General features: G+C 38.8%; 1 protein-coding gene across 2 annotated transcripts; it reads right to left on the bottom strand.

The window, feature by feature from the left end:
• Nucleotides 1–19,196: 19,196 nt before the first annotated feature.
• Nucleotides 19,197–47,314, bottom strand: LOC129095565 (protein jagged-1a-like). 2 transcript variants are annotated; one of them, XM_054604062.1, is made up of 26 exons: nucleotides 46,972–47,314; nucleotides 44,321–44,623; nucleotides 36,747–36,804; nucleotides 33,055–33,312; nucleotides 32,273–32,333; nucleotides 31,396–31,526; nucleotides 31,146–31,265; nucleotides 30,433–30,546; nucleotides 30,220–30,333; nucleotides 29,432–29,545; nucleotides 28,845–28,891; nucleotides 27,696–27,869; nucleotides 26,346–26,496; nucleotides 25,615–25,779; nucleotides 25,329–25,442; nucleotides 25,099–25,212; nucleotides 24,870–24,983; nucleotides 24,664–24,780; nucleotides 23,792–23,819; nucleotides 23,113–23,198; nucleotides 22,858–22,971; nucleotides 22,638–22,747; nucleotides 21,725–21,817; nucleotides 21,452–21,583; nucleotides 20,875–21,025; nucleotides 19,197–20,260 (listed from the first exon to the last, which is right to left on the bottom strand). In XM_054604062.1, the coding sequence occupies exons 1-26, from the start codon at nucleotides 47,047–47,049 to the stop codon at nucleotides 19,698–19,700; spliced, it is 3,624 nt and encodes a 1,207-aa protein (XP_054460037.1). In that variant the 5' UTR covers nucleotides 47,050–47,314; the 3' UTR covers nucleotides 19,197–19,697. The 2 variants fall into 2 exon arrangements, with proteins under 2 accessions (XP_054460037.1, XP_054460038.1); XM_054604063.1 differs by having other exon boundaries at nucleotides 19,197–20,257.
• Nucleotides 47,315–64,323: the final 17,009 nt, after the last annotated feature.

The raw sequence follows: 64,323 nt of genomic DNA, 5'->3' as shown, positions 1-64,323 counted from the left end.
GCTGTGCTCAGTTGATGAACAACTACCACCACAGCTGAGGTGTGTTCAGCTGCAGTTCCTCTTCAGTCCACTAGATGCTGCTCCAAGAAAACTCTCTTTAAAGTGAAGCAAATGGGAAAACCCCCTAAATTCTCTCCATTAATACAAAATGAATGCAGGTTTTACTCAACAAGTTTAATAAATGTGTTAAAACAGTGTTCACTTTGAATGTGTCTGCTGGTGATGATTGACGTTGGTGGATTAATTTAAATTACAAACAGGCATATTTTCTAACTTAAAGGCGGAATGAGCAGGATTTACGCATAGACTTGTACAAAAATGCATCTCCGATTACAAATTTGTTTACGAGTTAGTTTCACTGTGACTGTGGAGGTCAGACAAAAAGTTTGTATCATAAACAATTTCAGAAAAGTGTTTTGTAACTAAATAACTTCCACATCCACACACACTATGTCAATACTGCATTTCAGTGGGAACAGCTCGGTTATAGATGAACTTGTTTCCCATTAATGACCGCAACCCATGAAACAACCATTTGTTTGAAGGGACAAATGTCATTTAAATCAAAGTATAAAAATACCACAGAGCAAAACACACTGGAAATGTTCTAATAAACTTAAATAAAATAAAATAAAAATAGAGAAAAGGAAAATAAATGAGAGAGAGAACGAATGAATAAAAAAAGAATCAAATAAAATTAAAAGTACAACTATTGAAAAATAAAATGAAAAAATTGATGGTATAATCTCTAATAACAATTACAGGAAAGAAAAGGGAATTAATAATAATAAAAAAATTGTCCTCATAGTTCTGTCTTCTGTAAAACTTGCTCTGGTGCAAAACAAAAATAACTAAGCTGCAGGACACAAAGGTCTGCACACTGTTACGCTCAAAATAAAGAGTTTATTCCTCTTTCTAAGGCAACATTTCAATCTGTAAGATCTCCCTCATGCAAGTGTGAAAGAGAGAAGCAGGCTTTTCTTGTAAGTGCAGTAATTAACTGAAATCATTTTCACCTGCTGGTCAGCAAACAGCAGGAAATCATTGATCACAGTAAAAATATTTAGAATACACAGTTAAATATGATCCAACCTCAAAACACGTGTTGGTCAATTGATAAGAAGAAAGTAAAAAATGACAAGTGTGTTTGAAGAGACCTGATTAAGATGAGAGTTTTGTGATTAGCAGGTAGGATTTTGACCAGCAGGTGATAAGGATTTGTGTTGATTACTGCCTCGACAAGAAATGCAGCTTTTCCCATTCTGTATAACTTCTCTAATAAGTTTTAGATCACCATGTTGTAGTTACACTATATCTTATTTTCTCATATATTAGATGCTCTATTGTAGTGTCTCTCCATGCAGATAGTTTTTTGTTTGAGAATTTCAGGGTTCGTACGTTCATAAAAAAAACCTGGAAAAGTTATTGATTTTGAAAATACCCTGGAGAAGTTTTTGAAAAAGACATAAGCCCAGAAAGTTTTGGAAAATTAATGGAAATTGGCATCACAAATACCTGCATAATCGTGTATAAGTGGTTCAGTTAAGATTATGATGATTATTGAGAAAATTCTTAATTGATCAAACAGTACTTCACTCTTTGGGCAGATCTTTCATGTTGTTCTCTGCGTGGTGTAACGTCAGAATCCTTTTATTCTTATTTTTCATGCATAAACAGACGTTTCAGAGAATGTATGGTCATGAAAATTTGCCTCAAAATGCATGAAAAATTGGAATTGTATTAGTAAAAACGTGTATGAACCCTGGTACTTTAACCTGCATATAAATACAGTTGTTTTGTCTCCCCCCATACAGAGGCGTCGGTATGAAGCCTCAGAGCTGGATCAGGAGGAACTGGCTGTGGGCGGCCGGCGGTGCGTTCGTCACCATCCACCTGGCCACCTGGCTGATGCAGAGAGCCATGAAGAGCTCCGTGCGCTCTGAGGCTGCACTCAAACAGAAAGCTGTTGAGGAAAGACTGGACTGACGCTTAGTCAATTTTTTTCATACAATTTAATGAAGGACAGAAAACCAGCTTGTGTTCAACACAGCGGAGGACAACCATTGATTAACTCTCACGGACGAACGATCCACTGTTTCACCTTGAGTCCGACTTAGAATATTAAATTGTGAATGATAATGCTGCTTTGTTTTTTTTGTTTTCTGTTTAATTTAATGGTTGGTTGATGAGTGAGTTGTGATTTAATGTAAATCAATCAATAAACCAGTAAAATGATCAGAAGTATCAATCAAATACAGAAACCAGTAGTCATGAAATTATCATTTTACTCTTGTGTTCGCCAGCTGACAGGAAATAAAGTTTTCCATTACAATAAATTATGTACATTTAAATATTTCATTAACGCAAACAAATCTTGATAAAGCTGTTAAATGTATTGCCAAAACATTCACATGCTTGTGTTTCTAAATTTCACAATATTAAAGAAAAAGCCTGGTCAATTCTATGTTCTTTTTCTTCATGTTAAAACTCAAACCCCCTCAAATCTTCTTCTAAACTACATGAAGGTGAAAACGCTGTTTTAAAACCATCACACTGATCAAGTAAAATTAATTTCCACAAATCTTCTGTTCATAAACATGTTGGTCCGTCTCTCAATTCTGTCGGACTTCCTGTCTGTGGCTCTCAGCTCTGAGGCCTACTGAAGACGGCAATCTTTAAAAATACAAATATATAGTTTAAAAAAATAAAAAAAAAGGTTCAGTAATTTCCCTTATCAGCTTGACACTCTAGTTTTTAATCAATCTACCTGTTAGGGACTATTTTAAGCGGCGAATTAATCCACATTTGGTGCTCTAGTTGTTCATGTTGATAATGGTCATGTTTTTTGGAGCGATGGAGCTCTATGGCTCAGAGGAAGACTTTCATAAACATAATATTTGCAAGAAGAAATTTAAAATATAACCAGACTTGTACTTTGAATACAGTGGGTACGGAAAGTATTCAGACCCCTTTAAATTTTTCACTCTTTGTTTCATTGCAGCCATTTGCTAAAATCGAAAAGTTCATTTTTTTTTTTCGCATTAATGTACACTCAGCAACCCATCTTGACAGAAAAAAAACCAGAAATGTAGAAATTTTTGCAAATTTATTAAAAAAGAAAAACTGAAATATCACATGGTCATAAGTATTCAGACCCTTTGCTCAGTATTGAGTAAAAGCACCCTTTTGAGCTAGTACAGCCATGAGTCTTCTTGGGAATGATGCAACAAGTTTCTCACACCTGGATTTTGGGGATCCTCTGCCATTCTTCCTTGCAGATCCTCTCCAGTTCTGTCAGGTTGGATGGTGAACGTTGGTGGACAGCCATTTTCAGGTCTCTCCAGAGATGCTCAATTGGGTTTAGGTCAGGGCTCTGGCTGGGCCAGTCAAGAATGGTCACAGACTTGTTCCGAAGCCACTCCTTTGTTATTTTAGCTGTGTGCTTCGGGTCATTGTCTTGTTGGAAGGTGAACCTTCGGCCCAGTCTGAGGTCCTGAGCACTCTGGAGGAGGTTTTCTTCCAGGATATCTCTGTACTTGGCCGCATTCATCTTTCCTTCAATTGCATTGTCGTCCTGTCCCTGCAGCTGAAAAACACCCCCATAGCATGATGCTGCCACCACCATGTTTCACTGTTGGGATTGTATTGGGCAGGTGATGAGCAGTGCCTGGTTTTCTCCACACATACCGCTTAGAATTAACGCCAAAAAGTTCAATCTTGGTCTCATCAGACCAGAGAATCTTATTTCTCATAGTTTGGGAGTCCTCCATGTGTTTTTTGGCAAACTCTATGCGGGCTTTCATATGTCTTGCACTGAGGAGAGGCTTCCGTCGGGCCACTCTGCCATAAAGCCCCGACTGGTGGAGGGCTGCAGTGATAGTTGACTTTGTGGAACTTTCTCCCATCTCCCTACTGCATCTCTGGAGCTCAGCCACAGTGATCTTTGGGTTCTTCTTTACCTCTCTCACCAAGGCTCTTCTCCCACGATTGCTCAGTTTGGCTGGACGGCCAGGTCTAGGAAGAGTTCTGGTCATCCCATACTTCTTCCATTTAAGGATTATGGAGGCCACTGTGCTCTTAGGAACCTTGAGTGCTGCAGAAATTCTTTTGTAACCTTGGCCAGATCTGTGCCTTGCCACAATTCTGTCTCTGAGCTCCTTGGGCAGTTCCTTCGACCTCATGATTCTCATTTGTTCTGACATGCACTGTGAGCTGTAAGGTCTTATATAGACAGGTGTGTGCCTTTCCTAATCAAGTCCAATCAGTTTAATTAAACACAGCTGGACTCCAATGAAGGAGTAGAACCATCTCAAGGAGGATCAGAAGAAATGGACAGCATGTGAGTTAAATATGAGTGTCACAGCAAAGGGTCTGAATACTTATGACCATGTGATATTTCAGTTTTTCTTTTTTAATAAATTTGCAAAAATTTCTACATTTCTGTTTTTTTCTGTCAAGATGGGTTGCTGAGTGTACATTAATGCGGAAAAAAAATGAACTTTTTCGATTTTAGCAAATGGCTGCAAAAAAAAAAAAAAAAAAGGGGTCTGAATACTTTCCGTACCCACTGTATGTTAAGTCTAACAATACTGAAGTCAGCTTACATAATGAACACTGTGTGCTTTCTAAAGGTGCTTTAGTAATATGTATTTTCTGAAAGGTATTCTCGGAAATAGTAAGTGAATTTGATCAAATGACAGATTGATTACAGATTTATTGAAACTCTAAAGCTCTTCTGTTTGTTCTTTCAACTTTTAACAGCAGTGAAGATGTGAAGGAGAAAAAAAAATGTCCTGAGAGATCAAAGTGTGGAAAAAAACCAACCTTTTGTCACCTTTTAAACTTTTGTCTCTCCTGTTTTAAAATAGGTCTTATGTAAGCGAGAGCCACTTAATATAGTGTTTCTCTCCCTTCACTGTGAGTTAAGAGAGTGAGTAAATAAAGCCATTCAGGTTTGTTTTAAGAAGTCATCAAATCGTTGTGGTCTCGGCTGAGACGAATGGCTGAAACAACTGGGCTGTAACTCATGTGGAGGGGGAAGAGAGAGGAATGAAAAACATGTTTCCATTGCTAAATACTCAGAAATCCACACGTGAAATTCAGCGTGAAACTTTGTTTTCTACGGATCAGTTTACAGGGAGGGAGGCTGGTTCTCTGTTGAAGATCCAAGACCGGTCTGTGGACAAATTCTAAATCTGAAATCTGATGAACAAGAATATCCCAGTTCAGGATCTGGATCCTCTGAAGACACACAAACTTTATTTTTAGCAAAGGCTTGATAAATAGATCAACCATCATGTCGTGTTCTTTAAAGAACTTTCTTTTAGAGTTTTTATCTTGTTTGCACTGACACAGTTTCAATAGGAGTCAAACTGGTGGCTCTATGAGACTGTCATGGTCATGATAAAAACAAAGAAAGACACTTTTGACCTGATGATGGCGCTAGAGGGAAGTTATCTGGATTCATCAATGAACATCTGACCTCAAATTGGACAAATCCATTGAGTAGATATTTGAAAACTTTTACCGGGGCGCAAGATAGAAAATCATCCTCTGGAGACCATGAATGTCTGCACCATATTTCCATGACAATCCATCCAATAGTTGTTGAGATATTTCGGTCTGGATCAAAGTGGAGAACGGACCAACACCACCCATGGAGCCATGGAGCTAGCAATGCTAAACAAGAAAAGTAGTTTGTTGCTGATAAAACTTTCCTGCATTTGCTTTATTTTTCCAAATCAATACCTTAACAAGGTTCTGTAATTACACTGCATGTTGTGTTTTGCTGAATCAGAATTCAATTACTCGTTATCGTTTGCCGGCGTCCAGAGAGACAATTACAGTCATTGATCATCCTCCACACCTGCAGACGTTCGCTAACCAACAGCATGTGTGAGTGTTTGCCACACATGTGACAAGTTTTCCTACTTTCTTCATGTTATTGTGGGTCAATGTATGATTGTTGATCTGCATAATGTTCAGATACTATGTGAAAGCAGCGGATTCGGATCCAACGACCATGTTTAATTATGAATTTTGTGAGTTTTTTATTGGATTTCTTAAAACTGGAAGTAGGTTTTCCTCCATCTACCAGCAGATTGTAGTATAGTTCAGGTTGCTGTTTGATCCTCAATTCATTTTCTTACTCGACTTCTTTCCTGCCTTAAAATCAAACTTTTTATTCCTCTCATCAGTGTGACAAAAAAGCATAGTTCCCTCTTCTTTCCTTCTTTCACCACCACACATTATGATGCTCCTTTAAAGCACAGATTCAATGAAAAACATTTTAGTTTAATTCTGGATTTTAGGGTTACTGTATATATATATATATATATATATATATATATATATATATATATATATATATATATACAGTACCAGTCAAAAGTTTGGACACACCTTCTCATTCAATGGTTTTTCTTTATTTTTATTCATTTTTTCTACATTGTAGATTAATATTGAAGACATCCAAACTATGAAGGAACACATATGGAATTATGTGGTAAACAAACAAATGCTCAACAAACCAGAATATGTTTTATATTTTAGATTCTTCAAAGTAGTTGAATGAGAAGGTGTGTCCAAACTTTTCACTGGTACTGTATATATTTATATATATAAGATAATTAAAGATACATTTTGGGCTCTGAGATGCATTTTTCATTCTATAGACCAAATTAATAATTAATTGAGATAATATGAAAAAAAAAAGTTTCTGAGAATTCATGCAGAGCTTTTAAAAAACTGTATTGTCAACGAAGCAGTTTAGAATTGAATAGAGAGGGAGTCATTTTTATGTTGCCCAAATCCATTTTCAGTTATCATCTCACTGTTCAAATATTAATTGAAAAGACTTGATGAAGTTGTCATTTTCTGTTTCTCTTTGAATGTATGAACCAAATATTCCTCATGGACCAAACTCCTGATTCACAACGGGAGCAGTAATTCGTCTCACATCTCTGAGAGAGTAAACACAACGTAAAGATCGCAGCATGTTTGCCTTTTTAATTTGATATTGATCGGTTGGTTTGGTCTCTCACAGCGAGGAGGAACGGTGCGTTTGTTTTCGTCAGGAGGACACACACAGCTGAATAATGGGCAGTTATTATGGTGCCATTTAAAGGCAGCTTTAAATCATTTTAGATCCATGGTTCTTCTTTCCTCTACACATTCCTGCAGCGTTTCCCTTCCCTGTGGTTACACGAGTCAGTCTTTAATCTGTGTTTTTTATTATTTGGTTTTCTGATGGAGGTTCTTTTCTGATTATTAGCTGAATAAAAAGCTCCGCGTAAATGCTATAATTTACTGTCTTGCTGTATCAGTTCTTTAGCAGTTCAACTGTCCTTTTAAAATAAACTTTTATTTAAATCAGATTTATCTCTGTGTGTCCAGAACAGATGGTCAAGACTGTGTTTAGCCTAGCTTAGCACAAAGACTGGAAGCAGTGGGAAACTGTTAGCCTAGCACTCTAAAAAAGTATGTAGGAGTGGGCGATTTGGTCAAAATGTCATACCTCAATAACAATAAATATCAATAACAAAATAGTCTATATGAAACAAGTTGTTAAAGCCTTTGTTTGTATACTCCTGTGTGAATCAAATAATTTACAAATAAAAAGTATTTTCTCATTTAATTAAGAATGCAATTGCAAATTGAACATAACAATTTTAAGTGAAATTATAGTGAAAAAATGAATATATTCAAGTCAAACACTGACTGTATTTACATGCATGGACTTACTGGACTTGTCAACTTACTTTTTGGTAATAATGCGTTCCTCAAACCACCAGACCACCCTGTTTACTGCTGGACCTTGTGTCTAGCTTGTAATGCTAATTTTAATTTTCCAACTTTGATCCTGAATTTGCCGTTACTATTCAACTTCCTTTTTTTTTTTTAAACCACAACTCATTCTTAAAACCCATTTTGTTCTGCCAAGACGATGCAGTTGGTGTCAAACTCATTTACATTTCTGCTGAGAGGATCTTGGTGTGTTGTGCATATCGTGGCTTTGGCGGCTCGCAGTCCGCTCTCCCACGTGGCTTTCCTCCAGGTTTCAGGATCCTTGCGGCTGATGAGCAACACCGCAGATGTTCGACCCAAAACCAAAGCATAGAAACAGCATCCTAAGCAGTAGTTTTCCTGTCAACACGACCTACTGGTCCGTTTCGGGAACAGTGAACCAGGCTGAACTCGGAACGGTGCATTTTGCATCTTTGTTTCCAAACAACGGACCACCCAAACCGGACTGACTCACATCATAAGAGCAAAAGCTATTCAGTTTATAAATGCCACCAAATCCTCTGACAGCAGACTGTTTAACAATGTTGTCAGCTGCTGATGTTTCAAATTGTGTTGTTCTTCATTCATGTGGTTTTGGAGATGCACATATTTAAAAGATTCAGCCATTATCTCATGATTCAGACTGGAAACAAACACACAGGTCGACACACAGCAGCATGTGGTAGTCATTACAATCCCCAAACCTATCACTACACACACACACACACACACACACACACACACACACACACACACACACACACACACACACACACACACACACACACACACTCTGGGACCAGAATTCATGGTATGTACGACGGTCTCTGCTGTGGGTTTAGATTTAGGGATTAATGATCTGGCTTCAGGTCAGCTGGAGCAGAACTGTTGGCCTCAAACACTCAAGTTTAGTTTATTAGGAATTTTAATGAATCTCAATGGAGAAACACTGTAGCTATCATTAGCAAAAGTAGAAACAGTGCTTAGAATAACAGGAAAGATAAAACTGCAAATAATTATAGTAAGACTAAAAGTCTAAAGCACAATAGCGCCCCCCATAGGCTGCAGTGTTCATTACAGCTGTAATATCAAAGTTGTGGATTGTTCTCGGATCCATATCAGTCAAGGAGCCAGAAATGTCAAAAGTTTTGGACCCTGCAGCTGATGAACTTGAACATGCAATGCATGAAATGATTTTCAAAAGAAACCCAATCTGAAAGGTTCGGTCAGACCTCCGCTTCTGAAAAGTGAAGCCAATGCAGAAGTGCCTTAAACTTGCATTCTCTCTACTGTCCATCAGGGGGCGACTCCTCTGGTTGTATAGAAGTCTATGAGAAAATGACTCTACTTCTCTCTTGATTTATTCCCTCAGTAAACATTGTAAACATGAATTTATGGTCTCAATCTCTAGTTTAAAGTCTTCTTCAATACAGCATGATGTTCATTTAGGAAATTATGGTCCATTTAGAGTCAAACAGACCATAAAGCAGCGTGGGCTTTATTGACAGGTATCTACCACGGCGTTGTCCGGTCTGGTAGTTTTAAGTGTTTTTGTCTTACGACTTAATCCCTTTCATAGTGTGTTTTCAGTTCAGGAAATTTATGGTAATGTTTTGATCACCTACAAATGCCTTATACACTAATCGATCATATTAAGCTCCACCCTCTTGTGTCACTCCCGGTTGCAAAAAAACCAAGATGGCTGAAGCCGAAATGCCTAACTTGAGGCTTCAGAACGGCAGTACACAAACCAATGGGTGACATCATGGTGACTACGTCCACTTCTTATGTAGAGTCTATGGTCAGTCTCTGGTCAACACTGGCTCTACCTTGATGCTCCAACAGTTAATCATTAATCTGTTTTTCTCATGTTTTTTCTTTTTTTTTTGCTCTGCTGTGTCTGCTGCCCACCTGAGAACTGCTGCAGCTCCACCTCAACCCCATCATCCACCTGCATTAAACCTAAAGCCACTCTGAGCATCACTGCAGGAAAAAAATTGCTTTCCCGTTGACTTCATGAGAAGGATACAAGAAGATTTAAATTGATTAAGTGCGGTAAAAAAAAAAAAACAGTTGTTACAAGTCTTCTCAGGTGAATTTATTATCTTCGCCCCTCCAATCTCTTTTGTGCTGACTCTGGCGTATCCTCTCTGGGTGTGTTGAGGTAAAGCCAAGGGGCCAAACATTTTCACTTTTTTCATTATTTCCGTAATAATCTGCTCCACATGAGTTAGCCAATACATTTCCTCTTACTTCCAATGTATTGGATGATTCAGCAGAAATCTTTGCAGAACGAAACGTTTTTTTTTTTGTGATTTTAGTGAACTTTCCCTCTTTGAAGCTTGTGTTTGTGTGTTATGTAATGATGCAGACTGCATGCAGATATGGGCGTCTGCTGCAAGGAGGGAAATTATATACTCAGCATTTCCCCAGAAACTGTGTGTGTGTCAGTGTGTGTGTGTGTGTGTGTGTGTGTGTGTGTGTGCGCCTCGAGGACGTTTGAATAGGATAGGAAAAAGGTGCACATGAAGGGTGACTTCAAACGATATCCCAGCATCCTTCTGTCTCTGCCAACAGGAGGAGTTCCTGGGAAACACTGAATCACATTTTATAAAGCCAGATGGTTGGTGTGTGTGTGTGTGTGTGTGTGTGTGTGTGTGTGTGTGTGTGTGTGTGTGTGTGTGTGTGTGTGTGTGTGTGTGTGTGTGTGTGTGTGTGTGTGTGTTTGTTTATGTGCTTCCTTGCAAACTAACTTCACACCCTGGGAGAATCTTAAGCAGAGCACAACAAAGTAAAAAAACTTAAAACCACGATGTGTAGAATTGAATCAGAGGCAAAACTTTGGTTCGAAACCAACCTTTTGAGGAGTAGTCCAGACATTTTTGAAACTTTATACAAGTGTTTACAAGCCAACACAAGTCAAACTAAACGATTTTAAATGTCCAGGATAGTTATAATCAACACATGTATCTTGGGTTGAAGACGCAGCTAGCAGCTCTACTGAAGCACAGTTTCTGTTAGAGTTTTTGCACAATTTTGTCCAATCCACTGATTATTTGAATTTAATTGGTACTTAATAATGCAACTATATTTGTGCACGTTTCTTTTTGTAAGTTGCTGACTTTAGGAGCTGCAATTTCTTTTTGAGGAATGGAAGCTTTATATGACATTTGTGTGGTGTTGCGTAAGTTTATTCTTTTAAATTCAAACTCTAAACACAGGAATGTAAGAAAGTCTGTTATGTGAGTCATTCAAATAGAAATGAGTATTGGAGACAGAAATGGTGAAATGATGCTATTCCGACGTGTAGGTGCACATCCTTCATGCCACACCTGCCAGTTCCCAGGAATTCAGTGTGGTTTAACTTTCTCGATAATATGACGATATCTTACTCGAAGACAATTTAAACTCCTTACTCTTTTTTTATTGAAATGAAGAAGTCAGAGTTCTCAAATGTTGAATGTCGTCTTAACTTTGTCTCAATAGATCATTAAGTCTTAAACTGGCAAATTCTAAGAAAACAAGATTCTGAATCTGTCCAGATATTTGATGGACAGATTTTTTTAAAACCTGTTTGATATTCGCTGCTGAGGACACATTTCAGTTGGTACCAAAAAGTATTGAGATTCAGATCCCAGTTTGAGGCGTAACATGATGTGACGTCTCAGTTTGACCAGTTCTCTAAAAGAAAAAGTAAGCAGCTGCATGTAGAAGAAATAAGTGTTCAGGAGGAGTTTTCCCTGAAACACGTGGAAATTCACCGTGGGAGGTTTTTCTTAGAGAACGAGTGTCTTTGTGTAAACTTTTTTTTCGTCTCTGTTTGCAGATTTGATTGTGAGAAATTGAGTCAAGATGTTGGCCCATTTTATTTAATTTTTTTTTTTAGAAAACACAGTGGATAGAAAGAGCGAAGAGAAGAGAGAGAGGGACAATAACACATGTCAGGAGTCATGATGGGATCCTGAATCACTATTGTTTCATTTACTCCTCTGTGTTCAGCCTGAGGGAGTTGACGTCAGTCCCTTTCTCCTAGCTGTCTCCAAACTCCTGCAGTTCCCACAACTGTTTCTGCACAGCTGAGTCATACTGCCACACACACACACACACACACACACACACACACACACACACACACACACACACACACACACACACACACACACACACACACACACACACACACTTCAACCACACCCCTTTTCAGGGCAATTTGTGAAAACACTGAGTTCTTAAATTACGACATCCATAACAACCAGACTGGAGTTGAACTTTGAATCGATTCCTCTCGGGAGTTGAAACCTTACAGCTCCACATCTGTTCACGTTATTAGTGCAGTTGGTCACAGCGGGCATTGAACCCCCAACCCCTTGGCAGTGTAAGTGCCTTGCTACACAGAGACTTGCAGCATCAATTCTGCTCTCTGTTGCAGGGTAAAGTCTCCATTGAAATAAAGCGTCTGGCAGCTCCTTTCCTTTCTGTGTCATGTCCGACATAAAGGCCGACTCGGGTTTCTCCGATGGATTAGTTGAACGATGCGGAGGCGGGCAGGCGTTGGTGATCCTAACGATCACGTTAGCTCTGCTCTGCCAGCAGCTTTGAAGCCGAGGTTCAGATTTCATGACTCGGACCATTAAAAACACCCCCCAAAAAAATGAAGGGACACTGGGCTGAGTTTGGTGGCTGTGGAGCTGGCCTGAACAAAAGCAAACACACGAGTAGGAGCTCTGTGTGTTTTTATGATTGTGTGTGTTTGTTTGTTTGGTAAAGACAGTAGGGTCCAACCATGATGGATCTTGAGTGCCAAGAGATACTGATAACTGGTGTTTTATGCAAGATTCTGTATGTTCATTACAAATACCATGTGTTTTATATTATTGATGACTCCACATGTGTTTTCTAGGAAGCCACTGATTTGCATTGAACTTGGAGCAGAAAACAATTTTGTTTATGTTTCACTCTGCTGGTGGCGAGGCCCAAGGACAGGATGTCGGTCTGTTTCAGAGCAAAATGTTTTGACTGTCCTGGTTTCTATGAAATCTGCTGTAGATGTTTGCTGATTATGGCTGATGCTGATTTTGTTGACCTGTTCTCTACTACTGCCAATCCTCTGAGGTCAGCTAAACTCTCTTTATGTTGTTTATCTGTCAAACAAGTTCATAATTTGTGGGTTTAATGAACTGTTCAGGATCTATTTCAAGGTTTTAACGCCAACTCTAGTAATTCACACTGCAGCCTCTAAGAAACATTAGCAGGGGATTTGTTTTTTTAAAAGGACATTATCAGGGTGTTGTGATTCAAGGCACACTTCAGTTTAACCCTTATTCTCTGCTGTATTTTAATTTAACTAATTAAATGCTTACTGTGATGGATTATCTTGAACATGTTTCGAATTTGCCAGTTAAGTGACGTGAAACCAGCAGCTGCTTTGACTATACTTAATTGGCTACAGCCTGCAAAAATGGTATAAATTTGTACATTATATGTCAACAGAGTAAAAACCATAACATTTTTCCCTCTGAATTAGATTGTTTTTGTCAAAGAAATGTAGAAAGAAAGAGACAGTCGGGAGTCTGAGAGTGGAAGTTGTGGTCTGGACCATAATGGCAGAGCGAGAGGGGTGGGAGGAAAGGACTTTTACAAACAGGGAGGAGGGAAGATTGGCATCATGTAGTAACTCAGAGTATGAAAACACACACTGGCCACAAAGTGATCAAAATGATCGGCCGCATAAACTCCTACTCTTTTTTTCCCCACTGATGGTGACATTCTTTGCTTATCAGCCTCTGATTTGGATTCCCATCAGCCTCTGTTTGAAAATCTCAAAGTTTGCAGAACTTCAGAAGAATGCACATAAACACAGACTTGCCCTATGAATCGAACCACACTGGAAACAGTTTGGAGGAGCGGGGTTGTGGTTCCCACTCGCTCTGTTTGTTATGATGAAAGTTTGGGTATCAGGGGCATAAATTCCTACAGGAAAAGCAATTATTCAAAATGTCCCATGTTGTTTGTGCTGCGTACTGATCTTTTATAAACGCTGTCACATGTCTGCAGAGGACAGTGCGTGATGGACATGAAGACCAGAGGATGGCTGGATAAATGAAGACAAAGTGACTTCTGTTTCTATGCCACCGATAAATGCCCCCATGAGGCGAGATGTCTGTCTGGGTTGAAAGAGCAACAAACCGAAGCCTTTTTTCCCACATCAACCAAACACATGCATGACATTATAGATGAGACACTTCTCTTTTCAACAGGGGATTCCAAATGTCTGGAAGAACATCAGTGAATCCCTCAAAGAATGAGTTCAGTACTGTCACTTCTGACGGTGTCCAGACATGAACATGTATTGTTACAGTACTACAGTGAAATACTGTGCGTTTGTGTGTTAGAGCAGACAGATTTCAGTAAGATAAGTATCAAGTTTGGGTAGATAGCATTTTATCAAATCTTAATCCAGTTGAGAAAAAGTTGTGAAATCATGAAAAATAACTTCAGTAAAAAATGTAGATTGAGTTTAAACAACATTAAGATGACAGCTCTACTGACAACCTGAAATATAAATCTGGAATGAGCTTTAGTTGTTGTTTTAAGTGAATTACCACAGCTTGATCTAAATACTTGAGAGATAACTATAAAGTTAATCATCTTAAAACATTGATATGAATAAAAGTTTGGCAACGGCAAAACTGAAGCTCAAGTGAGGCACTCAGCTGATCGTTTCAATGCAGACGACTCATTATAGTATGTCCCAAATATGTCATCAAAATGTCATAGTACAGTATATCTTGAAATGTAATAATAAGTTGAGGTCTAGTATGTCACAAAATGTAGTATTGTATGTCATTAAAAAGTAAAAGTACAGTATGTCTTAAAAAATATTGTTAAAAAGACATAGTATTCTATATCATTAAAAAGACATACAAAAAGTTGTAGTATAGTATGACAGAAAATGTCATAAATAAAGGTCATAGTGTAGTCTGTCATTCAAACTTGTATCTTTAAATGTCATTAGATAGTCATAGTATAGGTAGTCAAAAAAAGTAATTGCATAATTTTTCCTAAAATGTCATAAAAATCATAGTTTAGTATGTCATAAAATGTCAAAATAGCCAGCGTATGGTATGTCGTTAAAAATTATTTTAAAAGTCGTGGTATAGTATGTCCGAAAATTGTTCTAAAAGTCCTAGTATAGTAAGTCCTACAAATATCGGAAATGATCATAGTATAGTATTTCATTAAAAAGTCGTATTAAACTCATAATATAGTATGTCCTAAAATGTAATAAAAAAAGTGATAGTATTGTTTGTCATAAAATTTCATAAAAAAAGTGATAGTATGTCATGAATGAATGAATGTCATTAGTTAAAATAAAATAATTACATAGTATGTCATTTCGTAAGAAAGTCAAAAAATAGTATTATCTAAAAATAAAAATAAAACAAAAAGTCGTGGTATGGTCAGTATTGAAGTGTCACAAAAAAGTCATAGTATAGTATATAATTAAAAAGTCGTAAAAAAATAGTCATAGTATAGTATGTCACAAAAAAGTCATAAAAATATAATTAAAGTATGACACATGCCAAAATGCCTGATAGTTGTTGTGCAATCACATGCAAAACCGATGAGGAGACAAGCCTGGGCCGTGTTTCTTCAGAATCCCGTCAGAGAAAGAACATCTTGAAAGGAGGAATTAGTGGATTTGTGCCATTAAACGTTCCTCTGTCCCGGGGGAGGACAAACGATGGCAGCCGTTTCACAACAGGAGCTCAACCACTTCAAGTAAATTCTGAGTATATTAAGTGTTGTATTTTTTTTAGCAATAAGTCATGTCTTTACGTAATTATTCTGACATGGTTTGCTGTCGTTGACCGAGGCAATTAAATCCAGGTGCCTGAATGAGCTACACTAACCGTTAGTTAACGTTAGCTAGAGAGTTGGGATGCTCTGTTAGTGGGAAATAAACTCACAACGCAAAGATTTGAAAACCTATTTTCAAATGAATACTGGAATAGAGTACAGAGACAATGTTGGTAATAGTAACTTTACAAGATTTGAGAAATGATATGACACATTTAATTAACTTTTCTTTTTTTTTACTAACTTATTTCTATCATTGTAGGTGCCAAATCTGATGACCTGTTCTATCCGTCTTCTCAAACACACCAGCCACCAAGAAGAGGAAAACAAAGAAAGATATCTGTATTTTTCACCATTTTCTGACATTTTATAGAACAAATAATTGATTATTCGAGAAAAATAATAAAACAATCATTAGCTACAGCCCTATTGTAAAGTTTTTGATCAACTTTACCAGAAAAAAAATAAACAAGAAAATTCAAATCGTGCACCCCTAAATAATATCAATCGGCAGGTTTAATACAAAATAATCTGTCAGACTTCTATCTGAAAACAACACTGTGTCTAAGGCACTGCAAAAACATTGGATTTGTAAATAGTTTGTAAAGCAGGAGATAACTATATTACATATATATATTGTAGCATTTTTTACAATATGGTTTTATTACCCAAGCATGTAATTACATGCATCTACATACAAAAACTTGCATGTTTGCATGTCAGAAAATATGTGACCTGTGTTAAATAAACCTCTTCACACATAAACATTTAAAAAGTCACAACCCCGCTCATAGGCTGAAACATAAATGGAAGACAAGAGGAGTGTAAATGTACTAAATAAGCACATTTATTTAACAGATAATATTAAAGAATAACATTAACTAAACCAAGCGAACAAAACAAACAGCAGCTGTGTCAGTCAAGGAAGAGCATACAAGAAAGAGCGGGGATCACTGTTCAGGTGCTGGGTCTTTATGACTGGAACTCTAATTAGGCTCAGGTGTGGCACATCAGCTAACGAGCAACAACCTGAAACACTGATTAGAGCCAGCAAACAGCACACAGACATCTAGTGGAAGAAGGGGTCCTCACAGTATTAAAACGTTTTTTTACATAGTATAGAATTGCCAAAAATGGTGTAAAAAAACACATAGTATACTATATCGTAAAAAAAAAAAAAGTCATGGTATAGTATGTCATAAAAACATGGTAAAAGAACGAATATAGTATGTCCTGAAATGTAAAAGAAATGTCATAGTATTGTATATCATAAAATGTCATTAAAATGTCAAAGTATAGTATTTCAGATAAAATGTAATTAAATATATCACAGTATTGTATATGTAAAATGTCATAAAAAATGTCATAGTATAGTATGTCACAAAAAAAGTCATAAAAATGTCCGAGGCAACCAAATCTTGTAGCCTTGATGAGCTACAAGATTCGTTATAATCGTTAGCTAACGTTAGCTAAAGAGTTGGGATGCAGTGTTGGACGTAAATAAACACACAACGCAATGATTTGAAAACCTATTTTCAACTAAATAGAGTACAGAGATGATGTTGAGCTAATGCACGGATAAATGTATGTATTTTTTCGTAAAAATAGACAAAACGTCATTATAAAGAATGTCATAGTATAGTATATCATTAAAAATGTCATAGTATAGTATATAATTAAAAAATTCTTTAAAAGTAGTCGTCATAAAAAATGTCAAAAATATCATCACAAAATATATAGTATATATATATATATATATATATATATATATTCACAAAAAATGTCACAGTGCAGTATGTCACAAAAATTTCACAAAGCATTCATAGTTTAGTATGTCATAAAATTGTCATAGTTTAGTTTGTCATTAAAGTCATAATGACATAAAATGTCATTAAAAAAGTCAGGGTATAGTATGTCCTAAAAATGGAATTAAAAAGTAAGGGAATATGTGTCATAAAAGTCATAAAAACTCATTGTATAGCACGTCATAAAATGTTTTTAAAAAGTCACATTAGAGAATATTATTAAAATGTCACAGTATAGTTTCATAAAAAAGTCCTAGTATAGTATGTCTGAAAATATTATTAAATAGTCATAGTATAGTATGTCCTAAAAAAATATTTAAAGAGTCAGTCATTTTTGTCTTTAATTGTAACAAAACATTTATAGTATAGTATCTCCTAAAATGTCACAAAATAGTCAATGTATTGTATGTCATTAAAAAATCATATTATAGTCTGTCCTATGATTGTTGTTAAAAAGCATAGTATGTCATAAAAATATTGTAGTTTAGTATGTCATAAAATGCCATAAAATAATCAGAGCATTAAAGTAAAAAAAACATATGTAGGAAATATAAAAAATAATGGTATAGTATGCCATAAAACCATCGTATAAAGTGTCATAGTATAATAGGTCATAAAAACGTTAAAAAGTCAAAGTTTGTCATTGAATTTAATAAGCGAATAGTACAGTTTGTCCTAAAATTGTCCTAAAAACGTCAACGTATAGAATGTCACGAAAAAGTGACAAAATAGTCACAGTATTGGATGATGTTAAAAAGTTGTCAAAAAAATCATGGTATAATTAGTCCCACAGATGTCGTCAAAAAGTTATAACATAGTATGTAATGAAATGTTGTAAAAAAAGTAATTGTATAGTACGACATAAAATGTCATGAAATGTAACAAAATTGTTTTAGTTTAGTATGTCATTAAATGCATTAAATTGCGTGAGCATGGTTTCTATCAAACTGGCAGGATACATTTGAGATATCAAATTTGAGTAAATACCGCATACTCAGCCGCATACTTTACCCACCAAACAAACAATTGATTGTTGCCAGCAACAAACTCAAGGTCTTTCTCAAGGTCCAAAAAAACACTTTAGTGAAATGTACGAGAAAAACACGTTTTTATTTATTCTTCCATCATAAACTAAAGAGGCTGACAACTGAAATTAAAACATGGTTTCACAGCCTTACTTTATCTTCCAATCAACAACTTGTCACATGTCACAATGTTCTTGTTGAACTCTCTTAAAGTACTTCCTTAAAAAGGTTCACTGTGGAGTAGACCTTTTCACACAATGATTACCACTGAAAGTACACTTTACAAGAGAACTCCACGGGGCTCCTTTAATTACGCAGGTTTGATCTTTCAGATTGTTGCAAACACGAAAACAAGATCCAAAGTCTGTTCCTAATTCTTTTTTTTTGACACTGTACAAAATGTACAAATAACTACAAAAAAAGCTGCATCCCTTGAAGAATTTATTTTCAGTAGCAAAAGCAAAATGTATGCCACCATGTTGGTTTGTACAACATCATAAGAACATTATGGCAAACATACCAACAAAATGACATCAAACAAGACAATGTACAAAACATTTAGTTGAGGCACAAAAATGCCCAAATCCAAAAGGCAAAAAAATAAACTATTCTTCAAGAGCACTTTTGGCGTTAAAAATATATCAAAAGAAAAAAAAAAAGAATCCATCAAGAAGTTGTGAGGTTACAAACTTTTGACTTGGAACAATACTCATAAATTAAACAAAAGTAATATCTTAAAGGCTCTTGACGATTAAGTTAATAAATCAAATATACACAATGATTAATTAAAAAATATTTACACATCTATACAGAAACATTCTACGTGGACAATTCTTCATATTGACTCAACCCCCCCCAAAAGAAAACAAAATAAATATATTTTTCTCCCAAATTGGTCCGGTGCCGTGGTTGCAACAAGGCAACAGCACATTCAAATACAAAACTCATTATTGAATCAAAAGATGCTTTTTTCGTTCACGTCAGTCTTTTAGAAACGCTCTAAATTCTGTCCTTAACGAAGATGTCCACAAAATCGGAGATCCAGCCAACCGCAGTGGACCGTTCAGGACAGCGTCATAAATTAAACGGGAAAAAAATCCATCTTGAAACAAAAGAACAAAAGAAGAAGAAGAACCAAAAAAAGGACAATTAACCAAAAGTCTTCCACCACCGTGGTGGGTCTGATCTCTGTGGACCGTCCAGTCACTCTGAGCCCCGTCGGTTATACAATATACTCCATCCTGTTCACACTCTGTGACTGCGGTTGCCTGTTGTCCTGTTTGCTAGTCCAGTGTTGGGGTTTGCCCGTCGTATGCTGGGGTGGTCGGTCCTCCCAGTCCACCAGCGAGTACGCTGGCGTTGCCCGGGGGAACCTCGCCTTCTGCAGCCTCTTGTCCATCTCGTCCTCCTCCGACTGGCTTCCAGTGTCCGACCTCCTGATCTTGGCGTTGACGGCGTTCTTGTCGTCGCAGAGGTGGTGATGGAGTAGCGACTGGTGGTGTTGATGTTGATGGTTTGGTGTGTTTTTCACGATGGGGTTCTTGATGTGGTTGAGCTGCTCGCGGGCGTAACTGACGCTGTTGTGGAGGGCGTTGTTGTCCTCGGCTACCGGTGCCAAAGACACCGTAGCAGCAGCAGCAGCCGCCGTCGTCGCCGCCTGGGTGCTGACCCCCGCGTGGGCGCTCTGCTTCCTCCGCCTCCTCACGAACCACAGCAACATGAAGGCGATCGCCAACGCCCAGATGACAATCACCGCGGAAACCAGGATGGGCACGAGGTGGTCTGCTGGAGGAAAAACAGAAGAACGGATGTCAGTGAACGACTCAAGCAATTGACTAAAAACTCAACAAATAAAAATAACCTTTAAGTCACTTTGAGTGTAAATGTAAAGTAACGTACTGACTTTTGGGGAATTTGTTTGCTGCTTTAACCAACGTCAGATAATAAGGATATCAGTTTCATCACTGTGCGTCTTGTACAGAAATATGTCTAGCTTAGCACAAAGACTGGAACCAGGAGGAAACTGCTAGCCTAGCATTAACCCCTTTTATTAAAAATAAACTGGACTCAAAATCATCCATTCAGACCAAAAACAAGCCAATGCCAATGCAGTTTGACCAACTAAATAGAGGTTGAATTCTTGGATTTTTCCAGGGCTATCAACCTCATCACATGGGCTTAGGGGATCACATTTGCCCAGTAGATAGGTATCACATGGCCTAAGTGTGGAGCTTTGGTAGATAGGGCGATATTCAAACCGTCCAAGAATCATATTTGGCGTCAAAAAAGCCAGTGAGTGCTCCTTATTTTGATTATTTCCTCAAACTACAATTCCCAAAGTCAAGAATGAAGTTTCACGCTCAAATGCATACGAGAGTTCTCTCCATTTAGTGGCTCACCGTTGGGGTCGTGGCTCTGTCTCCTCTGGATCCGAACCTCCGCAATGGCGCTGATGATGGTGCTGTTGGCGCTCCGCTTGCTCACCAGATCCATGATCCTGTCTGTGATTTCCTTGGCAAAGGTCAGACCTCTCCTCTTGTCCTCTGTCGACTGAAATAATCAACATGGGAAAAAGAAAAGAAAAAAAAACTCCCATTATGGTTTATCTGTGACATTTCAGTCAAAAATAAATGCTTGTGTTGGTTCCCTCTAATCACCGATTCATGCAGCAAAATAAGTCATGAAAGCTTTTCCATTCCCAAGAAAATAAAATATGATCTGGCGCACTGGATGCATTTTATTTTTCTGGCTGCAGCGACGACGGTTTGAAACAGCGTAACAGTGCTGATGCTTTTATCTCTACATTTCGAGCTCCCTTTCCATTTTATAATCGCAAACTTTTGGTAAATGTCAATGTGATCTACTGAAAATGGGAGAAAATCATAACTAGATCATATCAGATGATGATTGCTTTATAATCTTTACACTAAACAAAGTTTTGTTCTACGTTTCCAACAACTTTCAGGTCAGACTTACGATGGCTACGTGGATCTCCTTGTTGGTGCTGAGCGACAGCTCGCAGCTCATGGAGACGGAGGAGTCGGAGGACAGATTCTTGACGACGTAGAGGCTCCTGAGCTCACGACAAACCTGCTCCACCGTCACACCCTGTAACACCACACCAGAGCAAAATCCATCAGCATCGAGCATGAAGGTATGGCGCAATTGTACCTAACATGTAAACACCCTAAGGAGACCATTTGGACGGAGAGGATGTGAAGAAGGTGGAGGGAGGAAAACCAAACTGACCATTGCCATGATGTCCTTGTTGAAGGTGATGGTGACGTTGGCGCAGTCGCTCTCTGACGGACACCTGGCTGGGGGCGGGGCCATGCACTCCACCTAAAATACAATACATTGTCTGGTTAAAAATAAATAAGAAAAACTACGGAACAGTGTTTTAAATAGATACGCCTCTACCAATCCTGCATAATTAGGACTTTTGATACTTTAAATCTATTTGACTACTGCTGTACTTTCACTTTTAGAGTATTTTTAAAGCCAGTTTGATATAGGAAAAAGGTGTCTCTTTGCCTCCAGACATTAAAAGATTAACATCACTACTATCTTCAGATACATCCTGTTGTTGTTTAAATTTTATAATTGTGTTGATGTAATAAATACTTCACAAAAAAAAAATGTGTTGTTGTCTACATTTAGCTTGCTTTTGCTAAATAAAAATAAAACTGGGTACAGCTAGGACAGCAATTTTGTAATTTTAATCTTATATTCTTTTATTTAGGAGGATTTTGTAACATCTTTCTAGGGACTACAGATGAAACATAACCTCTTGACTAACTCTGGCACATTTACAGAAATGTTTTATTAATGTGCACTGTCCCTTCCAAATAAACCAATAAAAAAAAAAAAAAATATATATATATATAATATATCAAGAATCAAACTGGGTATTGCTGCATTGCAAAATAATATTTCAACCCTAGATTTAGTGTACTATTCAGTACTAAAATCTTAATTTCTATAATACATTTTGCTGAGAATTTCAATAAAAATCTAAACTATACTTTTAATTCTTATGCAGATTTTCTTGAAATTGAATGAGGAACAAGTGGAGCTTGTGGTGGGAAGAAGATCCTTGTAAACAGTAATTTCATAACCATGGACACATGTTTTCCGTAACACAGTCAAGTCCCAGTTTTACCTCCGTGCAGGCGACCCTCCCGTTGTGACAGTGGCACTTGTTGCAGTCTTCGTCCCATCTGCTTCCATCCAGAGCCACCACCCCTCCGACCACACAGGGCCTCCCCGACACTGCAGCACAAAGACACCCGTCAGCACTCAACTCTGATCGATCGACAACTGTTGTTAGAGTACTAGGTATACAAACTGTATAAAGTACATAAACTGGCTGCAGGTTTTACCTTCTTGGCAGCGGGGGCCGGTTCTTCCTGGTGGACAGATGCAACGGAAAGCGTTGATTTCATCCACACAGGTGGAGCCGAAGGAGCAGGGCGACGACTGGCACTCATTGATATCTAAAGGAGATGAGTGAAGGTTATTATCATCGTCCACTGTAATATTAATAACATTTCTTTGTCTTCAGTAACACTCAATGCAGATGGACAGAAGTTAAATGGAGGGATAGACACAGAGAAGGTTAAAAGGTCAACACTCACTGATTCTGCAGTCTGGGCCGGCGAACCCCGGAGCACATTCACATCGATACCAGTTGTCTCCATCGACACAGGTACCGCTGTTGTAACTGCAGGACAGAAATTATATATATTTTTTAGGGGAAATTACAATAATTTTAAATTTAAAAAAAATGTCATAAAAACCTTATGGTATTGTTTGCAATAAAAACATATTTATAAAAGCCATAGTACATAAAAAGTAATAGTATAGTATGTCCAAAAATGTCATGATAAGGAAAAAGTCAGTGTAGGAATAGAAATGCACTTTAGTAAGTAGAATAAAAAGTAATAGTATAGTATATCAGAAAAGTCAGAATATAGTGTGTCGAAAAAGTGTCATAATATGGCATACAAAAATCATTACACAGTATGCCATATGAAATCATTTAAATGACATAATATAGTTTATCATAACAAGTAATTGTAAAAAAGGTTGTAAAAAATTCACAGTATAGCATCTCATAAAAATGTCATGAGGAGTAAAGAAAGTATTCCATGTTGTACAAAATGACACAGCAAAGTATGCCATAAAAAAACCACCGATAAAATGTTATAGTACAGTATATCCTAAAGAATGTCATAAAAGAAGTCAAAGGATTACAAAATGCTATAAAGGTTATTTTGAAATTGATATATGTACATCAGTGTGTGTTGAACTCACCAGGGATGAGGACTGCAGTCGTTGGCATCTGGAAAATAAAGACAGAAAATCTTAGACTTCGATCATCGTGTGCGTCACATCACACAGGTTTGAATCTCTATGATACTATGATATGAAAATCTTAAGTCACATTAGCAGTGTCGCTCTGATAGGGCAACACTTTTTCTCAAAAACTTTTTTAACGCATTGCAGTTAAACTTTAGAAACAGATTCATCGTCACCAGAAGATGGATCCTTTTCTTAAAGCTACACATTTAGTTTTCTCGACAACAAAAATAAACTAATGTCCCATCAGCCTTGGAGCTATTTAAAGACTTAAAATAATATATTTTTTCACTCATATGTTTCACTCCCATGTACATCTATTATTTTGATCTATATGTCTTTAAAGTACATTTATACAATGTCTATATATTTCAGAATGTATATCGGGCATCTAGGGTAGAATAATTATTTTTCTTTGAGTGAATAAAGTTCAGTCTTATCTTTTAACATGCTAAATGTTAGCGCACATTAACATGAATACAATTAGCACGTTAACATACTTAATTAAAGCATATTACCAAATATTTAGATAACATGCTAAGCATTGTCCCCGTCCATTAACTTCAGTTCTGTCGTTTTTCCATGTGGGTCTTTTTCCACATACTGCATTTATTGCATTCGGCTAACATTTTAACATGCTAAATGTTAGCTGTTCTCCTAAAACAAAACGTCTACGATTTCAATATGAAATGCATCACATTTAGCGTATCTTGTCACAATCACAAATCATGTCTTTACACATAATATAAACCTTCAAAATCATGCAGACTGGATTCTAGTTGAGACGTAATGTCTCAGGTGGAGGTGAGTGAAGTGCAGTGACTCACTGTGGCTGCAGGTGGCGCCCTCCCAGCCCTCCTTACAGACGCAGCTGAAGGAGTCTCCGTCCACCACACAGGTTCCTCCGTTCTCACACGGACTCGGCAGACAGCTGCTGTTCTCCGCTGTAGACACAAAGACGACTGTTAGACATTTTTCATTTAAACATGAAGATAATTAAAAATAAATAAAAACTTCGTCATGTCATACTGACCGATGTTACAGGTGGCGCCCTCCCAGCCGGCCGCACACAGACACTTGAAGGCGTCTCCTTCGTCGTAGCAGGTTCCTCCGTTGTTACAGGTCGCCTCGTCGCACTGACTCTCTCCTGGAAATAAAAAAAAAAAAACGACGAGTCAGAAAATGTAGCCAACATCTGGAACAACTGGAGGCCCCAGCAGGGTTTTTCCCCATTCACACAGCAGTTTGATGTTTTTTCTCACTTGAGTGGCAGGTCTTCCCCTTCCAGCCGTTGTTACACTCGCAGTAGAAATCGTTGACCAGATCTCGACAGACGCCGCGGTTCCGACAGGGAGCAGAGCTGCAGTCGTCGATGTCTGCACGACAAATAACAAAAACATCGGAACACATTCAAAATGTCCGCTGAGGATGATGCTGAGGATGATGCTGAGGATGATGCTGAGGATGGAGAGGGAGGAAGAGGAGGACTCACTGTTCTGGCAGGAAGGTCCGTCCCAGCCGTCGGCACAGATGCACTGAAACTGACTGACTTTATCGATACAAGTTCCTCCGTTCAGACAGGGGGTGCTCTCACAGTCGTTTATGTCTGACAAAAAGAAGGAAGAGAAATAAAAATGTATCATATTTAAAAAAAAAAAATGTAATAGTTTTTATAGAACCCTGAAACGTCTTCATGGAAACTAGATAAATTATTATTGGGAAACGCATTCAAGAAACAGAAATATAAAACAATTCATAATATTTATTTATGTACTCACTCTCGTGGCAGTAAGTCCCGGTGAATCCTTCTTCACACTCGCAGCTGAACTGTCCGCCTGCATGACTCCGACACCGGCCGTGGGGGCCGCACACGTTGGACGAAATCAAACGCACCCCGCCCGGCGTGCTATTGGACGCCACCGCCACTGTGCAGCTATCAATCACTGGGGGGAGAGAAGGACATATGTTACTTTACTTTCTCACCAGATTTGGATGTTCAGAATAATTCTACATGTTTGTTCAGTAAAATGTTAGGCTAAGACCAGGAGCCAATTAGCTTAGCATAGCTTAGCTCAGTAAAAACACTCAAAACATTGGGAAGCAGCAAACTAACAGTAACAAAATCCACTAACCCTTAACACGTTACATCCTATTTGTTTAAAAACTAAAACTTTTCAAAACTTTTCTCTGTATTTTATGTTTGCCTTCATGCTCTAGTGCAACTACAAACATTTGTTTTTCTTTAAGAACTTATTTTACTTTAATAAAGATTTAACTTAATCTATAATAATATGTCATAATTAGTTTGTGAATTATATTTTGTGTTAATAATCTGAATCTGAAAAGTCCCTTAAATTACCAAATAAATGTAGTGGAATAGAAGTAGAAAATAGCAGATTATGCTGATAATAATGAAAGTACAAGTAACTGAGAATTGTACTCAAGAGTGTACTTAGTTGCTATCCACCACAGGTCATGAATAAATAGTGAACATGGGTTGAGCGTGAACCTTTGCAGGGCGTCGTGCGGCAGTGGTCCTTCAGGTGCGAGCAGTTCTTGCCCTCAAAGTCTTCGGGACATTTACAGACGTATTCTGACCCGAGGTTGAAACACTGGCCGCCGTTCTGACACGGACCGTGGAGGCAGTAATCGATATCCAACTGAGGACAGAGAGAACAATTCAGCATCCAACTGTGAAAAAAATGACGCTTGGCATTTCACCGTTTCTATGACACCTGCACAATAGGCATCACCATGGTAACCGCCTAAAGATTGCCAACAAACCTCAGGACACAAGTCAACTCACAGAAGAGTTGAATTGTTGTTAATAATAATAATAATAATAATAAATACAATTTATACTTATAAAAATATTAATTTGATCACTAGGTAATACATTTATATTCTACATTATTATGTATACCAAGAAAAATCTTGGAATTTCCAAGAGTAAAGAAGAAAATTTAGGATAATTAACTTGGATATTGTCTTAGATTATAGGCGTTTTAGGAAACTCTCTTGAAATTAAGGTCACAGATTTAGCTGCCGTCTGAATTTTGTTGCACCTAAATTAGTATTATAATGGTAAGGATGGCCTCTGATTGAGGCTATGGTCCAGAATAACACATCAACAAGTTTTCTTTCATGTTTTTTCTGTGTTCTTTTATGAACATAAATCAATACTGATATAATTAACAGAATTTGCAATCGGGGGCTCACGTCAGGGCAGGTTGCGCCAACCATGCAGGTTAAGTTCATTGGTTCATTGACAAAAAAAAGTTTTTTTCTTGAAACTTTATACATTTTGTCTCATAGATTTACAACTTTAATCAAATAGAATAAATAAATATTTTTTCCCCCGTTTTTTTCTTTAAAAAATATATATAGTTTCAGTGTTTGTGCAAATGTATAATCATGTGCGTTTCAATTTATTTTATTCCCTCAGTTTTATTTAACTAACTAAGTCGGTGGAATTTGTTTCCAGTGGAGTATATTTAAATTTTAACTTTTCAGACCTGCAAAGCCCATTGATGCTGAACAGAATCAAAACAGAAGCTAACAAAACAAGCAGAAAAATGTGACCAGCTGCCTGACGAATAAATGGTTAACGTTTGTCTGAATTAGGTCAATTAATACTGTTAAAAAAACAACATGAAAACACTGAAAGACACAGAAGATTTCCTACAACCAACATTAAATGCTCTCCAGCAATCTTAGCCACCAAGACAGCATAGCTTTACAAATGACAAATTGATTTGTTTATTGATTAAATCATTTAAAAGATTTAATATCATGTGAACGAACCAGGTCAGTTTATAGAAATAAACTAAACCTCCTGTTCCCATTAACCATAACTCACCTGACAGCGACTCCCGGAGAAACCGGGCGGACACAGGCAGTGGAAACCGTTAACTTCGTCGTGGCAACGGCCGCCGTTGAGGCACGGCCCGCTGGCGCACTCGTCCACGTCTTTCTCGCATTGTTCGCCGGCGAAACCCGCAGTGCAAAGACATTTATAGCCGTTCACCAGGTCCTGAATGACAAAAAGCTCTGTTAATATTTCTCAAACTATATTTCCAAATCATGCACCAGTTTTTAGCAACTATATTTTGTATTTCTAATGATATTTCAATTAACTAGCAGATAGTACCCTAAAGCAAAGTACAACTTGTTAACACCTTTTGCTAGTTTTTGCTAGCTAGCTGTTACTGTACCATGATGTATGTAGCTTAATTAGCTACAGTTAGTAGCAAGTAAGCTAATTAAGCAGTTTTAATTACTCTATTTCCATTTATTCTTAATTGTAAAACATGTATTTTATAAATTAGTGGTTCACTTTAACCCCTAAGTTTACACACAGCCAACATTTTTCAGCTCAAACTTTCAAAGTATCTTTCCACATTAGCTCTTAGCTTTTTGCCAAACTAAGCAGCATGTTCAGGGAGGTCAAAATACTTCTACTTTTAATCAAAGTACTTTTAACACTTTACAAGCGTTCTTAATAATGTTTTTTATTTAAGTTTTTGTTTCACCTTCTAAAAAAAAAACTGACTTTTTTCAGTAAAAAAAGTAAATAAAAAAGCTTTCCCCCTGATTTTGTGACCCAGAACCATAAATCCTGTAAAACAAACCGAGCCGAGTATGTTGACTATGTACACTGACGGATAAAGCTGCTCATGTAATGTAATCTGGCTCCTATCAGTAAACAATAAACCATTGTGAGATGAAGAATGGCAAGAAGAAGAGAAAAAAAGGGCAATCAGCATTTGAAAAGAACGAGGACAGACTGTTTATCTTCTGTTGGGAAATGAGAAAGTTTGGAGAAATCTGATCTGCTGTTGTCATGGACACACACGAACAAATACGCACAGTCATGGCTCTGTCCTACATGCGGGGCTCAGCATTTGATGTTTATAGCCGTGTGTGTGTTTGTGTGTGTGTGTTGAAGCAATAAAAATGCCTGAAAACAAACTCCAACTAGGAAGTCCATAAATCAATCAAAGCTCACCTTGCATGTCGCTCCGTTCTGACACTGACCTCGACAGTCGTTAATATCTGCAGAAAAAAAAAAAAAATTACCTGCTGCTCTCATCCTCTGTCTACTCATTTTCTATATTTTAGAGCTGATTATCAAGCTGACGTGGACATAAAAGAGACTTAAAAACACAAAATTAAGGAGTTTTGAGGATGGATATATATTTCCAAAACAGCCCAAAAGAAGTTGAATCTTATTTCCAACAAAGCACACAATAACTAAACCTTGTCTGTCTGTAACAAAATGGTTATTTTATTAATCTCCTGTTCTTCAAGCTTGTTAAGGGAACCATTAAATTATTATAAATTTTAATTATTTAACTATGTAAAAACAGAAAAGAAGATGTTAAGGTTGTGTTAAATTTTTTAATCCAGACATCTGAACATTGCAGCCTTATGTTACAGTTGATAAAACTAAGTTTCAAAATAAAAGCTTCTATACAAATAAAGATTATTGTTATTATTTTTATTGCTGCTGGATGACAGTTCCAGCATCCTTGTCACTTCTCCTCCTCACTACACATTTTTATTATTATTGTGTCGTTGGAGCGTTTTACTCACTCTTGTCGCAGTTCTGCCCCGTCCAACCTGGGACGCACTCGCAGAAGTATCCTCCAATCAGATTTCGGCAGGAGTTGGCGTTGGCACAGGGGTCGTCGTCGCACTCGTTGGCATCTGAGTCGAAACAACGAACAAGAGAATAAACAGATTAGAGGGAGAAAGCAGGAGTTTTTTTTTTTTTTTTTTTATATATGTTGCTTCTTTGCTCAATGTTGTTTAACTATTTAAATCATTGTTTGTCTGTCATTTCTGTTTTGAAAAGCAGTTTGTAACCTTTTTTTTTTTAAAGTGCTATATAAATATTTATTATTATCATCATTGTTCTTATTTTTATTATTTTACCAATTGGCTCATTCTGTTAAATGCTTCTTTTCAGTAAAAGTTATTTTAGCTTAAAATTACGCTTCGTTAGCTTTCATTTTTTAACAAGTCAATGAACAACCGAAGAAGCAGATGTCAAAGGTCGGGAGGAGGAACAGGAACAGATGGAAAAAAACTCATTCCTGAGTCATTAAAATAATAAAATGTAAACAGTGTTAAAGTGTATTTTTGAGTCAGTCAGCAGGAGGAAGGACTGAAAGCAGCGGATGCGTCTAAAATCATTCAGCAGTGGAATTCTAAAATCGAGGGTAATGAAATATATTTGTTGGTAAAAACATGATCTCCACAAATGGAAGAGATGAATCATCACTTGAGTAAAGTTTTCCTAAACAGCCTCAAATCTCAACCACAAATTTGCAAAAAAGAGCCGAGCAACAGTTCTGGTTCTGAGTTGAGGGAGGACCAACCGATGAGGCAGGTCTTTCCGGTCCACTGGGGCGGACATGTGCACTTGAACCCGTTCACCAGGTCCTGACAGGTTCCTCCGTGACTGCAGGGGTTCACCAGACACTCGTCCACATCTGAGGCGGAGAGAAAAAGTACAAAATCAGTTCATGAAGCCTCACTGGAGGTTTTTAAGAGGATTTCATAAATGATGAAGGCTTTCAGCGGGGCCTTACTGGTGGAGCAGGAGGGTCCGGTCCAGCCGGCGGCACAGCGACACTCGAAACCCTGACTGGTTTCCACACAGCTTCCTCCCCTCAGACACGGGTTGGACAGACAGGCGTGGTCCGCTGAGACGGACAGAAACATGTTTTCAGTCAGATCGAATGGTCGAATAAAAAAGGCAAAATTTAGGATCTTGAATTTAAAGATTAATTTATTCTTCCGAGGCTTTAATACAAACAAGAACTTTGATCCTTCCTCACTCCTTTTATTTACTCACTTGAGCCCAAGTTCCTACACGTGTTAACTAGGCATGCTATATATATTATTATTTTTCAGGATAATTTGGACTCAATTTGCATGATAGTCATGCTGTACATGTACCATCCGCCAACTAGGTTTTCACAATTTGCTTTGGCGTATTGCTGCGTAACATAAATATTGTAAAAGAGAAAAAAAATAAAATAAGAATAATAAAAGCAAGTAAAGCAAAAATCAAGAAACATAAATATAGACTAGAAATATAAATACAATTAAAATATGTTCAATATAGCTGAATTAAAATCGAACTGTATTTAGTCGTATTCATTTTTCTCCCGTCATTTTAATCCTGTTATAAGTCAACACGAAATTCTGATAACACCTCACTGGAAAGGCTGAAATCTCTTCATAGTGCCTTGCTGCTGGTAGGGGGGGAATTGAACCCCGGACTCTGGGCTCCTCTCACCTCTATGACAGTTGACCCCTGAGAAGCCATCTGGACAGGAGCAGTGGTATTTGTCCGGCCCTGTGTTGCTGCAGGTTCCTCCGTTCACACACGGCTGCAGCGTTGCACACGTGTTCAGATCTGCAGCGCAAAGACACAACATTCATGTTTAATCCTCCGGATAAAAAAGTTTCTGTGCCTGCGTGTGTGTGTGTGTGTGTGTGTGTGTGTGTGTGTGTGTGTGTGTGTGTGTGTGTGTGTGTGTGTCTACCTTTGTCACACAGCTGTCCTCCATAGTTGGTGTCACAGAGACACTGCCAGGGCTCCACACAACTGCCGTGAACACAGCCGGGGTGAGGGATACACTGATCACAGTACTCCCCCTGCCAGCCATACAGACACCTGAGAGACACCACACACACACACAGTTAATGAAGCCATAATATAATTAGAAAAAAGTTTCAATTAAATGATAAAAAAAGACAGAATACTATGAAAAATGTACAACTTGTTACATTGTATCCTAATACTGTCAGAGTTCATTGTGTGCAGCATTCATACACACATATATGCAGATATTACGGTGTTAGTATTTGATAACATTTAATTGACTGGAAGGAGAACAAGTTTCATCTACAGAGAAAAAATATTCAAAAAAACGAAATAGTTTCAATTAAACTGGATAAAAAAAAGACGTTTTGATGCGTTTGATGATTTAATCTACTTTTAGACTGTGATTTCTACATAATACTGTTTATTTTCTGTAGTTTCTCAATGTGATTTTTATTATTTTTGGTAAATTTATATAGATGTATATGGTGTCTGTCTGCTGCATGATCAGTGTTAATATTTCCCCATGTAGACCAGGATTAGGGTTTTAGATAGGGGTTAAATAAAAGAAAAAATCTGGAGGTTAAGGAAAGATTCCTCCGGTGAAAAGGGCAAAAATGTCACCATGAAACTGTCTCAATTGATGACTTACATTAAGACAATAATTTATTTGTATTACATTTTTATGGAATTTTATGTTTGAATATGCAAATTATACATTATTTGATTAAATATGAATTTATTTTAGAAAACTGCCATACATTTTGAAGACACTACAGGTGAATATGGTATGGTGTTTTGTGTGTGCTGGTTCTCACTTGCACTCTCCAGGAACTTTACAGGATCCGTGTTCTGTGCTGCAGCCCTGCCTGCAGATCGCTGCAGAGAGACGGAAAGAAAACGATTTAGGCAAATGTTGGTCATGGATGTCTCCGGTTTTCCACAGGCACCTGAACGCACCAACTGGAAAGCGACCCGGCTATTAGACAAAACGGTTAAAGTGACTAGACGTTGACTGTGATGCATCATCTCTCCCGGCAAGTTTCAAGTGTTACTTCTATTTTTATTGACTTTTCATAGAGAATGAACAGAAATACATAAACTGAATTAACATCATGTGAACATGAAGACCAATAAAAAAATAAAAAACACAGACATTATGGTACTAAATATTAGACTGCAGTGTCTTTCAGGCCTGAGGTTGAAACTAAAATAATACATTTTGTCCACTTCTTTACTGAGTTTGCATGATGTTGTAAATAATTTAAATAAATCAAATAACAAAAATTTCTTTTTTCTGCAACGACATTTTTCTGAGCATCACAGAAAACTATTTTTTAATATCAGAATTGGCTCAATACGCTGCAATAACATTTGGAAAGGCTAGAGAGCCAGATGATTCATTTATTTTATCTCATTCACATGTGCAGGGAGGTATAGTTTTGATAGGACCTTGAAAGTGCATTTTAATATAAATGAAGGAAACAAACCTCTGCCTGGAAGGAAAGAGAATCAATGAAGACTGCTCTGACATGATTCATAAGAACATTATATTTAATGTGCTAAAACAGTTTAGTTCTCATGCATCAATAAAACTCACCAGTGTTGCAGTCTGGACCGGACCAGCCCTCCAGGCACGTCTTGTTGCCGTTGTGGTCGCACTCATAGTGTCCGAAGAAGTCGTCCCGCGGGCGGCAGAACTTGTTGCAGCCGAAGCCGTAGTAGTGCTCGTCACAGCTGAGGCGGACCTGGTAGTGGAACTGAGCCACGGGGCCGTTGCGCTTCAGGCTCTGCCACTGCCGGCTGGGGTTGATCATCCCCGAGTGGACGGCCTTCTCAATCAGCGCCCCGCCGACGCCTGAGGACACAACGGTTTGGATCAGTCAGACAGGAAACACTGAGGCGAAGTGATGCACATGTTTAGTGGGGTTATCTTTTTGACTCTAAATGGAGCATCATTTACTAAATGAACATCATGCTGTATTGAAGAAGACTTGAAACTAGAGATTGAGACCATAAACTCATGTTTACAATGTTTACTGAGGGAATAAAGCAAGAGAGAAGTAGAGTCATTTTCTCATAGACTTCTATACAAACAGACTTTATCTTGCAACCAGAGGAGTCGCCCCCTGATGGCCATTAAAAAGAATGAGGCACTTCTGTACTGACTTCACTTTTCAGAACCAGAGGTTGCCGCTTGGTTTAAAAAAAAAAAAAAAAAAAAAAAAAAAGCAGATGGACTGTTATTGTGAAAGAACTGCAGGGAAATTAAGTGTTTGAGTTAGCTTCAAATGCTAACTTGTTGCTAGATACAGATCGCTCTGAGCCGTCAGATTGGTGAAGCTTTTTACGACAAGAAAACGATTGGTGGATTTTTTTAAATAAAAATGTTGGTTTACAGCTATAATTGTAATTACAACATTCTGCGAAAATATTCTGAATTCAGAAAAAAAGGAGTAAAGGATATATTATTTTTAGGTAACGACAGAAATATATGAAATAAAATGTTAATAAAAAATTTAAATAGCCTAAAGTGACATTTTCAAACTGCTTGTTTTGGTCAATTTAAGAGTCAGTTTATTATCATAGAAGACCAAGAAAACCAGCAAATATTTACATTTGATTCAATAAAAGTTAATCTCCTTATAATTATAGATTATTAGTATTTGAGCCTCGTCCTCAGCAGCTGTACAAACACAGTCCAGTACAGTAACAGTACTCTGCCGGTGCATTCGTGAGGTCGGTGCTAGTTGTAGCTGCAGAAGGAGGCTGGCTGCTGTAATATTCCAGAGTGTTTGAAAATGCTGAGCTGCTCTGTGGTATTTCACCAGCGGGGTGGAAAGTGTGGTCGGGCCGAGGTGACGGCGTCCGTTTAAAAGACGAAAGAGCTGAAAAAGAGAGTCCAGAAACCTCCGAGCAGGTAACACCATCGGCCTGGAAGCAAACTGTGACACTTCACATCACGATGGGGAATAAAAGAAAAAGAAAAGGTGTTGAAAATGGCAGAGAGGCAGCAGATTTGAAAAATAGTTACCCTAAAAAAAAAAAGGCTGGATCCGTCTCCGTCCAGAATATTTGAGCAAATATTCAAATCTGGCACTTTATTGACGAATAACGGCTGAGCTGTCGAGCAAACGGCTGCCTGAGAGCTGCAGCTGCAACTCAGAAAAACTGCACCGAAGAAAAAACTGTCGATAACTTTTTGGTTTACCTCCTTCTTTGTTACTGAAGCATGCATAAACTGATTTTAACCTCTTTATGTGTGAGCTACAGAGACAATTTACACTACATTATTTTATAAAAACACAAGATTTTTGAAATGTTCTTGTCCCAATACTGAATTAAATTATATATTTGATTGATGCAATTTGCTGGTTTGTTTTCAGTCTGACATGTTTTTTCTTATTATTATTATTTAAGTTTCTATGTTTTTTTAATGTTTTTCCTGTTTTGTTTTTAAGTCTATCGTTATTGTATTGTTTCCATTTGGTGCTTGTGTGAAACTTTTCACTGCCATCTTGCCCAGGACACCTTTTTAAAAGAGATTCAAATGGTGAAGATTAAATGAATAAATAAAATAAAAACCTTCATTACAGGCGGTATTAGAGAGATGACGCCACTTAAAAGGCGCTTTAACGGTACATTTTTTTGAGCGCATTGCAAAAGAAAATGCTGTCGTTCATCAACTAGTTGACACTTCAAAAACTGAACATTAAAGCTGCATTCAATCATTTCTTAGCTACCTGATTGCAGCAGAACAAGATGACCGTATAAACAGCTATTTATTTCAGTTTCAGTTACAGTATTTCAATTACAGAGCAACATGATCATTCATTAGGCGTGGTGTTTGTGTCCACCTGATAAATTTAAGTCCAACATTCTCTCCCCTTTAGCTCTGTTTTTGGTCTCCACCAACCCCTCAGGGAAATAAGTGTCTCTTTAACTGCTAAATGCTTTACTATGTTCACTAACTGTGTCTGAGCAGGTAGCATACTTAAGGTTCCTGCTGCACAGTAACAGAACGACGCAGGTGTTCATTACAGACCACGTGCCAGAGGCACTTAGCTTGTTGATGCTAAACTGAGAGGGTCAATATTTGTTCTGTCCTCATTTGGCTTGGCAGCAGTTTCAGTTTTTGGTTGTCTGCTGAATGTTTTTGAACGAAAAACCAACATCAGAGTATCATAGTATCTACGGCTTGGGGATGTGGAGAAAATCAATTCACACAAATACCTCAATATCAAAAGTGTTGCGACATATTGTAGGGTAGACGATTGGTTCTTTCACAAAAAATGTACACAATGAGATTGCTAATAAATAATTCTCAGTAATTGGGGATATAATGAGTAAGTGGGTAAAGGTAAGTAATAGAACAGCTAGAACAGTCCGGTAAGTTCAGAAAATTACATCAATTGACTGTAATGTGGCATTTCTAAACCAGGAAAAGACAACACTTGTGTCATATTACGATATCCAAAATCTAAGACGATATCAAGTCTCATGTCAAGATATTGATAAATAATGTTCCAGCCCTAACAGTATCTAACAGTCTACTCATTTCTGGTTGAACTTTTTGAGTAAAACTGCCTGCCAGTGAAGCCCACCTGGACCTAGTCAGCCGACTTCACACCGGGCCTATAATGGCTCCCTGAGGGACGCCAAATACAGCACCGAGCCAACACTCTCGCTCCTACCGACTCACTGGTTGACAAACAGACTTCACTCTCTCCTCACACACTCTTTACAACCACTTTCCTGAATGGGACTCATCCAGGGCATGTAAACACCGCAACGGGCTGCTGTAGTAAGGGGGTATTTCAGCGCCACAACGTTTCTTAATGTCATCTAATGTCTCCTGTGTCTCATGTTTAATTAAACATGTACTGACAAGTTTAATGTTACAATTTTCAAAATAACATGAATCTTTCTGTACAAAAATATATATATGTTTCTATATCTGTTACTAAGTTTGGCAACTTTTAAATATTAATGGTGGCATTTAATATTCACAAGCATTGATTCTGTAAATATCAGTTTATTGTGTTGCCTTTCTGACAAATCCAAAACACACAAACAATCTAACTCTCACACAAATCATTTTATTGCCTTTTTAAAAACTATTTTCAAACTGAAGCAGATTTGCTTTCGGTTAGTTTTCACACAGACGTGGCGTCTTTATGGACGCTTTGGCAGCACGGAGCTCTGAGGTCAAAGGTTTTGGTCATGTCAGTAAGAAACCAAGGCGAGCAGAGAGGAGTGAAGCAGGATGAATGATGAAGATGTAATACTCACTGCCGGAGGACGAGTCGTTGTTGAAATCCAAGGCTTCCACAATCAACGTGTACGACCTCTGCACACAAAGACAGAGAGAAAAGGAATCAATGGAAATAATCAGAACCAATCAATCCAACAATTTATCAAGTGATAAAAACAATCAGCCTCTAAAAATTGGACATTTTAGATACTTATTGGATAATACTTAAACAGTGTTATGTCATGAAAGGATGAAATATGTCCAACATCAGCAGAAAACAGTAAAGCTGGATATTTAATCTCCTGGTTGGCTTATATTCAAAGTGAAAAAAATAGATGTGATTCTTGAAGTCAAGAGTTACATCATAAATTCCAAAATTAAACTATTATGCTACACTTAGAATGTATGGTGGGAAATGTCTTCTTTATAAGATGTACAATTTCTGTAAATCTCAATATTATTAAGATTTTGGACCAAAATAGACAAAAAGGGAAAAAGAAAAATTAATAATTTATGTAACTGCAGCATACACACAAAATTTGGTGCAGATGTAAACAGAAACACATTTGCTGAGAAGAGGAAAAGATAAAGATCAGTCTCTGCAGAGCAGAAGAGTCAAAGTTGTGCAATTCAACTTTAAGGAGCACAGACGGATCAAATGAAGTTTTTTTTAATGAGAAACACTGGAAACAAAACTCACAGTCGTCACTGAAACACCCTGAAGCCTCTAAATACAGTACAGAGTGTGTGTGTGTGTGTGTGTGTGTGTGTGTGTGTGTGTGTGTGTGTGTGTGTGTGTGTGTGTGTGTGTGTGTGTGTGTGTGTGTGTGTCCCATTATTTTGGCTCCACTTTGAAACCCTTTGTCTCTCTTAAGGCCACTGTCGCTCTCACCGCTATCGAATGACAGATAGACCAGAGCCTGCCAAAGTGTGTGAGTGTGTGTGTGTGTGTGTGTGTGTGTGTGTGTGTGTGTGTGTGTGTGTGTGTGTGTGTGTGTGTGTGTGTGTGTGTGTGTGTGTGTGTGTGTGTGTGTGTGTGAGTGATTTGAGGCTAGGATCTCTCTCTCTCTCTCTCTCTCTCCCCCCCTCTCCCTCTACCTCTATAGTGACACTCTCTCTCCAACATTCACACCATCCCAATTCGGAGCTCGACGTCAACAAGACTCCAAAATAAGAGCGTGGAACCACAAAGACTGAAGAGTGTGTTTGTGGGCTCTTTGACAAAACCTTTTACAGTTTTAAATCTGGAGAGTGAGAGCAATTTTGTCTGGTCCTCATTTCTCTTCCATGGGTTGTTTGGGGGTAAAGACTTGGTTTTCATTTTAGATTTAGGTGCAGGTTAAGGTAAAGGGCTTGGGAAATTTAAAGGGTCCTCACTTGTATAGAAGAACATTCTTGTGTGTTTGGTGATTTGCAGGTTGTAGACTGTTTTTGCATTCGTTAAAAGGACCATACCTCCGTTTTTTTACTGGGGGTCACTGGGTTAAGTGGTTTATCCATCACAATGAATATATTATTATTAGTCACATTTCTATCACTATTACTGCTTTTAATATCATTATTATTCTATTACGTCCACTGCTGCTATTATTGGTGGTACTACTACGATTACTAAGCTCATATGTATCATTTCTCTCATATGGATCAAGGTATGTTGTAATTCTATTATGTTGTTTGTTCTGTACACATGATGTCTATTGCACTTCTGTCCATCCTGGGACAGGGAGAGGGTTTTTTGGGGAGTTTTTCCTGTTCCAATGCGAGGGTCCAAGGGCAGATTATGTGTCATGTTGTTCAGGTTGTAAAGCCCTCTGAAGCAATTTTGTGACTTTGTTTGCTCTACAAATGAATTGTACTGAATATAACACTTTGTTTTTCTTGGACTTGAACAGTGTAGACACTTCAAATTAATCATCTGTTTGAACTACAATAAAAACAGATTTCAGTGCAGCGTCTTTGTGAAACTTGTAACAACAGATTACATTAATTCCCGTATGTCCGTTGCTCCAGGCTATTTTCTCTTTTCCTGAAAGACTGGCACGAAATCCCTACAAATCAGTGAAGCTCTCCTGCTAATATCGGTCTAGTGTGAAGACAGAGAGCTCAGCACCCCGACGACCACAAACACTGGAAACACCAGAAACCTGGAGACTCGATGGTTTCCCCGGTTTGTTGTGTCATTGATGTAAAAACCAGACTCTTTGATATAAAAACCTGCTTTAAATGTGCCTGAACTTCAACCTCGGTGGTCCCACATCATCCTGTCCGCATTTATGAAACCCTGCTGATGTTGGCGTCGATCCACAGCAGCTAGATAAACTCTCTCCCACCAACACTCAGCGCAGCAGGAAACCACAGTCGGTCCACGTCGTTCACAGATTAGTGGTTAGCTCGGGCTGTGATGTCAGGTTATCGAGCGCTCAGAGCGGCAGACAGGATTATTGGACCATAATGAGCCATAACAAAGCAAACACAGGGGATTTGTTCATGTCTTGTATGTTTCCTGTGTTCTCCTCAGAAGATGGAAATATACCGTGGGTTTACAAACGAACAGAATGACAGCATTACATTTGGCTTAAATCTCTGTAGTGTTTGCAGCCATTCAACTGGACTCAACACGATGTTCCTACAGACTGATTCATGCGCCACAAAACAATGTTTCCCCACACGTGGTGAGCTAGTTCCACAGGTCCCGACTGAATATATTGTACTTTGTTAATAGATAAATCCAGTTTATCAAAACTTGTACCTTACTTTGGTAGTTTTTATTGTTTCTATCAATAATAACAATAACATTATTATCAAAGATCTGGAAACATCACTTTTAAAAAAAGTCTGGTGGGAAACACTAGCAATCAGAGGATAAAGCAGGTTGGACACGAACCAACAGTTATCTGGATTATTATTATCCACTTTGTTTGGAGGTCAAACTGAAAGTGAGCTTTCATTCCTATGAAAGTTGCTCTGGGGCGCATGATGCAGAAAAAAAAAAAGGAGTATAAAATTTAGCAGATCTTCACGCAATCTTCCGCTTACATCGACCCATAGAGCATTCGGACTAGATCTTTTAAACCAGTCCTCCAGCCCTCAGTCCAGCCTCGATCTTTGGCTCATTCACATGAATAGAGGAAGGAAAACAACTCTTGATTCAGTTGCATTTTACAACTTTTATGACCCAATTATTTAAATAGGGGCCGTGTATGTGTTCGTATTTTTGGGCCCAATGGGCATTATGTGATGGACCAGGAAGATGTAATTCCACCGTTTGGCAAGTGGCTGAGCTTCACCAAAGACAGCAGCGAGTTGGATTTCTCTAGTCAAAGACCAGAATCAAAATATGCAACTAAGTCAAACTCAACAGACCACAATTCAGATTGAGTGTGTCAAGATATGCTTTTGAAGTTTGTTTAATTTCACCAAAAAAGTATCAGAAAAACTTGTCATTTTATGATGAGTTACTGATTCTGGCAGCTGAAGATAAATCTGGTTTGTTTCCACATATTTTCTTTTCTTACTGACAAAAATTTGAAACCCCAATCTAAAAGACAAATCAAGGATATCTAAAACCTAAAAAAAACCCAGAAATCTCCTGATTGGTCGTCGGCGGCTCCTCGCAGAGCGTCATGTCTCCAGTGAACCACGGAGCTGTTTACCGCGACGCCACATAGCTGTCACCAACGCAGAACCGAGCCAAAGCTCTGAACAACTCTTGCGACATCCTTGCGTCACTTTTCTGGCTGAAACAGGATCTGGGCGTCGGGCTGATGCCTCCTGACCCCGCAGGAAAAATAAACGTGTCGCCCACCAAACACAGTGGGTGGCACCTAAAAGCATTTTAGCAGCTAATTAGACGTCAAAAACCAGAGCAGGGACAAGAACCTGACAGCCGGTTTACCTGCCAACTTGTTCCGCTCACTTCCTGCCAAAACATCTACAAGCATTCGTCTGCGGGCCGTTTGTAAATTTCCCATCACTCCCCCTCTCTGTGATTGTTTGATGGAGGAGGTGGAACTGCTTTCTCTGGCTGCAGGCTCAGTGTGGGAAAATAGTTTGTTAGCAGGCAGAGCCGGGCGACATGTGGAGGCAGGTCTGGGGCGAGGAGGAGAGCCACGAAACTCAGTCAAACTGGAGCGGCGGAAAAAGAAAGCTAAGATCTTCCGCTGTTTATGTTTTTGTTTGGTGGCCGTGTCCAATGCCGAATCCCTGATGGGACACTTTAGAGTTCACTCAAAGGACTGAAGCTGAAACTAACAATTATTGTTGGCATCAGGAAATCTCTAACACTTAAAATCCAAGGTGACATCTTCAAACAGGGTTTTTTTTATGTCCAACCAACAGACCGTAACAATAAAAATGTTCACTTTAATATGATATTAAATATGGCGTAAAACCATGGACTGTATATTAAAGGTGGACGTAGTCATTGTGACATCACCCATTGGTTTGTAGACTGCCGTTTTGAAGCCCAGAATTACGCCGATATAGATGTCGCCATCTTGTATTACGGCCGTCGCCATGTTGGTTTCTTTTGCAACCAACGAACGGAAGTTACCATATTTAGAATGCGGATCGGTGACGTAGAGAGGCCGTACACGTCTCTGGTTGGTAGCGACCTGTCAATCTCAATAAGCCCGCCCTAAAGCATACTCTGCTTTATGGTCTATATGACTCAGAATGGACCATCATTTACTAAATGAACATCATGCTGTATTGAAGAAGACTTGAAACTAATCATTTTACATAAAAATGTTCACGGCCATTGGCTTCTTATTCTCTTGTTAGAACAAGTAATGTACTGAAGACAAAGGTGCATCATCGCTGTTTGGCAATGCAGATGAGTGTGTGACTGGTGGATTGTTTTTTTTGGCGGCCTGATTAGCACGCAATAACTGTGACAGAGATCAAACTAATATGAGTTTGATGTCATGTGGGAACCACTGGGAGAGAGGAAAATAAAGTGAGGGTGGAAGGAAAGAAAGGAAGGAAAGAAAAATGATCAATGAGTGACTGGATGCTTCCAGCGTCCGTCAGCAGTGGGACTCTTCAGAAATGCCCATGTTTGGTCGCCTAGCGAAGCCACATCTGGACTCCTCTGAGTCTGGCGCTTAAAGAAATGTTGATAATTCACCAGGGCACTTAGGCCTAAACTTAACCTCCTCTCCATGCTTCCTTCACTCTTTTCCTTTCTTTGTAAAATCGTGCTTACAAGAACAACAACAGGACAGGAGTGGACAGACAAATATGTGGCTGATGTTGCTCTTCCAGTTGAAAACATTTCAAGATGAAACCGAAGGATAAACTCTAAATGTTGATAAATGGTGTCAAAAGTAGAAAAGATAATTATTCGTATAATTCATAGCACATCATCTGTTTTCAGTTTACCAGACAAAAACTTTCAGATTGTTGGGCAACCAGTCATCCACCCAGATCAACCCTGCATGTGTGTGTGTGTGTGTGTGTGTGTGTGTGTGTGTGTGTGTGTGTGTGTGTGTGTGTGTGTGTGTGTGTGTGCGCGTGTGCGTGTGTGTGTTCTGGTGAAGACAACATCATTTGTTCCAACACAAACCCCAGCAGGACTAACTGCTAGTGAATTGTTCAGAGCAAATATATCTCAACACCTTCTGGTCAGCTTATCCTGAAACTTGCTATGAATATTCATTGTCCCCAGAGCTTGAAGCCTGGTCATTTTGGTGACCCCCTGACCTTTCCTCTAGCGCCACCATCAGGGCAAAAGTCCTTTTTCATCCTTTGAATCTGCTTGTGCACAAAATCAAAAAAAAAAAAAAGGTCAGAAATGGCTTGATCTCCTTCCTTCCTGCTCCTCAGAGGATAAACTCCCCCATGAAGTTTACTTGCCAACCTCAGGACACACTTTACAGTGCTAAGGTTGATCCTGCATACATAGTAATGCAACTGGTGGATTGAAACAAAGAATTGAAACAGTGTGTGTATTGGCATTAAGAGGTGTTGCTTCAACTCAACGCGGCGACACGCGGGCGGTGCTGCTGGTGAGTTGCACCACAAACTTTGCTTCGGTTGCTGTTTCTCCTGTTGCTAAACCACCTCCACTGCCGTCTCACTGACGGTGGATACATTGTTCCACCATCCGCCCCCCAATCCCAACCCTTTGCTCCCGGCATTGTCCCATAATCCCCGGGTGCAGCCCGGCCCCGGCCGTGCCCATTGTTCCCATAGTACTCTGCTCATATAAACCAAAGAAAAAGCACAGAAAGAAAGATGAAAAAAAAAAAAAAAAAAAAAAGGACTGAAGCTGGAAGAAGCATCGGAGAGGATTAGACACCAAAACAAAAAGGTGGAAAAATGGATAAGGATTTGAAAAACACAAGCGCTGTAAAACTACTGAAAAAAAAAAAAGAAAGAGAGGAGGAAGGTGGATGAACCAGCGGTGGGGTCTCTTGTAAAATACCGCAGGTTTGGCACGACTTTACACATCCTGAGCCTCCATCACAGCTCCTATAAACACGGCTGACGCACACAGATAATCTGTTCGGGTCGGTCCTGCCAGTTTAGATTGTGTAGACAACTTTTTTTTAAAAGCAACAGCAACAACAGAAAACCTCACCCTGCCTGACAACCACGGCGGCTCCATTTAACATGCCAGTTACCAGGGTCAACGGCAGGAATGTCCTGCAGCCGGCCGAGCAGAGCCGGCAACAACGGCCCTTTATCCCCCCGCCACGCTGAGAGGTCAGGGGAGATAACTACCAACAACAACGCATGAAAGAAAGAAGAAGAAGAAGAAGAAGAAGAAACACTCAGCAGCGGCTCAACCGGAGCAGTTTGTCCTCATTTGTAGTTCCAGGCAGAAAACCCACAGCGGCCACTGATGAGCACATGAAACCTCAGCCGGTGGGTCTTGCTGAGCACCACAGGGATCTGGACTCAAACCAGATCAACCCCGAAGACGATCGGAGCGAGAACCCCCTCAGCACCAGATCTGCTGCTCGCTCCCACCGGGAGAACGTACAGCAGATAGAAATAAAATAACTCACTGAGGAGCTCATGATTGTATCAGTCAAACCCGGCAGATTTATGACTCAACCAGCAAACACTCATATGTTAATATAGTGTGTGATTTGATTTCATGAACGGATAGTTATACGGCTGGATTACTTGGAAGAGAGTAGGCCAAATTGCTAAGTCAGTAAAAGTAACATATTTCTTTTCCTCCCTGTCTGCCTGCCTGTCTTGTATTGTGAAAGGGTTGCATTATATATTCGTGAGGTAACTTTTGTGGGGAGAAATAATCTGAAAAACAGGTCAAATATGACTCGAATTCATCCTGAATCCAGAGAACAACGTCAACAATAAAATGCCTCGTTTAAAAAACTAGTTCCCTCAGCTGAAGGCAATTTATCTAAAAGTTACATGAACTGTCTTTCTTGTTTTACGAATGAGAGGACAACTACATCAGTCAAACATCAAGAGACTGAAAGAATATCGGAAGCAGACATCACCTGTCTGAGAACACCAGGCCACAACTGAACTCCAAAATGCTGAACATCTGGTTGAAGGAGCATCAAGAACTCAAACACAACCAAAAACCAAAAACACATCAACAAGACAAATTGTAGATCTTTTACAAACTCACCGGCCATGCGAAGCTGAACGGCAGCACGATCCTGTCTTTGTCGCTCTTGCCGTTGCGTAGAGAAAAGGTATTCCCACCGAGCACGGGCGTGGAGGCGGAGCCAAAGCTGCAGGGCCCCGCCGAGGACACCTTCAGCTGGTACTCCTTCAGGCACACCCGGAAGTAGGTGTCGCATTCGTCGGCCGTGCACCGGCGATCCGTCGCATCCCGGGCCGAGTCGCAGCAGGCGCCGGTCTGCAGATGCCCGTTTATGTTCTGCATCGACAAGACCTGGAGCTCAAAGTGTCCTGAAGCCGAAGAAACCTGCAGAGAAGGTCGACAGGCGAGTTCAGATCAGGTGGAGGAAGAAATGAAGACAACAAGATTCACCGCCAACAAAAGACTCTGCTGTTGAGGTCTTTACAGGTCCACAAGGTTCCTAGACCAGGACCAGATCCAGGACCAAGTTGGGTCAAATCAGGTCTGTGTGTCTAACAAGCAAACTTTGGACCAGTGAAGACGTCTACCTTGCAGATGTTTTTACCTTGAAATATCCCCAAAACTATGTTCCACAGAAATATATGACTTAAGGCAAAAAGCAACATTTGATGATAGTGCATTTAACCTTTTGACCTGTGAATTTTTTTTACCTTAAAATCCCTCCTGAAGCAACATTTAAGAGCTAACACTACTTGCAAGAGACACATTACAAAAAGAATGGTCCAAAACGAAGCAGCAGAGTTCCAGATATCCTCACTTTTAGCCCTCAGTATAGGTCAAAATGCTAGATCCTTAATTTCCCATAATGCAACTCAACAGCATCTTTTGTTAGACTTCTCCTCCCTGGTGAACCCCTCGAGCCTTTCAAACTCCACAACGGTTTGTGACGCAGCCTCTCTGTCGTAAATGTGTTGCCCTAAAGCCCAAGGTGAGGCGACCCGGATGACATCACTGTGACATCATCAGGGGATATTCTCTCAGTCCTGATAAAACTCCTCCACAGACACAGAGAACATCATACAACTGTTTACAGGTCGATTGGTGCTCCACATGACATGTAAATTGAGCTTCATGTAAAAAATAGGTGGATTGGCCCTTTAAAGTTACAAGAAATGTTTTAAATGATTTATATTTTCACATATAAATATATACCCATGGCTGCAGGTCTTCATTTAAGCTTTATGACCATTCATGTTCCAGTTTAGATACACCAAAATTCAATCTGAACTATTTGGTAGTTTGAAACTTTGGGATCTCCAATTAAATGTTTAAATAAAGTTCTGCAAGTTTGAACAACGTTTGGACAAAATAGCATGAATCTGTAAAGAAAGCAGGAATGAAGATAAAGCTGAAACCAATCAACTGATTAACCAATTAGTTGATTGACAGGAAGTCTATCAGCAACAATCTATCTATATAAAGCAAAGAGTCAAATGTTTTTCAAATGCTTTTTCTTGACAAGCTTCCAACGACAGCTGCATGTTTTGTCCTTGAAATGTTTAAAAGATCCAATGTAATCAACGAGGAGACGGTTTAACTTTAGAAAAACCCAAGTGAAAAGTGGGAGCACGGTGTTGTTGAATTAGTTTGGTGTCACAGAGTTCAACCGCTGCAGGCAACACTGAGCTCTGGGTGCTTTTACTTTACGACGCCAGCGTTCCCTGCAGGATCTCATAAACTCACAGCTCACTTTGAAAACTGATGACAGAGAAGAAAAAGAATGATTCTGATAAACACAAACATTGTCAATGCAAGTCCAGCGACAGTTTTTGGCCGGTGCAATGCATGAGCTCAAAACACAGTATACGTGTAATCCAAACATGACCAAAAGCAAAACTCCCATTAAAAAACACTTATTAATGCACATAACTGTGACTATGAACCTATTGTCCCTTAGATTCCCTAATAGAAGTATCATTTGAAGTTTAAAACCCCTGATATCAGAGCACACTGAGGACCAAAAGCAGTATTTGGTTTCTAAAGCATCAATTTATTTGTTTTTAACCATTAAAAGGAACTTATTCAAGCACAACCTTTAAGATTTGATAGGTCTTTTCAAGAATTATTTAGAATTTGAAGGTTAATTAACAATTAAAAAGGATTCTGGAGGATCTCTCGTCAACTTTGAAATCCAAATCAAGTTCTCAAAATTAGGATTTAAGGTTCAATGTAGCAGACTGAGGAGCGTTTTGAACATTTAAATAACTTAATTCAGCTGTTTCATCTCTTAAACGTCAGCCTTTCCAGGCACATTTCATCTAAAGACCAATAAGGTTAAAAAGGGTTAAAAATAATTCAATTGATTCTTTCCAAACCAAATGATGCTTTTCCTCCTCAGTCTGCTCTGATATCAGGATTACCTTCAAATTAGACTTTTATTAGTTAATATAGGTTCATATTTAAGGTTGTGTGCATTAAAATGCATTGATTTCATTGCTCCAACAACAACTTGAGAAAGTAGACATTTTAAAAGTTAAAATTAAAGGTTTCAGCTCATTTTGACTTGACAAAACTTTTCTCAAACTTTGTGGAAAAAGTTACTGCTGATTTATTAAAACGTCAGAAGATAAATAATAATAATTATTATTATTATTTAAAAGATAAATATTTTCTCCACAACTTTAAAAAAAAGAAACTTAAATAACCCAGATATCAGCGGGAGTCTGGTGTACCTGTATGCGGGCAGAGAGCAGCATGATCTGCAGGCTGAAGGCAGCCGGGAGGAGGACGGAGCTCCGTGTGAGGGTCATGCCGGCGGTCTGCTGCTGCCGAGCGGCTTCGGGGCTCAGTGGTAGTCGGTGCGACCCTCCGCTCCGGTTCTTCACCCCTCCGGATGGGACATGCACAGCTGCAGCTTCTCTTCCCAGAAAGATCTCCACAAAGTCCTGCAGAAAAGATGCGTCCTGCACGGGGAAAACCTTTTTTCCTGTGCAATTATTAATTATTTTTTTTTTTTTTTTTTGGTTGATATCACGGCTCCAAACCAAACGAAACGACCGACTGACTGCAGCTGAAGCGCGGACAGCACTCTGGTGGACACCCGGAGGAGGCTGGGTAATATCCACCGACACCAGGCGGGGGCTGTCTGCAGGCCACGCCCACTCATGCATATTAATGAGCAGTGGTTTGTTTACAGTCAGCTCACATGGAGGTGCAGAAGTGCCTTCACACATGGAGGCCAAAATAACCCCAAAACTGACTTGAGAGGAGTTTAACGTCTGAATGATAATTATAGATAGAGAAGAAGAAAGTGAAGTCCTGCTGAAGATGACTGGTCAAGGTATTTTTCAAATATAGCAGTCATATCTCACATTTTCTGTAACTTCCTCAGTCATTTTTGTAGTCGTGCTGCTACATGTATGGGGGCTCTGAAGCGACTGGAAAAAGTTCACTGAAACACAAATATTTTCTTTTAATTTATTGCGCAAAATCTAAAATATATAGAGCTTTGAAGTCCTGGAAGATAATACTTTTTATGTATTTTTACTAAATTAACTGTGTGCACAATAACAATATAAAAATAAAAATCATTTTTATTATTTATATATATATATATATATATATATATATATATATATATATATATATATATATATATCCCAATTTATTTGTATTTTTTGGGGGTTGGTAAAAGATTTTTTGGTAAGATTGTGCATTTTTGTTTTGTTTATATGTCACCTTAATATTGACTTTACCAACATATTATCTTGAGTGCAAAACATATTATCTTGAGTGCAAAAGATTAAAAAAAAATAGAATATTTTAGGTATTTCACAAACCACAACAATACATTTGTGAAATAAATGAATGACGGTCCTTGTTTCAGTAAAGGGTAAAGTGAACAGTTTTCAAAATAAAAGCCCTCAGTAGTGTAACAAGTCATCCACAGATTCCTGCAGTTACTGTCAAAAAGGGCACCTGATGATGTCACCACCACCACCTTCATCACTACCACAATCATCATCATCATCTAGCGTTAACGTCACTTCTATGAACACACTTTTACAAACTCTGTGTCTATTTCTCACATTTAATCTTTATTTGATGTCTGTTGTCTTTTTATGCTTCTCATTTTGGATTTAAACATTAGAATTTTTCTTACCTCTACAGCCGTTTCTTTTAACATATAACCCTTTATTAAAACAATATTTTGCTGAGCAGCCGTAGAATGAGATTCAGTTATTGCAGTGAAAGATACACAGATTATTGATATTTAAAAAAAAAAAAATGATGTACCTATTTGAGAAGACAAAAAGACAGAAGAAAGGGGAGATCACTTAATGTGTGGATACCATAAAATATGACATTCAACATAGAGCAATACATGGAAAATATATTCATCACGACAAAAATGCAAACTGTATATGATAAAAACATGAGATTCTAACAAAAAAAATGCATAAATCGTGAAATAGAGTGAAATATCTAAATGTGCCAAACGTGGGGAGTGGAGGAATGAAAGGAGGCCGTTGTGGGGCTGATGGGAGGAAGGGGGGAGGGAGGGGAAGGGTCTGATGGGAGGAGGGGGAGGCGTGTTGAGGTGGTTGATGTTTTCTTCATGAAATAGAGCCTGAGCGACAGAACAAAGGTGGCCTCCTCTTTATTCTCAAATTAGAGCAGCTGGGCTCTTTTCCCTCGAGGAGCCCCATGAATAGATTATTGGACCGCTATCACTGAAAGAGAGACAAAACACTCCCCCCACTCCTCCCTCACCACCTCACCACCTCACCCTAACCACCAGCTCCCAACCCCCTCTGCTACAGCGATGATGAGATGGACTCCTGACCCCCCCCCACAAAATCACAAGGACCTGATCTGGACCAGGTTTGAGGTCCAGCTCTTTAATTCTAAACACTGTCTTTGGTCTGCAGACCCGGCTGATCATTTTGATGTCACTTTCTGTAAAAAATTATACATTTTCAAGCTCAAGCTTGCAGGTCCCACATGGCTGCAGATACATGCACAATAATATTAATTAAGTAAAATTAAAAAAACATTCAAAAAATCTCCACGATTTCTCTCTGAATCGTTTATGATGACCTGAAAGGTGGAAGTGTATGGAATTCAAATAATAATGTTCCTCTTGACACAAAACAGGTCAGAAAAACAATAAGGGAACCCAAAAAATATACATTTTGTAATTTTAAACCAGTAAATCAACCTGCAACAGAAGAAATGGACCGCTTTAATGCACAGAGGTAACCTTAGATATACTGGTGTCTGTAACATCCAATGATACACACACACTGTGATGACTGCAGAGCCTGAAACCACGACCATGTGTGTCACCTGAAGATCCACTGGACATGGTTTTCTACGGAACACCAGTGAATCGCCTCTCAAAGCATTGTGGGAAAGCATGAAACACAAGACAAAGGGAGGCGTTTGAAGATTGAATACTAAGTAGTGAATTACCAAAAAACAATCAAAGAACAAATACAGCAGTAGAACTGATAGGTCAGTCTTTACCTGCAGTAGATACATGAGTGTAGAGGAGAAGTTCATTATTGCAGACTGTGGGATCTCTCTGCCTCCAAGATTACAGATATAAACCGAAACAAACAAGGAGAACATTGAAGGTTGCTAATTCAATCTGTGGCTGAGATTCAGTTCCAGTTAGCAGCACTCAGACCAGCTTGGGACCAGTGTCGGACCTTTAAAGGGCGACTCCTCTAGCTCCAAAAAGAAGTCATATTGTACAGGAGTATACGATTAAATAATCCACATATTACAGATTCTGCATTCATATTCATCGATAAGATTTTGGCATTGAAAGCGTTCTGGTTTCAGTGGAATATTAGTGTTTGTTAAGGAAGTACACATCATCCTTCTCTCTCCCTCCGCGTACGTCTCTGTGTTTAGTACAGTAGTTGTAGTATAAAAAGTAAAACATAGGTTACGAGGACAGCGGTGCATCCTCTGTGAATGAACAACCAGCTCTGCTCTGTGAGGTCAGCTCCTCCTTCTGTGCGGAAAAAAACAACAACTTCCCACACTTTCTGTCCTCCCTCCGTCTCTGACCTCGAGGCCGGCGGCGCGGGGAGGAACCGATCGTTTCCAAACGAACTCCTCAAAAACAACCACAGAAGTTCACTCGGCTGATTCAACCACAGCAAACAGAGAGAACAGTCTGTGGAGCTGAGACTTCTGCTTTTTGTCTCACAGGAGACGTCTGGTGATGTGCTACATTTGTATTATTGTCAACAAATCGTAGTGTATCAAAGCCTTTACATATCTATTTCCACTGTGTCATAGAGCTCCATTGTTGCGCTGGGTGAAATGTTACTTAATTTATAATGAACACACACAAAACACCAACATTTTGATGGCTTGGGTCTGATCAAGAGATTTATTGATAATAAGGATGAAAAAAAGAAGATGGTAGCTTAAAATCAACACTGATAAACAAACAACAAAACAAGAGCTTCATCTACTGGGAGTCTTTTCGGCATCAATGCATCAAACAACCGAGAAAAAAAGACTTTATTTCTCCCAAAGCAGAAACTAACATGGATCCTGATAGTAACATTTGCTTTACTTATCCTATTCGTAGTAGTTTGTAGCACTTACTATATTCGTATTAGTCTGTTGCAATTATTGTTTTCATAGTAATCTGCCTCTGCACTATACTTTTGCTCTGGCTTATGCTTTGAGATGCTTGTTTAAGAAAGGAGATGCACTTATGACTTCTGGTGACTAGTAGTTCTCTTGAATACCTATGTTGAATACACTTCCTGTAAGTCGCTTTGGATAAAAGCGTCTGCTAAATGACTGTAATGTAATGTAATGTAAGAGTGCTGTCAAATTTCCCCGCTGTGGGACTAATAAAGGGTTATCTTATCTTATCTTATTTCTTAAATGTGTGCATTGGGTATCAAAAAATGTATTAAGGAGTAGGCATCAGATCCTTAGTCTGACATCTTCTTTGATCAGAATCTAAATAAGAAAGCTTTGCCAATATTGGAAGACCTTTTATTTAAGAAAAGTTATTGTGTCTCTACTCATTCAACGCTTCAAAGATGAACTTTCATTTTGTGTTGATTTTATCGGTACCTGTGGACGAAAAGGGGTGTTGTTTCCGTACACCAGAGTCCCTTTAGAAATCCTCTCATTTTTACTGCAGCAGGGTCTGACACTCCTGGTTCACTGCAACAGTCAAGTCCTGGTTCTGGTTCTCCCTTCCCTCCAACGGGACCAGCAATACGGCCTGGGTCTCCAACAACGTTGTGCCGATGCTGGCTCGCAGCGGGGACCGGCGGCCCTGCAGGGAGCAGAGCTCTAAACCTCCCGCAGGAGATCCTGCTGCAGGTGGAAGGCAGCAGCGAAGCCAGATCTCTGGTGAACGGTAAATTATTTTGTCCGATTTTACGATGAATTGTACCAGATGTCTAGCATTTAGAATAACTACAAATAGCAAGTATTCTTGCTGATGGTCTGGTTTGCTTATGTAGGTCATATAAAGACATTCAATTGAGACTGTTTCATAACCAGTGAAAATATGCTTGTCATTACTTTAACCAAAAAATGTGTTTGTATTCCTCGACCAAGATAGTGACAAACATATCATTTTTTGTGAAAACTCAGGTATCATAGTGGCACCGGTTGAGAGATGACCAGATTTGAATTGAGCTGTAATCCTGATTTGACAGAAGTACGAAAGCGTCTTGTGTCCAGCAGACTGAAGCATCTCTTCCTCTGCACTTTGTTTACCGGCAGATGCCTTTCTGTCCGCAGTTTGTTTGAAGGAAATGTAATTAGATGAAGCCGCTCTTTGCTTTGTGAAATGAAGCAGCTCTGTAAACAGCAGCGGCACTCACTTGATTAACTGTGATGTGAGTTCAGAACCCCGTCTGAGCTTTAAAATAAAGGAGTTAATCAGTCGGCTTCAGAGTGAAGATTCCAGGGACTAGAGGCTGTACATGTCTGAATAATGAGCCCTTTATTCACTCGGTCTGATACATAAACACAGATGAGTCTTATAACGATAATGGAGAGAAATTCACTAACATTTTAACAGACACAGTCTGTTTGTCAGAAAGAATTCCTTCTCTGTTTGATCCGGTTTTAAAATTTGCTTTGGCAAATACATTTCATCACTAACGAGTGAAAACAGAAGATTTATGTAATGTGATCTTTTTAGAAGTGACAAAAAACCTTAAAAAAAAGTAATTTAAATGGTTTTGATTGTTCTACTCTGGCATCAATATGATACCAGAGTTTTGATTCTTTTACTAAAAATAAATATAAATAAATAATATAATATGCTTTACAATACTTTTTTTGATGCTTTATTTTGGAAAAAAATTGAATAAATGTCTTTCTACAAAACCTTTATCAGATAACAAGATAAAATACTGTAAAAAACATTCAGATTTAAATCAGCTTTCTTATTGCCAGAAGACAATGGTGGAAACTTGAGTGAGAGTTGGAGAGAGGAGAGCAAGCGTTTTCAGCATTTGTTGTGTTGGAGTACAGAGAGCGTTATCAGTATTATCAAAGGAATATTTAGCTGATTTCGACAATGACAATTTCAGAAGGAGACTTCTCAGAGCTTGACATCGTTAGACACGATAACAAAAATAAGTTTTATTTCTCTGTATTTTTACATAATGTTGAGTCTCTCTGTGACAGAAACAAGCACTTTAAGTAGACATACAGTACCAGTCAAAAGTTTGGACACACCTTCTCATTTAACTGCTTTGAAGAATCTAAAATATAAAACATATTCTGGTTTTGTTGAGCATTTGTTTGTTTACCACATCATCCAAAATAGTTTGGATGTCTTCAATATTAATCTACAATGTAGAAAAAAAATAAAGAAAAAATAAAGAAAAAACATTGAATGAGAAAGTGTGTCCAAACTTTTGACTGGTACTGTACCTTAACAGTGAAGAGTTGCCCCGAGCGATGACACTACAACCCGTTTAACGTCTGCACCAATTTGACTGGACCAGTTCCAGAAAACAAAAATTGACAAATGCAAAAGTTACCCTTTAATGTGTGTACACGTTGGAAAACTGTTTTTTTTATCGAGAATTGTGCGGTCAGTCGTGTTTGTGTGTGAGTCCGTGAGTCAGTGAGTGTGTGAGTCTGTCCACGGTTCATCTCACTTTCTGCTGCAGCAAACCACGTAATATGTTGGATGCCTAGTAATGGCTGCATGCCCAAGAACCTCTCATGGTTGCCGTGACTCACACTTTCTCCAAACACTGTTTATTGCCTATTTTATGAGTGCCATTGACTACCTTCAGCCGATTAGCTAGTTGTGGGATATATTCATTTAATCACACATTACAAGAGAGGTCATTGCAAACACACCTGGCAGAGATCTACACTCTCCATAGTCCACTTACTAGAGTTACAGGTTTTATGGTGTTTTAACTTTTTTTTCAGATAACAAAAAAGTGTAATTCTTACAGCACTAAATTCAACATAACTGGGTTTTTTTTTTCTCCAAGTTACTTTCCCCAGTAGAACCCCGCTGAAGGGCTGAAGATGGATGACCTTCCTCCCTACATGGCTGAGGCTGAATTTTGGTTGTTTTGGTCTGTTCCTCATATTTCTCAATTTTGCCACAGTTTTGCAGATCAGTCTTCATTGATCATCCTACGGTGGCCTGCAGAGGACAGTTGGCTTATTCAGTTTTTGACAGCTCAGCATGTGGTCGCGGTTCAAGAGCAGTTGGAGCATTTTATCCTTTTTAACTCATATTATTTGTTTAATGGGACAATGGAAAAGTTTTCATTTTTCATATTTCTCTTTTATATAGAGTTTTCTTTAGTTATGAGGCAAGTGAATAAATATAAATCAAGATATAAATGAGGCGCAAAGACTTCCTTTGCAAAGTGAATTCACAGCACACAGAGAGTGTGCATTTAAAAAGCTGTTCCCTCCTCACCACCAGTTTCAGCTCAGCTGATGTTGACTTTTGGCTCGATGCAGTCGCATCAGGAATTTTCTCAGCATGCGGTGTGGAAAACTTGGCAAAGCTCCATCATCAGCTCTTGTTCATTTCGAGGCCTTCTGCAGCGTCTTTAGACAGAGCAAAAGAAAACACTCAGATGACTCACATATTCAGGGCAGCCGTAACTGTGTCAGCACGCAGCAGGAGGCCACAAGTCAGAGAACCTCTTCCTCTTTGTTTTCAGCTCTTTATTGATGAAACAGATATTTCAAGTTTGTCTATAAAAAAAAATCCATTGTTTTTGATAACAGTTATCAGTTATGACAACTTTTCACTCACCAAGTTCAGTGTATCGTTCTCTCTCGCTTGATCTTAAGTTCAAAAACACAACTGTCAGTGAAGCTGGGTGGGAAGCCGTTGAGGGATCATATCCTTTATATATATTAATACTCTCAGATTCTCCCACTGCTTGGATTCGTTGTGAACACATCCTTTTAGCACCAAGTGCAGCTGCTTGATTATTTGATTATTTGTGACATTGACTGGCATTTAACCGTTTGACCTGACCTGATTTCTATCTTATATCTAAAAACAGAAAACAGCACACAATGAACCAGAGTAATTGGAGAAACTGTACACGATGCACTCATGACACCACAGGTTATTTCTCTGCATTGTTCTGGTGTCCCGGAGCTTTTCTTTGGCACCGACGAAGATTATCATTATGCAATTCCACTGAAAAGACAAACCAACAATCCCCAGAGGAGCTGTGGTTAAATTAATGTGCTGAACTGAATGTAACAGCTGGAAGAGGACCAGACTGGTCGGCTCATCGCTGCCAAGAGCTGGAACCAGTTCAGGATCTGTCATCCCAATGCGGATGAATGCGGTAAAATCTAAATGTACACACCTCGTTTCAGAGGGATCCAGGTAGACTCAGCAAAACCCTGCTGAAAATATACAGAACATTTAAGACATTTGGATTATTTATCATGTAATAATATACATTTTTGTTTGTTTTGAGAAAAGGTGACTTTCTACCTAAAGAAACTGGTAGATTGTTCTCACTAAACATTCTTGTTCTTTGTAAATGCCTAAAAATGGCATTTGGAAACAACTGTTATATTGATGTTTTTCTTCTTCCTTCAACTAGTGCCTCTTCGTAACAGGCCGACTGCTTGGCTTTCTTGAGAACCCGGTCCGCGCTGCACTGTTTGATATTACATTCTCTCCATCATTATTGAACCACAATGTTGCAAAATGGCTCCAAATATTGAGTTAGTCCCTTTTTCTTTGGGCCCTCTGAAGTCTACTCAGTGGTTGGATTGAGGAGGTTTAGACTGTGATTTATGGGCCCATAGCTGGTATATACTATAACAACCCAGACGCCAGAAAAAATGTTGCCATTGTGCTTTTCTGGAAACCTTTGAAATACTTTGAAAGTCAACGTTTTCTAAACCAAAATATGTTTCAGAACTAGATGTCATTTCAGCTTCGTATCACACTTGCAGGAAAGCACAATGTCACGCACTTAACTTTGTGAAACGATGGTTCGTGTTGAAGATAACGTAACATAACGATGTGAATAGCGTTGATAAATAACAACCACCCTGAGTTGACTTTCACACCTATCGATACGTAGGAAAAGCGTAAAGTCAATGTTTAGTCTTGGTTTCGCAGAGGACACAAACAGCGATCTCCTGGGTGAAGGTCCTGGGTTTGTTTGACCCATTCAATGTCCTATCCATCCGCCCTTAGTGGACTTTCTCGTTTGTTCTACTCATTGTCATACCATGTAACGCTCAATAAGAGGCCGCTTGGTATACTATGTCACTTGACTTGTCTTGACTTGTCGTTTCAAAACAAGCAACAAAAAAAGTCGACATTGAACAAATCGGCGGTTTGCAGAAAGGTAACATGCCAACATTAAAAACCAGCGACTTAGCTGGATATTCCCTGATCCAATTGTTCCAACCCTAGACTACTGTGAAGTTTGAAGAACACCTTTTGCTAAAGCAACACGCCTGCTTTGAAATTCCAATGCATGTTCTATTAAGCTTGAGGAATTCTGCGATTTTGACACATTTCCAAAGTGATACTGATTCTGGACTCTCATCGCTAATTGTCTCTGACAGGCGTGAAGGAAATGAACAATAATGTCCTGACAGAGTTTCAGGTGTGAACATGAATGTCAAGGAGAGATTAGATAACCCCAGCAATAGCAGAGACAAACTGAGAGAAATGTTAGCTTGCAAACACAGACATGCTGGAGAATGACAAACATTTTTCTTCCTGAACGGTGAGTAAAACTTTCTTTGAGGCAACACAAGCACTCGAACACACACACACACACACACACACACCTTCCTGACTCTAGTATGTTGAAGATAAGTGGAGGGATAGAAATGTTAACTTAATAGAAATGGGAGAATCAACCTTCTGTCCTCCCTGAGGATGCGTATCCTTCCCAGAATGCACTGTGGCTGCAGACACAAACCCTCTCTCTGTGTCAGCGTTCCCACCGTCAGTAATCACATGATGGATGACTGCGTGGGAACTGAGAGCTGCAGACACACTAACACAGGAATAACCTGGACACAACACAGACGGCCTCAGTGTTTTAAGTCTACAGCTGATGCCGAGGTGCCCTTCGGCAAGGCACCTTACTTCACTACAACAAACTTAAGAAAAATTCTCTGTGATCGAATTCACATGTTTTTTTGAGGTTAGGAGGAGAAATTTTAATTTTAATGCACCGTCACCTTTGGTTTATCTACTTCCAGTGCACTTAGCGATTTCCTACAGTTCCCAGAATGCCTTCAGGCGACCACCTGATTCTATCCGGGTCACCAGCACCAGTTCAACCTTAGAGAGATGACAGAAAGTAAGACGCCGAGAGACAATACCTGCAAGAGTGAGAACCAGAGAAAGAGAACCAGAATCAGAGAGTTACCAGTGTACAAGAACAAAAGAGAAAACCAGTCAGAGAACCATTTAGTGAGAACTACGGCTGTGTATAAGATAAGATAAGGTAAGATAATCCTTTATTAGTCCCGCAGCGGGGACATTTACAGGATTACAGCAGCAAAGAGGATAGTGCAACTATAAATAAAAATAAAAAAACACAAGATTAAAATAAGTATTATAAATAAGCAAATGAGCAATAAAAAACAGTAAAAAAAACAGTAAAGAACAGTAGAGAAGCCACAGTAACTGAAATATTATATATACAGACAGAAACTATTATAAATATTGTATTGATCAGCACTGAAATAACCCAGTACACAGTTGTATCGAAACTTCTCCAGTCAAAGGATACCTGCTCTATCTAGAAAAAAATGACTATTCGAAACCTTTTGTTTAAAGGCAACAACCGTAAGATATCTTTGATTTAATGGGACAAATTATTGGCGGCTACAACCCATGCAGCTGTGATTGCCTGCATGGACATGTCACTGAACACAGGGATGATTGAGCCAGCATCTACATGCAAGCGGTGCCAACGGCGTAAACAGCGCTGACAACAGCGCTGACAACAGCAACAGTCCTGATAGAGCTAACACTAAAAACCTGGGGGAAATCGGGGGGCAGGCGTTACTCTTCTGCAACAACGTCGTCCCGCCCATTATGGGTCAGAAGTCAACATTATTAGCGTTAAAGCCGCCGTATGAGCGCAGTGCAGCGCAGATAAGCTAGTCACATGAATAGAAGCTGTGTGTGTTACTTATTTAATTGTGCAATACATTACACTGTGCAATAATAGTTAAAATATTTTTTTCTGTCTGTAAATATAATATTTCAGTTATTGTTGATTTTCTACTGTTTTTTATTGCTTATTTATAATACTTGTTTTTTTATTTTTTTTCATTTTTTATTTTCATCTTGTCTTTCTTCTACTATGTCTCTTGTGTGCACTTTACTCTACGCTGCTGTAAGCCTGCAAATTTCCCCGCCGCGGGACTAATAAAGGATTATCTTATCTTATCTTATGGATATAGAATGAAGTACTCTATTGCCATCCTAGTCACGGTGCTGGTATCGGTACTGGATCATAGTTTTTCTTAAACAACACCCAGCCCCACAAAGAAATCTTAGAAAACAAGAAAAGAGCCAATTGGAGAACCAGAGACAGAACAAGTTAGATAACTAGAGACTGATCCAATTAATGGATCAGAGCGAAAGCAAATGACGAGAACGAGAAACAGAACAAGTCGAGGGTTGATCGTTTTTGGTCATGCAGGACTGAATCATTGGCTGCAGACTGAAGTTACAGTAACAATAAAAATGTCATGCTGTAACACAGTGATGACCTCATACACAAGGCTCCAGTTTGTATGTATCCTGACAGAGTTTAGACAAAAAGCAAAACTATTTTCCCTGTGTGAGACGGAGAGTTTATACAGGAATGTGCTGTAATTATGCCGCACAAAGCTTTCTATTTGTCTTTCTGTCCTATTGTTTCTTTCTTCTCCCAATTTCAATGTTTCTGATCTACAGAATCAGCTCAGTTTTAGTTGACATTGTCAGTGAATCAGCCAGACATGGAACAGGCTTTTTGGGGTGTGGTTGTTTCTTTTTTGGGGGGGTTTGATTATGCGCTTATTTGTTTGATTATTTGCATTGATTTATTACTGAGTGACTGATGCTGTTAATCTTACTTTTTTTCCAGTCAGAGCTGTCAACCCCGTAGATACTACGGCTTAAACAAGGCTTTCTGTATATTATTAAAGGATATACAGCGGGTAAAATAAGTATTGAACACGTCAGGTGATTGGCTGGGCCATTCTAGCAGCTTTATTTTCTTTCTCTGAAACCAGTTGAGAGTTTCCTTGGCTGTGTGTTTGGGATCATTGTCTTGCTGAAATGTCCACCCTCGTTTCATCTTCATCATCCTGCTAGATGGCAGCAGATTTTTATCAAGAATGTCTCGGTACATTTTTCCATTCATCCTTCCTTCAATTATATGAAGTTTGCCAGTGCCGTATGCTGAAAAACAGCCCCACACCATGATGTTCCCACCTCCAAACTTCACTGTTGGTATGGTGTTTTTGGGGTGATGTGCAGTGCCATTTGACCTCCAAACATGGTGTGTATTATGGCATCCAAAGAGTTCAATTTTGGTCTCATCTGACCAGACTATATTCTCCCAGTATTTCACAGGCTTGTCTAAATGTTGTGCAGCAAACTTTAAACGAGCTTCAACATGCTTTTTCTTCAGCAATGGAGTCTTGCGTGGTGAGCGTGCATACAGGCCACGGCGGTTGAGTGCATTACTTATTGTTTTCTTTGAAACAATTGTACCTGCTAATTCCAGGTCTTTCTGAAGCTCTCCACAAGTGTACCTTGGCTCTTGGACAACTCTTCTGATAATTCTTTTCACTCCTCTGTCAGAAATCTTGCGAGGAGCACCTGGTCGTGGCCGGTTTATGGTGAAATGATGTTCTTTCCACTTCAGGATTATGGCCCCAACAGAGCTCACTGGAACATTCAGAAGTTTAGAAATCCTTCTGTAACCAATGCCATCAGTATGTTTTGCAACAATAAGGTTGCGAAGGGCTTAAGTGAGCTCTTTGCTTTTACCCATCATGAGATGTTTCTTGTGTGACACATTGGTAATGAGACACCTTTTTATAGGCCATCAGTTGGGACTGAACCAGCTGATATTAATTTGCACTGACAAGGGGCAGGATTGTTTTCAAATTACTGATAGATTTCAGCTGGTGTCTTGGCTTTCCATGCCTTTTTGCAACTCCCTTTCTTCATGTGTTCAATACTTTTTCCCTGTGTCATTCCATTTGATTACACAAAACTTAATTTCTGAACTTATTTGTTTGGTTTTCTTTGTATGTATGGATTACTTGGGTTGTTACCGACATCTGGTGAAAATGTCATGTCAATAGCACCTTTAGAAATATATTTACTGAGAAAAATGGTGACATGTTCAATACTTATTTTACCTGCTGTATATTTTTTCATAATCAACTGTTGAGTCAAATTTAATGACTAATTAATTTCAGAGATATTCTGTCACACTGCCCGATCCTTACAATTCATCACTGATGACTAATGTCATATTTCTTACTGACATGACATATTGTCATTAAATGTGTCTATAAATCTCTACTGTAAAAGCGAACCACTATCTTAGATCTCTTCTCTTAATTAAACCTTGTTATTACACAATCCAAATATATCGTCAATCTCTGACTGCCCTCAAGTTAGAATTTTTCTATCCCCTTGGCAATTTTAAGCTTTAATATCTGCGATTCTTGGGTTGTTCTTGTTTGCTGGTTGTCGTTCTATGGATACTTATTGATTTCAGATCTTCTTGAAAGAGTCAAGTCATATTTATTATCAGGGTTTTTTAAGAACAACAAATTTTGACTAAAAAAAATCTTAACAAGAATGCCTGATCAAATAAAGTTTAAATAAAAAGAGCCACCTTTGTGCTAAAGTCTATATTAGACTTGGGGAAGTTTTTATGAGTTGATTTTAATTAGACTTTTATCTTAAGTAATTAGCTCAGCCAATGCCTGGCTTTAAGAATTTGCAACCTACTTAAAACCTAAAGTAGATAACCATTTTAAACCACCATATCCCTCCACACTGCCTCACTCCTGATGCTATTAGAAACATTACACCCTCTTTTCACCAAGAAAAAAAAAGAACAATTTTCTCCTGTTTTCCACAGAGACTGAACAGGATCGTCTGCAGCGAGTTCAGTTAATTACCACCAGATGTTTAGCTTCTGCACAGCTCTCACACACACACACACACACACATACACACACACACACACACACACACACACACACACACACACATACACACTCACGAAATGTGTGTCACAGACAATGACTTAACCGGCATCTCCGTAGGCATCCAGAAGAAAAAAAAACTCAGAGGAGAAGACATCCGGTTTGTAAATGTCAGAGTTATAAGAGGAGAACGAGGACTGCTCACTGAAATATCTATACTGTTGTGACCCTTTAGAATTAGGTCTATTTGTGACCCATAATAATAAGTTATGGCCTTAGACATGAGAGGGATTTTCTCGTCACAGATTGACTCATTTGCAGGATTTGGTCTGAAAAAGGTGAACATATAATCAGTATTTTATAAGACAAAATTTCCTTGTGTGAACCACAATAATACTTCATCATTTATTAGTTGATTTGTATCAATGAAAAAGTACAACATTTGCCTAAAAACTGTGGTGGAGTAGAAGTACATAGTAGCGCAAAATGAAAGTACTCAAGCGAAGTAATAATGTTTTACAGTAACCATTACTTTGGTGGTGTTTGATGTTGGTCAGCACCATGTCATGATGTCGCTATAGTAACAAGCAGTTCTTTAGGCACCGAAATCAAATAAAGAATTCAACAAAGAAACAAGACAATATGTAGTGTGTGATCTTTTGTTTTAGAGTATGAGCTCATTCCTTTGAAATGTAAATGTGCTGATCATATCCCCAATTCACTGTCTGTATAAATCGAGTTATGTTAGAGCATGAAGAACGAGTTAAAATGACATCCTAGCTGTTTAGCCCACACCCAACAGACTCGAGGAACACACACAGCTGTTTCCTGGCTGGCCTGGTTCAGTCAAATTTCTACAACATTAAACATGACACTGGGTACATTTACATTTAAAGCTCAGACAGAGTTTTGAGGGCTTTCCACTTCGGAGAGAAGAAAAGCAGAGAAGACAAAAGACCGCTCGCCTCTTGTCCATAACAAAAAAATCCTGATTTGCATTGCGGCCACATTAGGAACCAAAATACTTTGTGGCTATCATTTTCTCATTTTGGAAAAAAATAACTCAAGAGAAAAGTTTACATGCGATGATTCAGTAGAAATATGAAAATACTCTTCTTTGCCAGCTCCAATAGTAAAGACTGGAAAAAATATGGCATGCACAAGTAAGGACTCAGGTTTCTGCAATAAGGGAGGAAAAGAAAAACAACAATCTGTGAATCGATAGCATAACCACAATTTTCAAACATTCCCAAGCTCATAAACTGTATTCCTGCAAATTGTGTTTCATGGCTTTAAAAAAAAAAAAAAGCACCACATAAATCATGTTCTTAGTAAACATGTTTTTAGCCCGCGGCCAAGCAGCACTGTTTAAGGAAGACTTTATCTCACACGACAGAAGCTTTTATCACCCTTTGCGGATGAGTTTTTACTTCACATCTTGATCAAATTTCTTTTTTTTCACTGCCCGGCTGAACAGAATTGGGGACATGGGGCATCCCCGGCTTGTATCGCAGCCAATCGCTAACGCTAATTGGAGGAGATTGGTAGGGTACTCTGTAGCTGCAGCCCTCCTGCATGATATAAATGTATTACAGGGCTGGGACAAGGCCTGGGAATAGATCCAAAGATACTGGGTGTGGTGGGGGGGCTGGCAGTGATCCCCCCCCCAAAAAAACATTCTTGTTCCTTTTGACGCGTTCAATCTCCTCAAACAGAGCCCGTGGCGATCGCCTCACATAACTTTATACAGCTGCTTTACATGCACAATGACAAAGCACCGCTGTCGGACAAGCATATTCACCGAATCCGCAAAGAATGAATGAATATAATACTTATTTTCTCATTTACTTTTTCTCATTTTTTTTTAAATCATCATGCAATGGGATTCATGAGACGTTCCAGTGGCCCAATAAGTGCCGTGCAATTCAGTCAACACATCGATGATCATGTCGGCTTTTATTTTGAGGAGGGAAATAGTGAAGCCGCAATATTGCAGTTAGGTGGTTTTTCCACGACAAACAGCAAACAGAGTTGGGTTTGGTCTGGCATCATAACACCGGTCCCCGGAGAGGAGAATAGAGACGTTATTGTCTGAGGAGACTTTAAATTATTCACCAGGCTGATCTGTGAGGCTTCAAAGACTCCCGGCCCCATTCCTCAACGTCTCATGGTTTGTTCTTTTCTCTTTTTGTGCTTTTTATTTGACTTTTTGAATTATGCTTTGAATGCTGGTCAGTTGGACATTTTAAATCCAGAACAACATTCTTAATGAAGAAAACTACTTGATCAATGTCTGTCACTTTTGATGTGAATATTCATGGTTCCCAGAGGATGAATCTCTAAAGGGAAATGGATTGGTTAATGAAATATTACAAGTTAACCAGGTGCTGGTTGGTGAATTTTGTTACCTATGGACTATATATCTTGACTTCAGTTTTGACCATTGTTTTTTTTATTTGTCTCTGATGTCCCCAAATATTCTAAAAGTGCAAACACTACATTTCTGCAGTTCTATTTGGTTCAGTTTGGTGTTATTTCTTTATGGCATTAATATCAAGCAGCTCCATTCAATCCTTCACATTTAGAGTCTTTGCAGCAGCATAAAGTTGCATTCTGAAAAGGTCAAAGATCCTCAAGGGACGTCACATCAACAGACAGGAAGATGACTCACTTTGACCCACTTAGATCAGAGTTTACCCAGGAGAACTCTGGGATTCCCCCCCCCATGTCCTTAAACCAGGCTATTGTAGTCAGGAGTCTCTTGGTTCAAAACATAGAAAACTGGTGCATAAGATTGTTTATGAAAGGATATGACTTTTGGATCTGGGAGGTCCTGGTTTCTGCAGAACACAGCTGTTCACATCCCATGAACAATCCAAGAAGCTGATTTTGTACACTAGAATCATACGAGGGGCTGTCTTTCTTATATATGTCTTTTAAAAATAGATACATTAGCTGTTCCCCCTTCAGAGGACATGTTTAGTTTCCTTCAGAGGAATGAACCTGCCCCTATTCGACAATAAGACCATAAGAGACTGTGCCACATTTCCCTGGACCTTTTCTATAGAACGTCTAGAATACGTCCAGAAGCTGTTTAGCATAGCTTAGCACAAAGACTGGAAGCAGAGGGGACCATTAGCATTGTTACACCAAGGTGAATGAAAAGGGAGGACTGCTGTTTGCTTATTATTTGGCACTGTTTCTACTGTGGTTCATAGAATCAGAAAACAATAAAGAAGGCACACCTTCCAGCTTGTTGGTTTCGGGGTGTGATTCTTCCTTTGTGTGCCAGAGCTTCAGGGTTCAATTCCCAGATGAGTTCTTGTGTGGGCGTCAACACATCTTTTCAAATGTAGCCTATC

The sequence above is a fragment of the Anoplopoma fimbria genome, chromosome 9 (genome assembly GCF_027596085.1).
Source record: "Anoplopoma fimbria isolate UVic2021 breed Golden Eagle Sablefish chromosome 9, Afim_UVic_2022, whole genome shotgun sequence".
NCBI lineage: Eukaryota > Metazoa > Chordata > Actinopteri > Perciformes > Anoplopomatidae > Anoplopoma > Anoplopoma fimbria.
Note: the sequence above shows the minus strand (reverse complement) of the source record. Positions and strands in the feature narration are given on the sequence as shown.

Bases quoted from the DNA above. Each gene is read 5' to 3' on its own strand.
- LOC129095565 (XM_054604062.1), bottom strand. From the start codon at position 47,049: ATGACCCTCACACGGAGCTCCGTCCTCCTCCCGGCTGCCTTCAGCCTG. The intron at 33,313-36,746 runs GTGAGTATTACA...TTGTGTCCTCAG, and splicing joins CAACGACTCGTCCTCCGGCA to GCGTCGGCGGGGCGCTGATT. The intron at 31,266-31,395 runs GTAGACACACAC...TTTGCGCTGCAG, and splicing joins AGGACAGCTGTGTGACAAAG to ATCTGAACACGTGTGCAACG.